The sequence below is a fragment of the Aegilops tauschii genome, chromosome 3, assembly GCF_002575655.3.
Source record: "Aegilops tauschii subsp. strangulata cultivar AL8/78 chromosome 3, Aet v6.0, whole genome shotgun sequence".
NCBI classification, from domain to species: Eukaryota; Viridiplantae; Streptophyta; class Magnoliopsida; order Poales; family Poaceae; genus Aegilops; species Aegilops tauschii.
The window spans coordinates 485,228,731-485,300,819 of NC_053037.3; positions in this window are offsets into that span (position 1 = coordinate 485,228,731).

Genomic DNA, 72,089 nt, shown 5'->3' on the forward strand with positions numbered 1-72,089 from the left:
GCGCCGGACCGGGACCCCATCGAAAAGTTTTCGGATAAGATGGAGCGGCTCGGCTGACCCGACCGGCTCTCCGGTCCTTTCTCGCCCGCGTGCTGCGACCGGTTGAACCGTCGACCGGCGGGAGCGGATCGCGGAGCGGTCGCCGGGTACGTTTTTCTAGAAAATGACGACCATGGAGTAGAGCTCCACGCGAACGCACCCGCGTCGCTGTCGCTGAAAAGGTCGCGCGTACGTTCTTCCAGTCTCCGGAGAAATCCGCCCCGATCGCATCCGAACGACCGGTGGATGGATCGATCGGAGAGTGACGTGCGTGTTTGGGCGAGACGCCGTTGGTAAAGCGCCTCTACGGGTTTACTCGGCCGCCGGTGCGTCGTGCGAGTGCGACCGGGCCAACGTCGACGGCGGATGGATGGCAATCGATTTGCGACGCAACCATCGGTGCCTTCGTCGCGGCCACGGGATCGCGTACGCGCCTTCACATGCGGCGGGATGGGGCTTTGGGGGCAGTGCATGGGAGGAAGCACACGGTTTGAACCTTCGGGATCCCAGCAAACGGCGGCGGAGCGCAGGAGGAGGTCCCGTCGGCCACATGGCGCGCCGCGCGGGCCGGTGGGACGGCTAGGACGCGGCCCCATCATGTGAGATGCCCGGCCAGCCCGGCTGGCTTGTCGGATAAGGTTGCGGAGGCGAGACAGATGGGGCACGTTACGTGTTGCCGTCTCGCCGAGGTCGCCGTGGTGACGGTCACGTTACGTTGCAGCTCATCCGCTTGATGCGAGCCGATTCACACGGAGGATATGGATCGACTGGGGCCAAGCATACGAGACATCCACGTACTCTCCACTCTGTCCGAGTTATCAGAAACTCTACAAAGGTCAAAGCGTGTCGACTCTCTGGAGACTGGAACCATCACCATGACGAGGGTCAAACAAAGCGTATCGACTCCGCAAGGTCCGGTTTGCTCAGTTCAGTTTAGAATCCTGTTCCTAAGCTGAAGCGCTCCGTCTAAACATCTACAGAATGATAATATTGATTAGGTATGATGCATGCAAGTTTTTGAACTATCTTGACAGCGCGTTAGCATAGTAGAAAATCAGGGTACATCTGAACACACTAGGCAAAACTTAGCTAAATTCACAATTATTTAGGTTGGTAATATATACTTGATAAGATAGGTAGTCCATTGGTTAGGATTTCTCTTTTCCTCTCGCGACTGGGACCGCTAAGGCACTCATTCCCACCAAGTTTCGCATGTAAGCTCGTGGATCCGCCTTCCCTTTGCCTGCCGCTTAGGCAGCCAGTCGCGGTGTTAGGGATCCCGGTGTCTCGACTTCGACTAGTAGTTTAGGTTAGGGTTTCTTTATGCAGGGGCGACGTTTGGGCGGATGGCAACGCTTCATCTTGGAGTTGGTCTTCCATCACCGATCCTCCTCAACTACATCTGTTGGGATGGAGCTGAAAGAGCTCCGACGTAGATCCTGCTGTCTCCTTAGGACGGTGAGGTTAGGGTTTCTCGCGATGCGTGTGTGTAACGCCCCGAGACCGATGCTCCAGACGCCTTCCATGTTCTTTGTGATCGCTGTGTGTTTTATTTGCTTGTTGCATTTCATCATTGCATCATCCGCATTGCATCGGCACTTCGTTGCCGTCATTTTTTTTAAAAACTTGCATCCGTTTGTAGTTCCCGCTTCTCCCTGTTGCCTTCGTTGTCCCTTTCGAGACCAACCGTTCTTTTGTTGTCCGACCGTTTGAGCCTCTCTGCACAATGCACAAAACCCCTTCTCGCGCGCGTCCGAAACCTGTCCCGAACCCGACCCGGGCTGGCATGACCTTTGGGTCCGGATCATCCCCAAACATCTATAAAACATCTCCGTTTTCTTTATTGGACTCCCTAGCCTATTTATTCTCGTCCATCGATTTTCGATCGGAAGGTCCAAACTCTTCCTCCTTCCCTATATATAGTCTACCCACATGCCTATTTGGACAAACCCTAGACCAACTCCCTAAAATTCCTCCACCGCCGCCGCCACACTCAAATCCCACCTCGGGATCCTCCCAGATCCCCTTTCTCCTTGTTTTCCTCCTCCACCCAATCCCGAAGGCGCCGCCACCTCTCTCCAAGATCCTCTCCGCCTCTACCTACCAGTCCATCCATCCATCCACCTGCCAGCCGCCCCTGGTCTCCCTCGCCTCCCGTGCCTCTGCTCATCGCGCGAGCCAACCAGAGCCTCCTCTGCTCGATCCCGAGGGGATCACGCGCAGCGCATTCCACCGACGACCTCACCGCCCGAGCAGCAACCACGGCGCCCGAGCTTCACCTCCTCGTCCCCATGCCCGCAACAGTAGAGCAGGAGCTCTGCGCCCCGCCTTCCTCCACCTCGCTGCAGTGCCCCACCTCGGACCCTAACATCCGAACCCAGGCTCTTTCGTCTTGCTTTGTTTCTGGATCGGCAAATACCCCTTGGAATCCTTCATGATCGTCAAGTGAACGACTACCACACCGGAACGCCAAGTACATGGATATGCCAAGTTCCTCTCCAAACGTGCACGAATACGCCCGACGATGCGACAAGTACCTCTACCGACGACCCTGAACATCTACGAAAACGTGTACCACTACCGTCGCCGAAGACCCGTGTGCAACTACCGTCGCCGTGTACCACTACTTCCCTCGGCGACCCGTGAACAACTACTTCCATTACCGCCGAACTCGTTCCGCCTCGAAAACGCACGCTTCAAAGGTATACCCGCCGGAACGATGCCCATGGACGAATGCATGTAATGTATGAGATGCACCGTATGTTTGCACCGTGTCCGATTTGTCACCGTTTCCATGCCACTAACTCGTGGGAACCCGGTAGTCGGGAGCACCCCACCATCTCTAGCATGTTCCGCACATCCGCACACTTCCTTTTGCACCGGTATTTCCATTAGCTACCGGAACTGATATGTTGCCGTGGCATCATTTTCGGATTCGTCGCCGTGACACCCTTTCTTTCCGCCACGACGACAAATGACTCGTATCTTGCTCAAGTCAACATTTTCATAAAAATTGCTTAAAACTTGCATATGTCATCCGCATCATGATAACAACATTTAAAATGTTTAAAATTGTGTTTGTATTAAATTGCTAAATGACATATGGGGATTTTCCGGAATTGTTGTTTGTTATTTTCGGCCTCATTTAAACTTGCCTAGATAGGTAGTCTTACCATGCTTCACCTCTTGCCATGTTTAATAACATTTAATATTGTTGGGTACATAAACGAGAGAGAACTAAATAATTGATGTGGTGTTTCGTCAATATGCAACTTGTTACATATTGAGCTCCACTTAATTTTTAGTATTGTTTGTTGCACTTTGCCATGCCATGCCTCATTAAACCGAACATGCATCATATACTTGATTTTGCATCATGCCATGCTTATGTGATGGTTGTTTACCATGTTGCTTGCTTCTTTCCGGGTTGCTTCTCTCGTTAGCTTCGGTTTTGTTCCGGAGTTGTGAGGATTCGTTCGACTACGTCCGCTTGTCTTCTTCACGGACTCGTTCTTCTTCCTAGCGGGATTTCAGGCAAGATGACCATATCCTCGAAATCATTTCTATCTTTGCTTGCTAGTTGTTTCGCTCTATTGCTATGCCGCGCTACCTACCACTTGCTATATCATGCCTCCCATATTGCCATGTCAAGCCTCTAACCCACCTTTCCTAGCAAACCGTTGTTTGGCTATGTTACCGCTTTTGCTCAGCCCCTCTTATAGCGTTGCTAGTTGCAGGTGAAGATGAAGTTTGTTCCATGTTGGAACATGGATATGTTGGGATATCACAATATCTCTTATTTAAATAATGCATCTATATACTTGGTAAAGGGTGGAAGGCTCGGCCTTATGCCTGGTGTTTTGTTCCACTCTTGCCGCCCTAGTTTCCGTCATACCGGTGTTTTGTTCCTTGATTTTGCGTTCCTTACGCGGTTGGGTGATTTATGGGACCCCCTTGACAGTTCGCTTTGAATAAAACTCCTCCAACAAGGCCCAACCTTGGTTTTAACATTTGCCACCTAAGCCTTTTTCCCTTGGGTTCTGCAGACTCAAGGGTCATCTTTATTTTAACCCCCCCGGGCCAGTGCTCCTCCGAGTGTTGGTCCAAACTAGAGCCCTTTGCAGCGCCACCTCGGGGAAACTTGAGGCCTGGTTTTAGTTGTACAGACTGCTCATCCGGTGTGCCCTGAGAACGAGATATGTGCAGCTCCTATCGGGATTTGTCAGCACATTCGGGTGGTCTTGCTGGTCTTGTTTTACCATTGTCGAAATGTCTTGTAAACCGGGATTCCGAGACTGACCGGGTCTTCCCGGGAGAAGGAATATCCTTCGTTGACCGTGAGAGCTTATAATGGGCTAAGTTGGGACACCCCTGCAGGGTATAAACTTTCGAGAGCCGTGCCCGCGGTTATGTGGCAGATGGGAATTTGTTAATGTTCGGTTGTAGAGAACTTGACACTTGACTTAATTAAAATACATCAACCGCGTGTGTATCCGTGATGGTCTCTTTTCGGCGGAGTCCGGGAAGTGAACACGGCTTTTGGGTTATGTTTGACGTAAGTAGGAGTTCAGGATCACTTCTTGATCATTACTAGTTGACGACCGTTCCGTTGCTTCTCTTCTCGCTCTTATTTGCGTATGTTAGCCACCATACATGCTTAGTGCTTGCTGCAGCTCCACCTCATTACCCCTTTCCTACCCATAAGCTTAAATAGTCTTGATCTCGCGGGTGTGAGATTGCTGAGTCCTCGTGACTCACAGATACTTCCAAAACAGTTGCAGGTGTCGACGATACCAGTGCATATGACGCAACCGAGCTCAAGTGGGAGTTCGACGAGGAACTTGGTCGTTACTATGTTTCGTTTCCTGATGATCAGTAGTGGAGCCCAGTTGGGACGATCGGGGATCTAGCATTTGGGGTTGTCTTCTTTTCTTTTGGTTCCGTAGTCGGAACTATGTGTGTACTCTGATTGATGTATGATTTATTTATGTATTGTGTGAAGTGGCGATTGTAAGCCAACTCTTTATCCCATTCTTGTTCATTACATGGGATTGTGTGAAGATGACCCTTCTTGCGACAAAACCACAATGCGGTTATGCCTCTAAGTCGTGCCTCGACACGTGGGAGATATAGCCGCATCATGGGTGTTACAAGTTGGTAATCAGAGCCATCCCCGACTTAGGAGCCCCCTGCTTGATCGAATCGCTGGCGTTGTTGAGTCTAGAACAAAATGTTTTGAGTCTTAGGATTATATATATCGGAGAGTAGGATTATTTTTACTCCTCAGTCCCTTTGTCGCTCTGGTGAGGCCTCCTGACGTAGAAGTTTTGACTTTCCTCTCCTCAAATTTCACTATTTTTTTTAGGATCACGCGGGTATCTTGGAATCGTTCCGATGGTTTTGTGACGAGAACATTGTTCTTGGTGCCTCCTGACATTTAGGGGTTGTGGCAGTGTCCCGGGGAGTTGAGCTCCGAGGTGTTGTCGTCACAATTTTATCGTTGCAGTTCTGGAATACCTGAGTTTCGCCGACATCGAAAATCTCTTTTATGCAGTTGTTGGTGAGATCACCTCGACGCCACCCAGTACTGGGGCGGGAGTTCGGGAGTATTGCCATAACTCATATAACGGATGCTTTTTGAAGGTTGAGGTAAATGATTTCCGAAGGTTTCTTGGTTATGTGTTGACGGATGGATACAGCTGGATCTAGGGATTGTTAGTTTGGGTGATATATTTTGTGTCCCCTGTATCCCCAACACCAGATTGCATAACCAGAAAGTTTCGGGAGTTTATAAGTGGGAATTCAAGTATCTCGTAGGATATCTTTCCAACACACACATGATACGATATGGGATCTATCATATGTTTGTTTCCGGCTTATTCTGCGAGCCAATCCTTTGTTTTGTTTTATTTGTGGTATTCGAGTTGCTTCGAAGTCAAATGTTGATTCCATACCTTTTTCTAAGTGGTGTTCTCATATTCCAATGTGGATACTAATCCTTCTTGATCATCGAGATTGCCATCTTAATTCTATTCCCATTCCGGTGCGTTTCTCCTCGAGATGATCCCATCATTCTCCCCATCCGCAAGATCAATTATAAGTTTTCTCAACGGTGTTTGTTTCATCCGTCCCAAGTTGCCTTTGTTTTCCCGCCCTCCCACCCTTTTTTCTTCAAACACTCAGATTTCTTAATCAAGTATCCATCTTATGGATGTGAAGTCTCTTCATTCTTTAGCTCCATGTTCTTAACCGGTGATTTCTCATGAAGATGCTCACGAAGCTTCAAGTTCATCATTCATCATTCTTGTATTCTTTTCCGGTGGATTTAACTCAAGCTTTCGTTGTTGATCTTATCCCTTTTTTCTCTTTTCACAATGCTTTCCCATTCCGGTGCACCAATTAATCATTCACCTCTCGCTATTCATTTGTTCCGGAGTGTTGAAGATATCTCAGAAGATTCAAGTTTCCATTCTCAATTCACTCAAGTTCTTTTGAGGATGCTATCTCATTCAAGCCATTTAATTCAACCGGTGCAATCTCTCTTTTCAAGCGATCGTTCAACGGTGGTTCTTTTGAGTGGGCCCTAACCCACAGGTCTTTTCCCAGGATCTTACCTGACTCTTCTAATTCTTTTCGGAGTTATTCTCAAATTCATTTCAAAGTTTGACATAAGAATGGGTTATCATCAGTCAAATGTCTTTCTCCAAGATCTTTCAAATTCTTTTCATCGTTGGTTCAACCTTTCTAATTTTCATTCCGGAGTGCCTAAACAACTCATGGTGGTGTTTCTCATCGTCATTCTCAACATTTCAAGATCAAGGTAGAAGAATTTCTCTTGAATCTTGGTCCGTTCTCTTGAAGATTCATGGTTCTAACTTGTTGCCATCCTCTCAAATTGTTTCCAATCGCGCAATTCTTTTCTTACCCATCCGGAGCATTTCAGAGTTGTTTTCATTTCTTGATCATCCAAAGGCCATCATTTCAGAAGATTTCTTCATTCTAAGTTTTCAGCTTCGTTCTCCAATTATTCTAAATTGATGTCTCTTCGTTCATCTCCATATTCTCCCGGTGCATCGTTCAAGTATCCTCTAGTCAGCTCATGATCTATTCATTCTCTTGTATCTAAAGTTCCCCAAGTTTCTTCGTTCGTTTTCAAATTCTTACCGGTGATTCATCCCTTTACTTCGTTCGTTTTCAATTCTTACGGTGGTTCATTCAAGAATTCTCTTCCGTTGTTATCGTATCAATTCATTCGTTCTTTTCCAAATTCTCTTCCGTTGTTACCGGTGGTTCGTTGAAGTCCTTCCCAAGTTTGCGCAATATCTATCTTAATCATTTCTACGAGAATAAGTAGTATGCAAAATCCGTTGCTTGTCATCAATCTAAATTGGTGAAGGCTAAGCATAATGTAATTCTTATTCTTGTTTCATCCAGGTGATTAATTCCTTATTTCGGAGATTCATCAAAATTCTTGATCTCATTTGTTCATTTTTCTTTCCGGAGCTCCAAGTTATTTCAATTATATCATTTCAAAGCTTCATCTAATCATTGCAAGGCTTCTCCCGGAGTTCTTTTCAACTTTCCCTTTCGTTTGATCATTCTTTTATTATCGGAGTTCTTCATGGAGGATCAACATGGTGGCTCATCAAGGATTCCTTTCATTCTTCAGGTGTTCTTCAAGAATTCTCTCGAAGCTAAGATCCGCCAAGCTATACTCTAAAATAAACATGGTGTTCAACACATGTTTTGTCTTGAGGAGTTCAAGCATTCTTCATCTCGCATTCCAATGTGCAATTCTTTCTACCTTATCTTTTGAGATGGCGTTATGTCATGTCTGACAATTTCTTTATGTTTCATGATTCACAAAGTTTTCAAGAGTGACATATTTAAATCCATCATTTTATCTTTGTTCAAGAGATCTTTTCAACCAATCAATCTTTTTGTTGGAGTTGTATTGGGTTATATTTCACCTATAGCCTTCCCTAAGGAATGTAGCTATTTGTGGTGTTTATCAATGATCCAATTTTCTCCTTCTCATCTCGGTGAAGAAGTTTTTCATCTCTTTGGTGCTCTCAATCAAATCAATGGTTTCCATTAGTGGCCGGTTGTCACCTCACAGTCTTGAGATGTTTCCATAAGCTCACTACAAGCTTATTCTTTTCGTTGTTGGTTTTCCAACAACTCCGTTCAATCCTACTTCGTAAGGATGCTCTTTAAAATTCATTTATGCTAGGAGATGTTGGTTTCATTCTTCGTTCTTTTCACTCCATTATTCATTCCGGAGGCTTTCTGATATTGCTCTCTTCGAACCATCATCTTTTCATATCAAGATCATGTTTTCTTTTCCTTTCTGGCCCAATTAACAGGAGTGTCGTGTCCTCCATTCAAGTTCTCTCATCTTAACAAGTTGTGCCTCTCTTTTCAATCGGAGCGCTATCTGAAATCCTTCTTACCACTGGTGCCATTCTTTTTATAGTTCCGGAGGCAATGTGATGTTGCTCTCTTCGCTCATCATCTCGAATTGTGAAGATCGTGTTCTTTTCGTGCTTATCCATTTAACCGGAGTGTTATGTCTATCATTCCTCTTTTAATTAGAGTCTCATCCAAGTGCTTTCATTTTGCCAAGTTCATATTCTATGCCTTCCATTTCCAACCGGAGTGTTGTCGTAATTGATCTTTATCGTTCCTTGTACATCTCGTTTCAACCGGAGTGCTTGCATGCACTTCTTGGCCATTGCAACCCTTTTCTTATGTCTTTCAACCTACAAGGTTCTCGTGATGTTCCTTGTTCCTCTTTGCCAACAGAGTGTTTGCAATCTTGTTTGTCTCCGTTGTATTCTTTCTTTCAAGTTGTCCAACCTCTCAAGGTTCGTGGTTTCACTCGTTTGTCGAAGAAGCAACTTAGTTTTACCTTTTCTCTTCCTCTTTCGCTTTTTTCCGACCAACGCCGACCACCGCACCTTGGTCTTCTCTTCACGAAGGGCGGCCCGGGCCTGTGCGTCGGCGAGGCAATGCTTGATGGACTCCTGCACTCGAGCGGTGGCCGCGTCGGCGTGCTTCCCCTTCTTGGCACCTTTGTTGCCGTCCGGCCGCCCTCTGACGCGCCCGGCGTAGGCGCGCCCGGTTTGTAGGTCTCCTTGGCCTTGTCGAGGGTGCGCCGGACTTCCGCCCATTTCTCGCACTTGTCAATGCGCTTGTAAACGTGGAGGTACTTGAATTCGGCGTCGCTGTTGCCCTGCCGATACATGGCGAACATGCGCAGCAGCTGCGCGGAGGAACAAATAGTTGGCGGGCGCACACGGCGAAGAGAGGCGGGAGACCGGCGTGCCATACCTGATCCTCAACGCTGGCGCCGCTCTCCGGGCGAGCCGCGACCTCCTCGACGATCCCATGCCATTTGTTGCACGCCCCCTGGATGAGCCCCCAATGGTTCGCCATCGCCTTCGCTCCGCGCTGCATGTAGACGCCTTTAAAGTAGGGGTCGACGAGCTTGCACTCGTCGAACTCGGCCTTGATGCGCTCCCGGTACGTCTCGATGCTCTGGTTCGTGCCGGTGGTCGGGTCGAGGCAGACGTCTTTCCATGCTTCGGCGAGGCATTCCTGTTCCTTGGACGCCCACTTGATGCGCGGCTCGCCGGACCTGGCCGCACGCTTCTTCTTCTTGCGCCTCCTTGCCGGAACAGTCGCCGGCTCCTCCTCCTCCTCCTGCTCCTCTTCGTCTTCCTCCTCCTGCTCCTCCGGCTCCTCCTCGCCGTAGACGTAGCCGAGCTCGCCGTCCATGCTGCCGCTGAGATCCACCGTGTCATCCGGGGTGACGAACCCGGGAGATGCGGTGACCGCGGCCGAGCCTGACGTGATGATGTCGTCCATGTCGACCTCGGTCTCGTCGGTGTCGCCGAGGTGCGAGAAGGGCAGCGCGCCACGGCGAAGAGGGGGCGTCGGGGAGGACGCGTAGGCGGGCAGCGAGTAGTTGTATGGAGGGTACTGCACGCCGGCGAAGGCGGGCGAGGGCGTGCGCTGGGCCGGGTGTCCATGGGTGATACGTCTCCAATGTATCTATAATTTTTTATTGTTCCATGCTATTATATATTCTGTTTTGGATGTTTAATGGGCTTTATTATACACTTTTATATTATTTTTGGGACTAACCTACTAACCGGAGGCCCAACCCAAATTGTTGTTTTCTTGCCTATTTCAGTGTTTCAAAAAAAAGGAATATCAAACGGAGTCCAAACGGAATGAAACCTTCGGCAGAGTTATCCAGGAGACTTGGAGTAGACGTCAGGGAAGCTTCGAGGTGGCCATGAGGCAGGGAGGCGCGCCTGCCCCCCTGGGCGCGCCCCCACCCTCGTGGGCCCCTCGTGGCTCCCCTGACTGACTTCTTTCGCCTATATATATCCATATACCCTAAAAACATCAGAGAGCAGAATAGATCGGGAGTTCTGCCGCCGCAAGCCTCTGTAGCCACCGAAAACCAATTGGGACCCTGTTCCGGCACCCTGCCGGAGGGGGGATCCCTCACCGGTGGCCATCTTCATCATCCCGATGCTCTCCATGACGAGGAGGGAGTAGTTCACCCTCAGGGCTGAGGGTATGTACCAGTAGCTATGTGTTTGATCTCTCTATCTCTTGTTCTTGATTCGGCACGATCTTGATGTGTCGCGAGCTTTGCTATTATAGTTGGATCTTATGATGTTTCTCCCCCTCTACTCTCTTGTAATGGATTGAGTTTTCCCTTTGTAGTTATCTTATCGGATTGAGTCTTTAAGGATTTGAGAACACTTGATGTATGTCTTGCATGTGCTTATCTGTGGTGACAATGGGATATCACGTGATTCACTTGATGTATGTTTTGGTGATCAACTTGCGGGTTCCGTGACCTCGTGAACTTATGCATAGGGGTTGGCACACGTTTTCATCTTGACTCTCCGGTAGAAACTTTGGGGCACTCTTTGAAGTTCTTTGTGTTGGTTGAATAGATGAATCTGAGATTGTGTGATGCATATCGTATAATCATACCCACAGATACTTGTGGTGACATTGGAGTATCTAGGTGACATTAGGGTTTTGGTTGATTTGTGTCTTAAGGTGTTATTCTAGTACGAACTCTATGATAGATCGAACGGAAAGAATAGCTTCATGTTATTTTACTACGGACTCTTGAATAGATCGATCAGAAAGGATAACTTTGAGGTGGTTTCGTACCCTACCATAATCTCTTTGTTTGTTCTCCGCTATTAGTGACTTTGGAGTGACTCTTTGTTGCATGTTGAGGGATAGTTATATGATCCAATTATGTTATTATTGTTGAGAGAACTTGCACTAGTGAAAGTATGAACCCTAGGCCTTGTTTCCTAGCATTGCAATACCGTTTACGCTCACTTTTATTATTTGTTACCTTGCTGTTTTTATATTTTCAGATTACAAAAAACTATATCTACTATCCATATTGCACTTGTATCACCATCTCTTCGCCGAACTAGTGCACCTATACAATTTACCATTGTATTGGGTGTGTTGGGGACACAAGAGACTCTTTGTTATTTGGTTGCAGGGTTGCTTGAGATAGACCATCTTCATCCTACGCCTCCCACGGATTGATAAACCTTAGGTCATCCACTTGAGGGAAATTTGCTACTGTCCTACAAACCTCTGCACTTGGAGGCCCAACAACGTCTACAAGAAGAAGGTTGCGTAGTAGACATCAAGCTCTTTTCTGGCGCCGTTGCCGGGGAGGTGAGTGCTTGAAGGTATATCTTTAGATCTTGCAATCGAATCTTTTAGTTTCTTGTTTTATCACTAGTTTAGTCTATAAAAGAAAACTACAAAAAATGGAATTAAGGGTGCCTCATATGCTTCATCTTTTTAATGTCTTTCGTGAAAATGATGGGAAGGAAAATTGTGCTCAAGTACTAGAAGAAGAATTACATAGAATGCTTGGCATAAAATATCTGAATGGTGAGCATGATTGCAATGTTGTTAGTATGAATTCTTTGAATACCCATAATGCTAATGATATGCAAAGCCACAAGCTTGGGGATGCTATATTTGATGAAGATGATATGTTTAGTCCCCCAAGTTTTGATGAGCAAATTTATTATGATGAAAGCATGCCTCCTATTTATGATGATTATTGTGATGACACGTATGCTATAAAGAATAAAGATAACCATGAAACTTGTCATTATGATTTTAATTTTCAATTGGATTATGCTTCACATGATAGTTATTTTGTTGAGTTTGCTCCCACTACTATTGATGAGAATAAATTTGCTTATGTGGAGAGTAGTAAAATTTCTATGCAAGTAGATCATGAAAAGAATGCTTTATGTGCTGGTTATATGGTTGAATTCATTCATGATGCTACTGAAAATTATTATGAGAGAGGATCATATGCTTCTACATATTGCAATAATATCATGTTTCCTCTCTATGTGCTTAAAGTTTTAAAGTTATGCTTGTTTTGCCTTCCTATGCTAGTTGATTATTGTTCCCATAAGTTGTTTGCTCACAAAATCCCTATGCATAGGAAGTGGGTTAGACTTAAATGTGCTAGTCATATTCTTCATGATGCCCTCTTTATATTTCAATTCTTATCTTTTATGTGAGCATCATTGAAATCATCATGCCTAGCTAGGGGCGTTAAACGTTAGCGCTTGTTGGGAGGCAACCCAATTTTATTTTTGTTTCTTACTTTTTGGTTCTGTTTAGTAATAAATATTTGATCTATCCTCTGGTTAGATGTGGTTTTATGTTTTAATTAGTGTTTGTGCCAAGTAAGACCTATAGGATCTTCTTGGATGGTAATTATTTGATCTTGCTGAAAAAGACAGAAACTTTCTGCTCACGAAAACAATTGTTAAAAATCACCATAAAGTGATAAAATACTGATTCCAATTGCAATAGCTCAATAATCAAATTATCTAGGTCGTCCTATTTCGGCAGATTTTTCTGAGTTCCAGAAGTTTGCGTTTGATGCAGATTACTACAGACTGTTCTGTTTTTGACAGATTCTGTTTTCTATGTGTTGTTTGCTTATTTTGATGAATCTATGAGTAGTATCAGAGGGTATGAACCATAGAGAAGTTGGAATACAGTAGATATTACACCAATATGAATCTAGAATGAGTTCACAACAGTACCTAAGTGGTGATTTATTTTCTTACACTAACGGAGCTTACGAGTTTTCTGTGAAGTTTTGTGTTGTGAAGTTTTCAAGTTTTGGGTAAAGATTCGATGGGCTATGGAATAAGGAGTGGCAAGAGCCTAAGCTTGGGGATGCCCCGGAAGGCATCCCCTCATTCGTCTTCGTTCATCGGTAACTTTATTGGAGCTATATTTTTATTCACCACATGATATGTGTTTTGCTTGGAGCGTCATTTTATTTTCTTTTGTTTTGCTTGCTGTTTGAATAAAATACCAAGATCTGAAATTCTTAAATGATAGAGAGTCTTCACATAGCTACATAATTATTTAACTACTCATTGATCTTCACTTATATCTTTTGGAGTAGTTTGTCGTTTGCTCTAGTGCTTCACTTATATCTTTTAGAGCACGACTGTAGTTTTATTTTGAAGAAATAGATGAACTCCCGTGCTTCACTTATATTATTTTGAGAGTCTTTAGAACAGCATGGTAATTTGCTTTGTATGAAACTAGTCCTAATATGATGGGCATCCAAGAGGGATATAATAAAAACTTTCATATAAAGTGCATTGAATACTATGAGAAGTTTGATTCCTTATGATTGTTTGAGATATGAAGATGGTGATATTAGAGTCATGCTAGTTGAGTAGTTGTGAATTTGAGAAATACTTGTGTTAAAGTTTGTGATTTCCGTAGCATGCACGTATGGTGAACCGTTATGTGATGAAGTCGGAGCATGATTTATTTATTGATTGTCTTCCTTATGAGTGGCGGTCGGGGACGAGCGATGGTCTTTTCCTACCAATCTATCCCCCTAGGAGCATGCGCGTAGTACTTCGTTTCGATAACTAATAGATTTTTGCAATTAGTATATGAGTTCTTTATGACTAATGTTGAGTCCATGGATTATATGCACTCTTATCCTTCCACCATTGCTAGCCTCTCTAATACCGCGCACTTTTCGCCGGTATCATACACCCACCATATACCTTCCTCAAAACAGCCACCATACCTACCTATCATGGCATTTCCATAGCCATTCCGAGATATATTGCCATGCAACTTTCCACCGTTCCGTTTACTATGACACGCTCCATCATTGTCATATTGCTTTGCATGATCATGTAGTTGACATCGTATTTGTGGCAAAGCCACCGTTCATAATTCTTTCATACATGTCACTCATGAGTCATTGCACATCCCGGTACCCCGCCGGAGGCATTCATATAGAGTCATATTTTGTTCTAAGTATTGAGTTGTAATACTTGACTTGTAAGTAAATAGAAGTGTGATGATCGTCATTATTAGAGCATTGTCCCAAGTGAGGAAAGGATGAGGGAGACTATGATTCCCCCACAAGTCGGGATGAGACCCGGACTAAAAAGAAAGAGGCCATAAAAAAGGAGAAAAGGCCCAAAAAAATAAATAAATAAATGAGATAAAATGAGAGAAGGGGCAATGGTACTATCCTTTTACCACACTTGTGCTTCAAAGTAGCACCATGATCTTCATGATAGAGAGTCTCCTATGTTGTCACTTTCATATACCAGTGGGAATCTTTCATTATAGAACTTGGCTTGTATATTCCAATGATGGGCTTCCTCAAAATGCCCTAGGTCTTCGTGAGCAAGCGAGTTGGATGCACACCCAGTTAGTTTTCTTTGTTGAGCTTTCATACACTTATAGCTCTAGTGCATCCGTTGCATGGCAATCCCTACTCACTCACATTGATATCTATTTATGGGCATCTCCATAGCCCGTTGATACGCCTAGTTGATGTGAGACTATCTTCTCCTTTTTGTCTTCTCCACAACCACCATTCTATTCCACCTATAGTGCTATGTCCATGGCTCACGCTCATGTATTGCGTGAAAGTTGAAAAGGTTTGAGAACATCAAAAGTATGAAACAATTGCTTGGCTTGTCATCGGGGTTGTGCATGATTTAAATATTTTGTGTGGTGAAGATAGAGCATAGCCAGACTATATGATTTTGCAGGGATAACTTTCTTTGGCCATGTTATTTTGAGAAGACATGATTGCTTTGTTAGTATGCTTGAAGTATTATTGTTTTCATGTCAATATTAAACTTTGTTTTGAATCTTATGGATCTGAATATTCATGCCACAATAAAGAAGATTACATTGATAAATATGTTAGGTAGCATTCCACATCAAAAATTCTGTTTTTATCATTTACCTACTCGAGGACGAGCAGGAATTAAGCTTGGGGATGCTTGATACGTCTCCAACGTATCTGTAATTTTTGATTGTTCCATGCTATTATATATTCTGTTTTGGATGTTTAATGGGCTTTATTATACACTTTTATATTATTTTTGGGACTAACCTATTAACCGGAGGCCCAACCCAAATTGCTGTTTTCTTGCCTATTTCAGTGTTTCGAAGAAAAGGAATATCAAACGGGGTCCAAACAGAATGAAACCTCCGGGAGAGTTATTTTTGGAACGGAAGCAATCCAGGAGACTTGGAGTAGACATCAGGGAAGCTTCGAGGTGGCTGTCGGTGTCAAAACCGGCGGATCTCGGGTAGGGGGTCCCGAACGGTGCATCTAGGATCGATGGTTACAGGAGACGGGGGACACGATGTTTACCCAGGTTCGGGCCCTCTCTATGGAGGTAATACCCTACTTCCTGCTTGATTGATCTTGATGAATATGAGTGTTACAAGAGTTGATCTACCACGAGATCATAATGGCTAAACCCTAGAAGTCTAGCCTATGTGAATATGGTAATGAGTATCCCTATCCGGACTACGCTCTCCGGTTTATATAGACACCGGAGAGATCTAGGGTTACATGGAGCCGGTTACATCAGAGGGAATCTACATAGTCGGTTGCCAAGCTTGCCTTCCACGCCAAGTAGAGCCCAATCCGGACACGGGTACAATCTTCGGTCTTCATGTCTTCACAACCCATCAGTCTGGCCCACGGATAACAGGCCGGACGCCCGAGGACCCCTTAGTCCAGGACTCCCTCAGTAGCCCCCGAACCAGGCTTCAACGACGAGGTGTTCGGCACGCAGATTGTCTTCGGCGTTGCAAGGCGGGTTCCTTCTTCAAGTAATATATTCAGCCGTTGATCCAATATCGCTCCCCTCGGCTTCTGTGCGTTAATAACTTCGTCTTCCACGTGTCGAGCGAATGCGGAAAGTCGGGGTATTTTTGCGAATAACACCCCATCCACGCAAGGCAGGATGCCTATTAAAGGTACTGGATCTTAGATCCAGGCGACACTGGGACGAGAAAATCCCCGGAGACTGCCAGGAGAAACCATTCCATCATGGCTAGCATTCCCAGCTCCTCCTCCCGCTCCAGCCCAAAAAGAAGCGAGTGGGAGAAGTGCTCTGTGATTCATAGTCAACTAGCAAAGTTGCAAACGCAGGGATTTCTTCCTCCCGCGGATCTGGTCCCTGTCCGAGCAGGGTTGGCCTCCTTCAACGGCGTGACTCAGGCGGAGGACTTCCCTAATCCATCCGCGGGAGAGCGAGTGTGCTTCGTCCCCTACCTGCTAAGAGGCGTTGGATTTCCCGTCCATCCGTTCCTCCGAGGGCTTCTGGAATATTATGGCCTCCAGCTACACAACTTCACTCCCGCCTCTATCCTGCACATCGTAGGTTACGTCGCTCTGTGCGATTTATTTCTGGGTGTTGAAGCCCATTTCGAACTGTGGAGAAAATTGTTCTGTCTTGTCCCGCGCAACCACGAGGGGTCTATATTTGAAGTGGGCGGAGCCGAAGTGTGGCGCATCACCGACACCGGATACCTGTCCGGCACACCAAGGAGGGCAGCAAAGGAATGGCCTTCCAAATGGTTCTACATCGAGGACGTCACACTTCCCGACCCAGTTCGAAAGGGTCTCCCTGAATTTGCAAGCGTCCCGCTAAAGAAATGCATAGTTGGCGTCCCCGGAGCCTCGAAGAGGATGATAGTGCGGAGGTTCGTCAGCTCCTGGGCAAGATAAAGACACTCGCCCAGTCCGGATTAACAATGGTTGAGGTAGTGGCGATCTCCATAGTGTGAGGGGTTCAGCCGCTTCAATATAGAGGGCTCCCGATATGGCACTACTACAGGGAGGACGACGCCTCCCGCTGTGGTCGGAAAGGTCCGGACACCCCTGCCGCTCTAGCCAAGATACTGGCCAAGCTGTTCAAAGGGGAGGAAGAGGAATTGCTTCGCATCAATCGCAGAGATGGATATTCTATGTATAATCCTCCCAGTTGGGTAGGCCCCAATCCTTCTGTTCTACTTACTCTGCCTCCCAGATTACCTTTGATAAATTTTTAATCCGCTTATGACATCATTGGCGAAAAATCACCGAGGGGTTTCACAGCCCCGCCCCACAGCCTGAGAACCACAACCGGGAGCTGGATCCTGGGTTCGAAGAAGATCCGGATATATTCATGGTACTCGCGGAAGGGGTGTTTTACCAGGCGAGCTACGATGGCACGGAAGTGGCCATTATCGCCAATTACCCTGGTCTTCTTCCTGCTTCCCACGTAAGTCATCAAGAGAAAATCCCACTCGAAAGAGCTTCCTCGCACTGCCTCACCCATCGCACTGCCTCGTGCTCCACTGGGGAGGCGTTCGACGTGTCAAGCTACTCCGGGGGCGGCTCCAAAGAGAGCGGCTCCGGCGCCGAGCAAGGCTTCCAAGAGGAAGGTCGGTGAAGACACGACCAGTCCCTCGTCAAAGAGGTAAGAATTTGAAGGTATACTTTAGTAGTCACATCCAACTGTAACTTGTACGTTCGTTTGGTACCAGGAAAAAGGTTCACCGGACTAAGTCTGAGGGTCCGGCCGGCCGTACTCCCAGCGCCCGGGATTTAGAGCCCATTGAAGAGGCGGAGGCCGATATAGGAACAGTGCCGGACTGTCCTTCGGCCGAGGGTTCGGAGAATATGTCCGTTACCAACTCGGAAGTGGAGAGCGCCATGAATCATCGGCACTGTAGGGCTATTTTACAAGACCCTGAGTTCTCGAAAGTGGCATTCAATGCCTTCAGTTCGGCTGATGCATACATCCGAGCTGCTCGAAATGGGCTTAGTAGAGCCACAAAGCAGCATTTAACAGACGTGCGGGTAAGTTTTCTTTGTCCGAATAGGATAACCATATGCCCGTAGCCCCCGGGACTGAAAGCAGTTGGTACAACTGATTTAAGGACCGTTGCATCACCAGTTTCTTACAGAGAAGAACAACCTGCTAACCCAAGAGCTGGAACAGTGTCGGGCGCAGCTAAATGCTGCTGCCACCGAACTGGAAAACTTCAAGAAGCTGTCCACTCGTAACGTTCCCCTCCATCAAGGAGCAATAATTGTATACCAACTGTGCTAATAATGCCACTGATCGTATAATAGGGTCGCCTGATCAACTTGAGAAGAAGTTGAAGATCGCCCAAGAGGGAGAAAGAGAGGCAAAGAGGCAACACGCCGCAGGTGAGCGTGTGCTGACCCGCGTCAGGGACGAGAAAAACAAGCTACAGGATTCCAACACTACGTTGGGTGAAGAGTTGAAAGATGTGCGGGCCCAGCTAGCCGACTCCGTGAACGAGAACAAGAAGCTGCGGGGCGGCATATTTAGTATGTTGCCGAACTTGTTTTTTTAAGTAGTTCGGAGATAAATGGGACTGATATAGCTATGTTTGCAGGTATATTGACAGGCCGTCCTGAAGAGGAGGTGTCCGGATCAGCAAGTGATTTGCTGCAAAGACTGTCGCAAGTGCACGAGCATGCTCGGCTGGCCATGCAGAGTGTTGCCAAGGCCTTATGGCCATCCGCCTCCCCGCCAGGAAGTATGGAGGAGCTTGTAGAGCTGTTCAAGGGAGCGCGGCGACGTATCTGATTATGGAAGATATCAGCCTGCCGAGAGGGTGCGCGAGAGGCCTGGGCCATGGTGAAAACGCGATATACCAAGCTGAATCCTAATCACATAGCCCGGGTTGGACCGTTAGGGCCAAATGGGGAAGAAATTCCCGTTAGTTTAGTATATGACCAAGTAGAGGTGGCCGCCAAATATTCCCAACAGGATTGTAAGTTAGACTGCCTGTTAGATGGTATAGAGGAGGAAGTGTTTGAGTCCAAGTGACTATGTACTTTCCTCACCATGTGGAATTCTAGCTGAATTGTATATCATTTGTCATGGCAGACCTTTTCGCTTCAACCTCCGGACCCGAAGGTGCGGAGTGTTTCCAAATACCGTCACGGCCGAATAGGCCGGGGTATGCGTGGAAAACTAAGCGTAGGGGTCATAGTTGCTTGAACAGACAAGTTGTATCCGGCTAGTTATGTTATATTACATTGAGATTGTAAGAAACAACTTCCAGGGAGAATAGTTCCGTTAAGGGTTCCTTTCCCTGGGTGTGCATGCATTAGTAGACATGTCCGAGTTGTGATGTAAAAATCACAGTGTATAGCTTCTGGGGGTTCACAATAGAGTGAGTGCAAAAAACATTTTTCATCCACCGACCGAATATTCCCTTAAGAAAGCTAGCTTTCGGCTTCACCCAGTCTGAGGTACACATCCGGATGACCCGGCAGTAACAATCGCAGAGGTGCTCCCTTTACCACCTAGCCGAACAATCGGGAACGTAGGGGTAAGCACAGGAGCCAGGCAACCCAGCTTGGCCAAAACTTAAGTCATATCGATACATATAATGGTGAAGAAAAGACATACAGGAGAAACGCGTATGTGTAATGAGCTTGACGCTCGGAAAATAATATTAACAAGCTTCTGTTAAAGAAGCCCCCAGGTATAATGGGCGTACATATGTAAATATGTGTACGTCAGCAGTGTTCGGTGAAGCCGAATGAGAGCTTTAAAGTGAAAAAATGTGTAAAAGAGAGAGAGAGAGAAAGTAATGGAAACTATAGGGAGAAGGAGACTAACAAAGAGTTCGACGCTAGGCATAGAACCTTCGGAGTCTGGCCGCGTTCCAGGGGTTCGGCTCTAGGCGATTGTCTGATGCGTCACGAAGACGGTACGCTCCTCCGGTAAGAACTTCGTCAATTATGAAGGGACCCTCCCATTTGGGCTTGAGTTTGTCCCTTTTCTTCTCCGGCAAGCGTAGAACGAGTTCGCCAACGTTGTAAGTCTTGGCCCGTACTTCTCTGCTTTGATATCTTCGAGCCTGCTGTTGATAAAATGCTGAACGGGCTTTGGCGACGTCGCGTTCCTCCTCCAGGGCGTCTAGGCTGTCCTGCCGATCCAACTCGGCCTCTTTCTCTTCGTACATATGCACTCGAGGTGAGTCATGTATAATATCGTAGGGCAATACAGCCTCTGCACCGTACACCATGAAGAAAGGTGTGTATCCGGTAGTACGGTTGGGCGTGGTCTGCAGCCCCCAGAGTACGGAGTCGAGCTCCTCGACCCAGTGCTTGTCTGATTCTTTCAAAGACCGCACTAGCCTGGGTTTGATGCCGCTCATAATAAGACCATTGGCTCGATCGACTTGACCGTTTGTTTGCGGGTGGTAGACAGAGGCGTAATCGAGCTTAATACCCAGATTAGCACACCAGGTTTTCACCTCATCGGCTGTGAAATTGGAACCGTTATCAGTGATGATGTTGTGCGGGACACCATAACGGTGCACCACATCGGATATAAATGTAATCACTGGTCCGGACTCGGCCGTTTTAACTGGTCTAGCCTCTATCCACTTGGTGAATTTGTCCACCATGACCAGCAGATATTTTTTCTTATGGCTTCCCCCTTTAAGGGGTCCAACCATGTCCAAGCCCCAGACCGCGAAGGGCCATGTAATGGGGATTGTTTGTAGGGCGGTTGGGGGCATATGGCTTTGGTTGGCGAAGAGTTGGCATGCAACGCAGCGCTGGACGAGGTCCTGTGCGTCTGCCCGGGCCATAGGCCAATAAAATCCTGTCCGGAAGGCCTTGCTGACAAGTGCCCGGGCTGCAGTGTGGTGCCCACCGAGACCGGCGTGAATTTCTGCCAAGAGTTGCCGCCCCTCCTCCTCGGAGATACACCTTTGAAGGACTCCGGTAGTGCTTTTCTTGTAGAACTCTCCTTCGTGAACTTTATAGGCCTTCGAACGCCGGACAATGCGGCGAGCCTCGTTCTGATCTTCTGGGAGCTCCTTCCTATTAAAGTAGGCCAAGAATGGTTCGGTCCATGGGGCAATTACTGCCATGATGAGGTGGGCCGATGGTGTTATTTTGGTGGCTGAGCCTCCGATGATATCGGCGTGTTCGCTATCTATGTTTGTGTTCGGAACAGGGCTGTCGTTGCTGTCTCCCCCTTGCCACACCACGGATGGCTTAAAGAGCCTTTCGAGGAAGATGTTAGGTGGGACGGGATCGCGCTTAGCGCCGATACGAGCAAGGACGTCTGACGCCTGATTACTTTCGCGGGCGACGTGATGAAATTTGAGCCCCTCGAACTGTGTCGACATCTTTAAGACGGCATTGCGATAAGCTACCATCTTTGGATCTTTGGCATCAAAGTCTCCATTAATTTGGGATATTGCGAGGTTTGAGTCCCCGCGCACCTCCAGGCGTTGTATGCCCATTGATACGACCATCCGAAGGCCATGTAGTAAGGCCTCGTATTCGGCTGCGTTGTTGGAGTCTGTGTATAATATTTGGAGTACGTACTGGACGATATCTCCTGTGGGGGACGTTAATATGACGCCCGCCCCCAGCCCTGCCAACATTTTGGAGCCGTCAAAATGCATAACCCAGTTGGAATACGCGCCGTACTCTTTAGGGAGTTCGGCCTCTGTCCATTCGGCGACGAAGTCAGCTAGTACCTGGGATTTGATGGCTCGACGTGGTTTGTACGTGATGTCGAATAGCAGGAGCTCAATGGCCCACTTGGCAATCCGGCCTGTTGCATCCCGGTTGTTGATTATATCATTGAGGGGCACTTCGGAAGCCACCGTGATCGAGCACTCCTGGAAGTAGTGTCTCAATTTTCAAGATGCCATGAAGACTGCATATGCTATCTTTTGATAGTGAGGGTACCGGGATTTGCATGGCGTGAGGACGGTGGATACGTAGTATACCGGCTTTTGGAGCGGAAATTTGTGTCCGTCCTGTTCTCGCTCGATGATGAGTACGGTGCTCACCACTTGGTGTGTTGCCGATATATATAGGAGCATTGGTTCACCGACGTTTGGCGCGGCCAGGATTGGGTTGCTTGCCAAAAGGGCTTTTATTTCTTCCAGTCCGGGTGTCGCCGCGTCTGTCCACTCGAAGTTATCGGTGCGGCGTAGAAGGCGGTAAAGGGGCAGCGCCTTTTCCCCCAACCTGGAGATAAAGTGGCTTAAAGCTGCCATGCACCCGGCGAGTTTTTGGACCTGTTTGAGTTCGGTTGGCGTGGCCAATTGTGACAGAGCTCAGATTTTGGCTGGATTTGCTTCAATTCCTCTATTGGAAACGATGAAGCCCAGTAGTTTACCGGCGGGGATGCCGAAGACGCAATTTTCCGGGTTAAGCTTGATGTCGTATGTGCGGAGGTTGTCGAATGTAAGACGCAAGTCGTCTATTAGTGTTTCGACGTGTCTAGTTTTGATGACGACGTCGTCCACGTAGGCCTCCACTGTCTTGCCGATCTGTTTCTCGAGGCATGTTTGAATCATGCGCTCGTAGGTGGCGCCGACGTTCTTGAGCCGAAAGGCATGGTGTTGAAGCAAAACGGCCCGTATGGTGTAATGAATGCTGTTGCGGCTTGATCGGACTCCTTCATTTTGATTTGATGGTATCCGGAGTATGCATCAAGGAAGCACAGCGAGTCGTGCCCTGCGGTAGCGTCAATGATTTGATCAATGCGAGGAAGGGGGAAGGGATCCTTAGGGCAAGCCTTGTTAAGATCTTTGAAGTCGACGCATAGGCGCCAGGATTTATCATTCTTTGGTACCATTACCAAGTTTGCCAGCCAGTCCGGATGTTTAATATCTTTGATGAATCCGGCCTTGATGAGTTTGGCTAGCTCCTCCCCCATAGCTTGTCATTTGGGTTCAGAAAAGCGCCGCAGTGTTTGTTTGACCGGCTTATATCCCTTTAATACATTGAGGCTGTGTTCGGCCAACTCGCGCGGGATTCCTGGCATATCTGAGGGGTGCCAGGCGAATATATCCCAGTTTTCACGCAAGAAGTCCCGCAGTGCGGCGTCGACTGTGGGGCTGAGTTGCGCTCCGATAGAGGCTGTCTTCTTCGGGTCTGTTGGATGGACCTAAAACTTGACCATTTCTTCTGCTGGCTTGAAAGAAGTAGATTTGGGTCGTTTGTCCAGGATGACATCGTCTCTATCCACAGTGGAGCGTAGTGCGGATAGTTCTTCAGCCGCAAGGGCCTCGGATAATGCCTCGAGGGCCAAGGATGCGGTTTTGTTTTCGGCACGGAGTGCTGTATCCGGATCGCTGACGAGGGTGATTATTCCATTAGGCCCGGGAATTTTTAGCTTCATATACCCATAATGGGGTATGGCTTGAAAGCGCATGAAGGCCTCTTGCGCTAACAGGGTGTGGTATCCGCTGTTGAAAGGGGCCACCTGGAAAGTTATTTCTTCGGACCGATAATTCTCCAGCGTGCCGAATACCACATCGAGTGTAATTTTTCCCGCACACCGTGCTTCCCGACTGGGAATGATGCCTCGAAAGGTTGTGCTGCTTTTCTCGATGCGGCTCCTGTCTATTTCCATCTTGTGGAGCGTGTCCTCGTAAATGAGGTTTAGTCCGCTGCCGCCGTCCATGAGGACTTTTGTAAGTCGAAAACCGTCCACGATGGGACTAAGGACTAATGCAGCTGGCGCTCGGACTGTTCTGTATTTAGGTTCGTCACTGGCGTTAAAGGTTATGGCCGTGTCGTTCCAGGGGTCAATTGCGGCGACCTGGCAAACTTCGGCGAGATCGCGCAGTGCCCTTTTACGCTTATTGTTTGAAGCGAATGTCTCGAAGACTCTCAATACTCTAGTGTCGTCGTTTGTTGGAGGGTGCTGTTCTGGGGTGTCCTTGTTAAGGATGTCCTCGCCGCTCTTGGCTACCTGCCGAAGTATCCAACATGCTCTAAGGCTGTAGGTTGTCACGGTTTCCGGCGTCGTGTGTATTTTGCATGGGCCATTGAGCCATCCCTCCAGAACGGTGCCGTGCAGCGTAATGGGTTTATGTTTTTTGACTGTTCGGTTGGGCGTGCCACGGGGGTGCGTCCTCTTCGCCTGTAGGATGAGTTGGGTTGGGACCGACGGTTCCCAGCGAGCTGCCTGAGTTTTCCAGGCGCTTTCCGTCACGCTGTACTTTTGTACGATAGTTGCTAAGTCAGCGAACTTTAGTATGCGGCGGCGATTGATGGCATTGAGGATACCTTCATCCGCGCAGTTGTTGCAGAATGCTGCTATCGCGTCTTCGTCGCAACAATCTTTTACCTTATTTTTGACAAGGAGGAATCTGGCCCAGAAGTGGTGGACCGTTTCTTGAAACTGTTGTTTGATGCTCATGAGAACGTCTATGTCCGGGTGGGTGGGTGGAACCAAATCCGAACCCTGACCCGATTTTGGATCCAGAGTTTGAAGATCTACCGGACCTGGCAGTTCGGGCTCCGGGATATCGACTGATTTTTAGGCTCATCGTCCGACTCCATGTTCGGAGGACGGGGCATGCCTTTCTGCCGGAGAATATCCGGACCTTCAACATCGGGGATCCGAACATAGTTCGTCTTTAATATAGTAGAAGAGTTGCTCCGCTCCTCGACTACCGCTATCTGGTGGGTGATCGATGGAGTTTCAATTTCTCTCTGGTCGGGTTTAAGCCCAACCCGATCCTAGTCTGTAGCGACCCCCAAGGTGGCCATGCGATCCAGGAGTTCGTTCAACGACGATAACTCCGTCGGATCCATCCGAGCGGAGTATTCGGGATCAACGCGGAGGCGATTTTCGATGAGTTGAGAGGTCATCGTTGGCTTAAGGGCCGACCTGGCGGTCATGACGAAGCCACCCAGCCGGAGGGTTTGGCCTAGGGCTAGGGCTCCTCCGGAGATGACATTATCCTTGAGAACAAGGCGAGCCATCAACCCTCTTAGCGACGGCACAGTGGAACTCTCAATGAAAGCACCAATGTCGGTGTCAAAACCGGCGGATCTCGGGTAGGGGGTCCCGAACTGTGCGTCTAGGATCGATGGTTACAGGAGACGGGGGACACGATGTTTACCCAGGTTCGGGCCCTCTCTATGGAGGTAATACCCTACTTCCTGCTTGATTGATCTTGATGAATATGAGTGTTACAAGAGTTCATCTACCACGAGATCGTAATGGCTAAACCCTAGAAGTCTAGCCTATGTGAATATGGTAATGAGTACCCCTATCCGGACTACGCTCTCCGGTTTATATAGACACCGAAGAGATCTAGGGTTACATGGAGCCGGTTACATAAGAGGGAATCTACATAGTCGGTTGCCAAGCTTGCCTTCCACGCCAAGTACAACCCAATCCGGACACGGGTACAATCTTCGGTCTTCATGTCTTCACAGCCCATCAGTCCGGCCCACGGATAACAGGCCGGACGCCTAAGGATCCCTTAGTCCAGGACTCCCTCAGTGGCCATGAGGCAGGGAGGCGCGCCTGCCCCCTGGGCGCGCCCCCACCCTCGTGGGCCCCTCGTGGCTCCCCTGACCGACTTCTTTCGCCTATATATATCCATATACCCTAAAACATCAGAGAGCAGAATCGATCGGAAGTTCCGCCGCCGCAAGCCTCTGTAGCCACCGAAAACCAATCAGGACCCTGTTCCGGCACCCTGCCGGAGGGGGGATCCCTCACCGGTGGCCATCTTCATCATCCTGGCGCTCTCCATGACGTGGAGGAAGTAGTTCACCCTCGGGGCTGAGGGTATTTACCAGTAGCTATGTGTTTGATCTCTCTATCTCGTGTTCTTGATTCGGCATGATCTTGATGTGTCGCGAGCTTTGCTATTATAGTTGGATCTTATGATGTTTCTCCCCCTCTACTCTCTTGTAATGGATTGAGTTTTCCCTTTGAAGCTATCTTATCGGATTGAGTCTTGAAGGATTTGAGAACACTTGATGTATGTCTTGCATGTGCTTATCTGTGGTGACAATGGGATATCACGTGATTCACTTGATGTATGTTTTGGTGATCAACTTGCGGGTTCGGTGACCTCGTGAACTTATACATAGGGGTTGGCACACGTTTTCATCTTGACTCTCCGGTAGAAACTTTGGGGCACTCTTTGAAGTTCTTTGTGTTGGTTGAATAGATGAATCTGAGATTGTGTGATGCATATCGTATAATCATACCCACAGATACTTGTGGTGACATTGGAGTATCTAGGTGACATTAGGGTTTTGGTTGATTTGTTTCTTAAGGTGTTATTCTAGTATGAACTCTATGATAGATCGAACGGAAAGAATAGCTTCATGTTATTTTACTACGGACTCTTGAATACATCGATCAGAAAGGATAACTTTGAGGTGGTTTCATACCCTACCATAATCTCTTCGTTTGTTCTCCGCTATTAGTGACTTTGGAGTGACTCTTTGTTACATGTTGAGGGATAGCTATATGATCCAATTATGTTATTATTGTTGAGAGAACTTGCACTAGTGAAAGTATGAACCCTAGGCCTTGTTTCCTAGCATTGCAATACCGTTTACGCTCACTTTTATTATTTGTTACCTTGCTGTTTTTATATTTTCAGATTACAAAAAACTACATCTACTATCCATATTGCACTTGTATCACCATCTCTTCGCCGAACTAGTGCACCTATACAATTTACCATTGTAATGGGTGTGTTGGGGACACAAGAGACTCTTTGTTATTTGGTTGCAGGGTTGCTTGAGAGAGACCATGTTCATCCTATGCCTCCCACGGATTGATAAACCTTAGGTCATCCACTTGAGGGAAATTTGCTACTGTCCTACAAACCTCTGCACTTGGAGGCCCAACAACGTCTACAAGAAGAAGGTTGCGTAGTAGACATCAATGGGGGAAGGTGACGTTGGGATTGAACCCGTCGTGCGCATCCCCGTCGGCGTAGCCCGGCGAGGGCGTTCATCCCCCTGGCTGCGGCGACGGAGAGCCGACGCCTTGCTGGCCCCAGGGTGCGTACTGGGCGTGGCGGCCGCATGGATTCATCATCCCCTCGCGAGTCGCCTCGGCCTCGGCTTGGTCCGCCAAAGCTGCAGCCGCATGCGCCGTGTTGTCACGGGCCTTCTTGGTGATTGCCCTGTTCCGCCGGTCGGCGATGACAGCCTCCCGTCGCTGAACTTCCGCCCGCCACTCAGCGTTTGTGATGCCCGGTGGCTTGGATGGCGGTGCCCTCGGCTTCCTCTGCTTCGGCTGGGCGACGGAGGCGATCGCGGTTGCCGCGGCGCGGGGGATGGCCTACTTCTTCGGCGGCATGGCGGCCGGCTGGGAGGCGAGCGGGAGGGAGATTGGCGGGAGGAATGGAGAGAATGGGAGGGAAGTGGGGGAAAAGCAGGAAGAAACGGCGGGAAGATGCGCTCGACTCACCGACACGGCGGACCCACACCCCTTTTCGCTTGTGTCGGCGCCCCCAGGCGCCCCCCCGCGCGTCGGGTTCGGCTCGGGTTCGCCGGCACCAGTTTCGGCCCGAGCCGGCGAAAAACGGGCTACTGGGGCGCGACTGGGCCGTTTTTTGGGCGCCGACTCGGCAAAAACGCCTGGGGAGGGCCTGTTGGGGGCGCGGCTGGAGATGCTCTTAGCATCCCCTTGGAAATGTAGTGAGATTGAATAGAGATTTATCTGATCATGTGCAACTGCCCTTGAACACTAGGATGACACCCGCTCATAGTGGTAGTTCTAGGTTTGAAACTTGTTGGTTGGAGAGAGAAGGTTTCCATAAAGTTGTGAAAAACAAGTTAGCGCTGCTTTCACGAGGTGATAGGAAGAAAGCTAGGATGTTAAGAAGACACCTCAAGGGTTGGCGTATTGATGTCGAAGGGATGTATAGAAACTTTTGAAAGGGGTTTTTAGGAAATCTTGACGAACTAGACAAAATATGAATGCGATCACTACTTTCCCTATGTGGGAGAGAGAGAGCTCAAGTTTGGTTATGGATACCAAGCTGAAAAGGCTCTTAAGACACGAGGAATTGAAGTGGAGGAAGAGCACTAAGGAGAAAGATCTTAAACGAGAGGATGGAAATACTAAATATATTCACCTGAAAACTAGTGGAAGGAAAAAAGAAAAATCATATATTTTACCGTTTATCATTTCCCACATGCATATGAGTTTTTCACTAAATCGCATATTCGAGGATCATAATAGTTATAGCATGAAATATACACTCTTAATTATAAACATGGAAATATAATAATACAATATTGGGATAATTAATTATGTGTTCTTAGTTGTGTCCCCCTCGGCAGGTTTACCCCTAGTTTCTGAAAACCCTCGTTCCTGCCCAAACTACTTTGCTCGTCTTATGCTTTTGTCCTTTGACCGTCACTTTGGAAAAATCATAACAAATTCATGCTAACTCCGAAAAATGTGAATAAGATATCAAAATGTTCAGAAAAACATCACCTATATGTGCATGTCATTTGCATTCATCACAATTGTGTTAGAAGGTCCCCATCTTAGATTGAGCTCCCATGATCTCAGCATGAATAGTAAAATCGAAAAAATTGAAACAAATTCTCAAAATTCTAAAAAATTTGGTGGCAAACAATGACCAATGTTTTGAGTTCTTTCCAAGTTTAGTAAGGGAATGGCATTTGTGGAAGTCGTGGTGAAAAAAATCAATGCTCCAGATCAAAAGCATTTTGGAGTGCAAATTCTGTTTTTTGGCCGCGACTTCCATGAATGCCATTCCCTGATGAAACTTGGCAAGCACTCAAAACGTTGGCCAATGTTTGCCAAAAAAAAATTAAGAATTTTTTGAATTGTTTTTCATTTTTTCCAGATTTCACTGTTCGTGTTGAGATCATATGGGCTCAAACTGAGATGGGGACTTCCCAACAGTTTTTTCATGAGGTGTTTTTCTTAACATTTTGATATCTTATTCGAATTTTTCTGAGTTAGTATGAATTTGTTACGATTTTTTCAAATTGACGGTCAAACGGTCAAAGGGCAAAAGCATAAGACGAGCAAAGGGGTTTGGGCAGGAACGAGGGTTTTCGGAAACTAGGGGTAAACCTGCCGAGTGTGACCCAACAAGACTTCTCCCATGTCCTCAGGAACAAACATAACTACTCGCATATTCATGTTCAAGATCAGAGGGGTATTGAATATCATTAAGGATCTGAACATATGATCTTCCACTAAATAAACCAACTAGCATCAACTACAAGGAGTAATCAACACTACTAGCAACCCACAGGTACCAATCTGAGGTTTTGAGACAAAGATCGGATACAAGAGATAAACTATGGTCTGGAGAGGAGATGGTGCTGATGCAGATGTTGATGGAGATTGACCCCCTCTCGACGAGAGGATCATTGGTGATAATGATGGCTTCGATTTCCTCCACCCAGAGGGAAGTTTACCCAGCAAAATAGCTCCGCCGGAGCCCTAGATTGCTTCTGCCTAGGTTCCTCCTCAAGACGGCGGCGCTTCGTCCCGAAAGCTTCCTCTCAATTTTTTCCAGGTAAAAACCCTTCATATGGCAGAAGATGGACACCGGGGACCTGCCAGGGGTCCCACAAGCCCTAGGGGCGCGCCCCCAGGCTTGTGGCCACCTGGTGGGTCCCCTCTGATATTTTCTTCGCCCAATAATTCTTATATATTCCAAAATAATTCTCCGTAAATTTTCAAGACTTTTGAAGTTGTGCTGAATAGGTCTCTCAGATTTGCTCCTTTCCGGTCCAGAATTCCAGCTGCCGGCACTCTCCCTCTTTGTGTAAACCTTGTAAAATAAGAGAGAAAAGGCATAAGTATTGTACCATGTGTAATAACAGCCCATAATGCAATAAATATCAACTTAAAAGCATAATGCAAAATGGACGTATCAGCGAACTTGAACTATGAGAACACAATCAAGCGTGGTTGACTACGGAGGGATGCGAGGAGGCAGACAAAGGCGTGGCCGTCCATCATCCATCCGACGGTCAAAAGTGTAATGAATTAGCTTCTTCTCAAATTACATTATAATCCCATAAAATCAATACTCACGTCTATAACGTGAATGGAAATGCATGCTACGACCGAACTGATCCTCGGTTCGAAATCCCAGGGCCTCATTTTTTTCACTTTTGTACTTTTGATCAATTTTAATATTTCTATTGAGTAATGTAAAAAATCAATGGTATTATACATGATCAACACCATTCTTCAAAGTGACATGTGCAATGTGAGATGTTTCGTTGGCTATCTTGTGCATCACACACAAATATAGGCATTGATTGACATACCGGGTTTCATAGCAAGTATGCACGACCGAACATTTCTCAATTATATGAGGCTTTTTCACCAACTAAATGTACCTATAGCATGTCACTATGTCAAATTTTACCCTTTATTTACCATGGCTAGGTTCGTTTATTTTTCCTTTAAAGATGATGTGCATGCTGCCGAGGCTCTGGGACTGGGGGAACCCAGGCCCGTCTGCCTACGGCCCAGGACGCGACGGGTAGCGCGCGCCCAGTACAACCCATCTTCGAGGCTACATGAACAAGACCCTTGTGGGGCCTCCGGCCTCCCGAGGCCCTCTCGCGAGGCGGCCTCCTTAAGCCGTCTCCCGAGGCCCCCCTCGCGGGCGGATTCAACGAGGTCGCCAAGCCATGCCTCGCGCTGCACGTGGGTGACGCACGCCACGATGAGCGTCGCCAGGACCGGTGCCAGCGGGTGTGGATGGTGAGGCTTTCCTCTTTGGTGCTAAAGGAACAAGGCCAACGCGTGGGTTCCCAAGGCAGAACCAAAGGTTACCTCTTCGGTGCAACAAGACTAGGACGGCGGGCTCATCAGGACAGAGGTCATTGCCGAGCCCACCTACGCGTCACGGCCAGAAGCTTTGCCAGGCAGAGACCACCTTTTGTCAGGATAAGATGTACTCATGTTCCCCTTCAAAATGGCCGTTGTGGCAACCCTTCCCGCTGAGTACTTTGGGGGAAGTGGACCGGGCCAGTATAAGTAGAGCTAGGTCGCCACCTTACAGGGGGGATGGACCCCCTGAGGGAGTCCTGGACTAAGGGGTCCTCGGGCGTCCGGCCTGTTATCCTTGGGCCGGACTGATGGGCTGTGAAGACATGAAGACCGAAGACTGTACCCGTGTCAGGATAGGACTCTCCTTGGCGTGGAAGGCAAGCTTGGCGATCAACTATGAAGATTTCTTCTTGTGTAACCGACTCTATGTAACCCTAGATCCCTTCGGTGTCTATATAAACCGGAGGGCGTAGTCCGGATAGCGGACGCTCATTACCATAGTCATACAGGCTAGACTTCTAGGGTTTAGCCATTACGATCTCGTGGTAGATCAAATCTTGTAACACTCATATTCATCTAGATCAATCAAGCAGGAAGTAGGGTATTACCTCCATAGAGAGGGCCCGGACCTGGGTAAACATTGTGTCCCCCGTCTCCTGTTACCATCGATCCTAGACGCACAGTTCGAGACCCCCTACCCGAGATCCACCGGTTTTGACACCGACATTGGTGCTTTCATTGAGAGTTCCACTGTTTTGTCAACGAAAGGTTCGATGGCCCCTTCGATCGTCTATAGTGACGCTGGCCAAGGAGAAACCTTTCTCCCCGGATAGATTTTCGTATTCTGCGGCTTCGTACTGTGGACCAACTCGCTTGGCCATCTGGAGCAGATCGATAGCTACGCCCCTGGCCACCAGGTCAGATTTGGAAGCTTGAACTACGTTGGGGATATCCGTGGAGACTTGATCTTCAATGGATTCGAGACCGCAACGATCGCTCCCCCTCGCTCCGATGAACATGACCTAAATCTGTCATCGGATCGCATCCAGGAGATGGTCCCTGTTGCTGCAACGACCTTAGAACCGGAGCAGATGGTGCCATCCGAAGCCATATAGTCCGCGGCGTTGGAGCCACACACACACACTCGACACCCTGTAATATTTGCGTCAACGGAACTCCGGACTCGTCTCCGGCTATAAGTTCCGGACCACGTACGCCCGCGGACGCCGAGCTGGATCGGTTATCGATTTTCGAATTCAGCGCCACAGACATCTTCCAGCACTCACCTTTGGGTGACGTGCTAAACTCTTTAAAGATTTTTTCCTTGGAAAAGGACTCACAGCCGAACTATGTTCGGTTCGAGCTAGAGGCTGACGATGGAGAATTTTGCTTCCCACCCGCCACCCACTTCATAGCCACTGTCGATGACTTAACCGACGTGCTTGATTATGGCTCCGAAGACATCGACGGTATGGACGACAATGCTGACAAGGAGCAAGGCCAAGACCCGCCATTCACTGGACGTTGGACGGCCACCTCTTCGTACGATGTGTACATGGTTGACACGCCTAAAAAAGCTAGCGACGATGACAAAGAAGATCCAGTTGCGAATAAACCTTCTGAGACACGGCCCAAGCGCCGGCGCCCTAAACGCCGTTCTAAGCCTCGTCGCTCAAAAGATGGCAACACTAGCACCGGAGAAAATAGTACTCCGGGTGACGCCGAAAACAATGAAGACCATGTTGGAGTAGAATCCGAACATGAGGAACAAGACAACGGGCAAGTTAACCCTGATAAACAGGCCATGCCCAATGACCCGGATGACGATAGTTATCGTCCAGTCTCGGAGGATGAGGAGAGCCTCGGCAGCGAGGATTTCATCATGCCTGAGGCACCCCTCGAACAGGAGTGCTTCAAGCGCCAGCTAATAGCTATTGCTAGAAGCCTGAAGAAAAAGCAGCAGCTGCTCCAAGCCGATCAAGACCTACTCATTGACAGATGGACCGATGTCCTGGCAGCCGAAGAATACGGCCCCAAGCGCCCAGTCAAGAGTTACCCGAAGCGCAGACTGCTACCTCAGTTCGATGAGGAGGCACCAGATCTCGTACCTCCCTCGCACAATGCGGAACGACCACCACGTGGTCGGGATAGTGCGGCGGACCGACCACCCCGCGGTCGGGATAAAACGGCAACTCAGGCCGAACAACAGCCCGCCCCACCACCCCGCAAAAACAAAGACAAAACAGCTCGGGACTATACATACGACCTTCGGCAGGAACTGGACAGTAGAGCAGGACACGCCAGATCAATCTACGGATCACGAGGACGCTTCCCGAGTCGGGATGACGGCTACCTATTCGGACGCGACAAACCTAGTCACGCCAGGGCCGATAACCGCAGACAGACTCCATCGGAGGTGCGCCGCGACGCGGCCCGATATAGAGGCGCCGCACACTCTCTCTTCTTCATAGACGAAGTACTGGATCACGAATTCCCCAAGGGGTTCAAGCCCGTCAACATTGAATCATACAACGGAACAACCGATCCCGCAGTGTGGATCGAAGATTTTATTCTCCACATCGATATGGCTCGAGGAGATGACCTCCACGCCATCAAATACCTCCCACTAAAATTAAAAGGGCCAGCTAGACACTGGTTAAATAGCCTGCCTGAAAATTCCATCGGCAGCTGGGAGGACTTGGAAGAAGCTTTTCTCGACAACTTCCAAGGTACTTATGTCCGGCCACCAGATGCCGATGACTTAAGTCATATAGTCCAACAACCTTGAGAATTAGCCAGAAAATTCTGGACTAGGTTCCTAACCAAAAAGAACCAGGTCGTTGACTGTCCGGATGCCGAAGCCTTAGCAGCCTTCAAACACAGCATCCGTGACGAGTGGCTCGCCCGACACCTCGGCCAAGAAAAGCCGAAATCCATGGCAGCCCTCACAACACTCATGACCCGCTTTTGCACGGGTGAGGACAATTGGCTGGCTCATAGTACAAACACAGCCAACGAGGCAGGCCCCTCTGAGGCCAAAAACAGCACCGGCAAGCCCCGGCGCAATAAACACAAATGCCGAGGTAATGGCGATAACACCGATGACACGGCAGTTCACGCCGGATTCAGTGGCTCCAAGTCCGGCCAACGGAAGAAGCCTTATAAAAGGAACAGCGAGGGACCATCCAGCTTGGACCGCATACTCAATCGTCCGTGTCAGATACATGGCACCCCAGACAAAGAAGCCAATCATACCAATAGAGATTGCTGGGTCTTCAAGCAAGCCAGCAAGTCAAATGCCGGAAGCAAGAAAACGGGATCGCAAAGCGAAGACAACGACGAAGAGCCCCGACAGCCGAACACTTGAGGACAGAAAAAGTTTCCCCCTCAAGTCAAAATGGTGAACATGGTATACGCTACACACATCCCCAAAGGGGAGCGCAAGCGCGCACTCAGGGACATCTATGCGATAGAGCCAGTCGTCCCAAAATTTCAATCCATGGTCATCATTCCCGATCACCTTTGATTGTCGAGATCATCCAACTAGTATCCATCATGGCGGTTCGGCCGCACTGGTCCTCGACCCAATCATCGACGGATTTCACCTCACACGAGTCCTAATGGACGGTGGTAGCAGCCTCAACCTGCTCTATCAGGATACGGTGTGCAAAATGGGCATTAACCCATCACGGGTCAAGCCCACAAGGACTACCTTTAAAGGAGTCATCCCAGGCGTTGAGGCCCGCTGTACGGGCTCAATCACACTTGAGGTTGTCTTCGGATCCCCGGACAACTTCCGAAGCGAGGAGTTACTCTTCGACATCGTCCCCTTTCACAGCGGCTACCACGCACTGCTTGGATGAACCGCGTTTGCTCGATTCAACGCGGTACCTCATTACGCTATCTCAAGCTCAAGATGCCCGGACCTCGTGGCGTCATAACAGTCAATGGAAATACAGAACACTCCCTCCGTACCGAGGAGCATACCGCGGCCTTAGCAGCAGAAGTACAACGTGGCCTTTCTCAGTCGAACCTTAATTCGGCGGCCAAACTCCCGGACACCATTAAGAGAGTCCAGACTGTTCTGCGGCGAGGCAGACCGACTCGTCAAGAGCTTAACTAGCAATTTTTCCTCCGTCCAAGTCCCGATCGAATGGCGGCATTCGTACCACGCGTACATAATTACGCACTCAAAATTCCTTGGGCATCAATGGAGGCATAGCCCACTCGCGATCCACAGTACGGCTCGACCGACCCCGGATCTGCACAATCTCACTTTTCCTTTTTATTACGGGATTTTCTCTTTTCGAGGTCTCTTCCGACAACCAGTTCGTCGGACACACCAAGGAGGCAAGGAGCTTTGGCGTATAAGGAAATCCCCAGGTGGTCTCTGGTAACGATCGCTATACCTGTTTTACATACCTACACGCAGCTCGCTCTTGGTCGCGGCATGTTAAATAGCCTTTCTTACTTACTGCATTACTTGAACAAGTACGCCTTGGCATATTAATCATACTACAATAAAAGGTAGTGTCAGCTTATTACTTGATATCCTGCTCTTTTTAACCTTCGTATTTATTACCCATTGCACACGTACATTCTGGTACGTATTGCGCCAGGGGCTTCATCACGCCCCACATTACGGCAATAAAAGTCCGAACACTTTTATAGTACAGTTCGGCACCCCGAACTTATAGCATTATATGCATCGGCTCCGAATCATGTCTTTGGTCAATAGTTGGGTTGCCCGGCTCCTGTGCTTGTTACCTTACGTTCCGCTATATCGGCTAGGGTAGTAAAGGGAGAACTACTGCGATTGTGTCCCGGTTCTTCCGGACGAGCACCTCAGTAGAGAAAGCCAAAAACTGACTGTCATGATGCGGCGAGAGCTGGTCAGCTGTTCGAGAGGTCACAAATCGTTAGAGATTTTCTCCACTTCATGCGAGGAATCGGTTTCCCCGATTAGGCGTGTGTTATGCCCCTAGTTCGGCCTTCCGAATACCAGGGGCTTCGCCGAATTTCTTATTGTCAAACTCCTATGGCTAAGTGAGGGTGATAAAGGCCGCATAGTCTGATTGCCTTGTTCGTTGCGCTAAACACCTCCTTTAAGGACCAGAATGTGGAGTAAAGAGTGTTTAGATTTATCCCGAACACCCCCGTACTACCTACGTGGGGGCAGAAGCCGACGACTGGTCAACCCTCAGATTTCATAAACGGGCGCACAGGAGGTAGAATTTAAATCGCAAGCATTGTATTACACAACATCATTGTTCCATATTACAGGACAGGATAATACGAATGTTTTCATGGGAATATAACATCCTTCGAACATTGCTCCGCTACGAGGCGGGATCCCTCCAGGACACTATCAAAATAAAGCTCGGGTCGACGATGCTCCTTGCCCTCAGGTGGCCCCTCAGTCACCAGCTTCTTGGCATCTTGCTTCGCCCAATGCGTCTTGACGCGGGCAAATGCCATCCGTGCACCTTCAATGCAGACCGATCGCTTCACGGCTTCGAGCCGTGGGCAGGCACTCACGAGCCGCTTCACAATTCCGAAGTAGCTGCTGGGTTATGGCTCGGCAGGCCACAGCCGTACTATCAGGTCCTTCATAGCTAGCTCGGCCGACCTGTGTAGCTCGACCAGCTGTTTCAGCTGGTCGCTAAAGGGCACCAGATGTTCTGGTCCAAAATATTGAGACCAGAACAGCTTCTCCGTAGACATCCCCTCTTCGGCTCGATAAAACTCGGCAGCATCTGATATGCTACGCGGCAGATTCGCGACCCTGGAAAACCCAAATTCGGGTCAGTACGGGGAATGTTTCCTTCGCCTACTGGCTTTGCATAGCGAAAGACTTACCCGCCGTAATCTTCTTGGCCGCCTGAATTTCTTGGAGGGCGCTCTGGGCTTCGGCTCAGGCATCCTGTGCGCTTTGATGGGCCTTTGCAAGTTCGGACCCTTGCGTCTTAAAATCGTGCTCCAAGGACTCGAGTTTCTCGACGGCGTCCTGGAGCTCTTGCTAACTAGGGCCTCGTGCTTCTCGCGCGCGACGCGTTCCTTGGCCGCTTTGTCCTCGGCCTCGGCTAACGCCTTCTTGAGGGCCGCCACCTCGGTCGTGTCCCCTAACAAAGTTCACGACACTTTAGTCAGCTTGAACAATTTATTCTTCAATATACACACAGGTTACTGCATACCTTGGCTATCCTCCAGCTGCTTCTTCACGAGGCCGAGCTCTTCCTCGACCCGCTCCAGTTTCCGCTTCAGTCCGGAGACCTCCGCGGTTTGAGCAGTAGCAGCCCGCAACGAGGCCTGCTTAGTCGCATAGACACTTTTTGTTAGACTCCTGCGATAATTATTTTTGATCCTCTTCGGTTTTTCTTGAGGGACACCGAACAGAGCATCAGGGGCTACTGTCTACGCTGTGATATTCCTCTTACAATTACATTACTCACCTCAAAGCCTGTAAGAAGGCTAGCGCAGGCTTCGGCCAGTCCGCTTTTGGCGAACTGAACCTTCTCAATCACCGTATCCATAAGGATACGGTGCTCATCCACAATGGAAGCGCCTCGTAGCATTTCCAGCAGATTATCCGGTGCCTCTGGTTGGACAGAGGTCACCGGCGGAACAGGCACACCTCCTCCTTTCGAGGAAGGCCGTTCGCTGGACTCCGGAGCCATGAAGGTCTCCGGAATAGTATTCGGCTGAGAGCCAAATGGAACCCGGCCTCCATCCCCAGTCCCCATGGGGGCTTTTTCCCCTACGTGTCCGGTGGCCGAGGACTCATCCTGGGGCGCCACCCTGACGATCTCCGGAACCTCCCCCCGGTCTGGGATGGTCCTTTGGGACACCGCTTCATCATCACCTTTGGGCGATACAGAATGAGCAGGTGGCGGAGACATGGTAGCCATCTCCTTAGAGTCTAGCAAACTCTCTGTTGAGGATCACGGGGAGCCGTCACGGGCCGGGCTGGAATAACACAATTTACACATATGAATATTAAAAATCGGAAAGGCCAGACGTTGGCGGCCTGAGGCTTGGTCCGGGGAGGCCGTTCCGGACTACTATCGATATCCCACGCGGAGTTATCCACACGGGAGCCCCTCCCCTTCTTGGGCGCCTCTGCCTCCAGATTCATGGAGGCCGCTCTCTTCTTCCTCCCCACCTCGGGTGAGGAGTCTTCTTCTTCCTCCTCCTCGTCATCGTCTTCGGCGGACGAAGAGTGAGTCTCGTCTTCGGACGTCACGTCCGAAGCGCCTTTTCGGCGAGTGCCCCTCCGGGCCCCTTTGGCCGCTTTCTTGGCCGTCTTCTCCGGCACCTCATAAGGTGATGGAAACAACATTTTCGTCAGTAACGGGAATTCTGGGTCCTCGGGCAGCGGAGCCGGGCAGTTAATCCCCCCTGCTACCTCGATCCAGGCCTGAAAACATGAATGGGAAGGCTTAGGTTTTTTCCTTGAAATATGCTAGTAAAGGGGATACCTTGAAAGCATGAAAGAACTTACTGAATTAGCCTGGCGTTTTAAGGTGAGCCCGCGATCTTCGGTCGTGGGTGGTGGTGTCTCGCCGGCCTTGAAGAGCACTTTCCAGATGTCTTCGTGCATCGTGCCGAAGAGCTCTAGTAGCGTCTGGTGCTTGGCCGGATCGTACTCCCACAAACAGCAAGTCCGGCATTGGCACGGAAGGACCCGACGAAGGAGTATGACCTGGATAACATTGACATGCTTGATTTTCCTGTCTATCATGTTCTAGATGCATGTATGGAGCCCAGTCAGCTCGTCCGAGGGACCCCAGGTTAGGCCCCTCTCTTGCCAAGAGGTGAGCCGCATCGGGGTTCTGGATCGGAATTCGGGGGCCGCCGCCTAGTCAGTGTTGCGTGGCTCGGTGATATAGAACCACCCCGATTGCCAACCCTTAACCGTCTCCGCGAAGGAGCCTTCGGGCCAGGTAACATTGGGCATCTTGCCCACCATGGCGCCTCCACACTCCGCTTGCTGACCGCTCACCACCTTCGGCTTCACATTGAAGGTCTTCAGCCATAGACCGAAATGAGGTGGGATGCGGAGAAAGGCCTCGCACACGACAATGAACGCCATGATGTTGAGAATGAAGTTAGGGGCTAGGTCATGGAAGTCTAGCCCGTAGTAAAACATCAGTCCGCGGATGAACGGGTGGAGAGGGAATCCCAGCCCGCGGACAAAATGTGTGAGAAACACAACCCTCTCATGGGGCTCTAGAGTAGGGACGATTTGTCCTTTGGCCGGGAGTCGGTGAGCGATCTCCTTGGCCAGGTACCCGGCCTCCCGAAGCTCCTTGATGTCCTTCTTCTTAACGGAGGAGGCCATCCACTTGCCTCCAGCTCCAGATCCGGACATGTTTGGAGTGCTTTCTCGAACGAGGAAAAGCTGAAAGTTGGGTGCTGGAGCTCAAGGACGGAAGGGCTGAGGGAGAGAAAGGGCGTGGGTGGAAAAAGGGAATCCTTATTCCCTTATAAAGGCCATGAATATCAAGCGCCTTCCCACTCGCCCTAAAAGCTCAACCGTGATATGGCTGTGCAAAGTGTCGAGGGTGAGTTTTGTTAGCACGATGGCGTGGTGACGGTGATGGTGTTGTGATCAGTGCAGGGCTTCGCCTAAGCACTACGACGCTATGACCAGAGGAGTAAACTGTGGAGGGGGGCACCGCACACGGCTAATAGAACAATTGATGTGCTATGGGGTGCGCCCTGCCCCCGTATATAAAGGAGGAGAGGGAGGAGGCCGGCCCTAGGGGTGCGCCCAAGTGGGGGCACCACCCCTTGTGGGCTCCCCTCTCTCTCCCCTATGGCCCATGTTGGTCCATTACTTTCCCGGGGGGTTCCGGTAAACTCCCGGTACTCCAAAAAATACCCGAAACACTCCGGAACCATTCCAGTGTCCGGATATCATCGTCCAATATATCAATCTTTACTTCTCGACCATTTCGAGACTCCTCCTCATGTCCGTGATCTCATCCGGGACTCCGAACAATCTTTAGTCACCAAAACACATAACTCATAATACAAATCGTCATCGAACATTAAGCGTGCAGACCCTACGGGTTCGAGAACTATGTAGACATGACCGAGACACGTCTCCGACCAATAACCAACAGCGGAACCTGGATGCTCATATTGGTTCCTACATATTCTACGAAGATCTTTATCGGTCAAACCGCAATGACAACATACGTTATTCTCTTTGTCATCGATATGTTACTTGCCCGAGATTCGATCGTCGGTATCCTCATACCTAGTTCAATCTCGTTACCGGCAAGTCTCTTTACTTGTTCCGTAATGCATCATCCCGTAACTAACTCATTAGTCACATTGCTTGCAAGGCTTATCATGATGTGCATTATCGAGAGGGCCCAGAGATACCTCTCCGATACTCGGAGTGACAAATCCTAATCTTGATCTATGCCAACCCAACAAACACCTTCAGAGACACCTGTAGAGCATCTTTATAATCACCCAGTTACTTTGTGACGTTTGATAGCACACATGGTGTTCCTCCGGTATTCAGGAGTTGCATAATATCATAGTCAAAGGAAAATATGTACAAGTCATGAAGAAAGAAATAGCAATAAAACTTAACGATCATTATGCTAAGCTAACGGATGGTTCTTGTCCCGTTCATCAAATGACAACACATGTGTATGGTCAGGAAACTCAACCATCTTTGATTAACGAGCTAGTCAAGTAGAGGCATACTAGGGACAGTTTGTTTTGTCTATGTATTCACACATGTATCAAGTTTCCGGTTAATACAATTCTAGCATGAATAATAAACATTTATCATGATATAAGGAAATATAAATAACAACTTTATTATTGCCTCTAGGGCATATTTCCTGCAGCTGCCGCTCGTCTTCCGCTTCGCTCCGAGTTCCGCTGCACCAACTTCATGGCCGACGACCGCCGTGTTCGCGCCGAGCGCCGGGCGGCGCGTGTCGCCCAGACCGCTCCCGTGGCGTGCAATGGCCGCCACCACTCCACCGTCGCCACAGCCGCTGCCAGCGACCCGGCTGCGCACGAGCAGCAGGACTCCTCTCTGCACCCTTCTGTGCCGCGGGGCGGCCGCACCACCACTCCTTCGCTCACCTCGGCCATGGCTTCGTCCTCCCATGCTCGCCTGTGAACATGCAGGCTGCCATGCTCATGGCACGGGAACTATTGCACTACGCCCGGCCAACGAGGGCTACGACGCCTGGCTTGGCAGCATCACCGAGCTCATCAACGCCGTGGGCGAGGCCCCGGTGCCCTCCCACTCGATGCGCCCTCCGCCGTATCATGCGGGCGACGTCGCGGATGGCACACCTCCGCCGCCTCCCCTGCACGGTGACGTTGTGATGTTTGATAGCACACAAGGTGTTCCTCCGGTATTCAGGAGTTGCATAATCTCACAGTCAAAGGAATATGTATAAGTCATGAAGAAAGCAATAGCAATAAAACTTAATGATCATTATGCTAAGCTAACAGATGGGTCTTGTCCATCACATCATTCTCCTAATGATGTGAGCCCATTCATCAAATGACAACACATGTCTATGGTCAGGAAACTCAACCATCTTTGATTAACGAGCTAGTCAAGTAGAGGCATACTAGGGACACTTTGTTTTGTCTATGTATTCACACATGTATCAAGTTTCCGGTTAATACAATTCTAGAATGAATAATAAAAATTTATCATGATATAAGTAAATATAAATAACAACTTTATTATTGCCTCTAGGGCATATTTCCTCCAGTCTCCCACTTGCACTAGAGTCAATAATCTAGATTACATTGTAATGATTCTAACACCCATGGAGTCTTGGTGTTGATCATGTTTTGCTTGCGGATGAGGCTTAGTCAACGGATCTACAACATTCAGATTTCTATGTATTTTGCAAATCTCTATGTCTCCCTCCTTGACTTGATCACAGATGGAGTTGAAGCGTCTCTTGATGTGTTTGGTTCTGTTGTGAAATCGAGATTCCTCTGCTAAGGCAATTGCTCTAGTATTGTCACAAAAGATTTTCATTGGACCTGATGCTCTAGGTATTACACCTAGATCGGATATGAACACATTCGTCCAGACTCCTTCATTTGCTACTTCTGAAGCAGCTTTGTATTCCGCTTCACACGTAGATCCCGCCATGACGCTCTGCTTGGAACTGCACCAACTGACAGCTCCACCATTCGATATAAATACGTATCTGGTTTGCGACTTAGAGTCATCCAGATCAGTGTCAAAGCTAGCATCGACGTAACCATTTACGACAAGCTCTTTGTCACCTCCATAAACAAGAAACATATCCTTAGTCCTTTTCAGGTATTTCAGGATGTTCTTGACCGCTGTCCAGTGATCCACTCGTGGATTACTTTGGTACCTCCCTGCTAAACTTATAGCAAGGCACACATCATGTAACACCCTGAGAATCATGCTACAGTAACCCCCTGTGATTAAGCTAATCATGTTGCTAAACAGGGCTTGATCACATTTGAATCACCTTCCTTTCAAACTCCTAGCTCAAACTTCGAATATAATTAAAGTGAAAAATAAAAGTTTTCAAAAATTCAAACAAAAATGTTCAGTGGGTGCTAAATAATACACTGGTAATTATGGTGGAGAAAACTCCTTTTTATAAAATGCCTAAATACTTTAAATGAAATAAAACAGAAAAGGAAATAAACAAATAAAAAGAAAACAGAAAACAGAAACAGTCAGAAAAAAGGAAAAGGCCCTTCCCCCCTCATTGGACCCGTGGCCCAAACTAGGCCTTCCCCCCCCCCCCCCACTGACCCCCGGCCCAATCTGGGCCGCGACCCCCGACCCCGGCCCAGCCCACTCTCCCCCTCGCCCCTTCCCTGTTCCCCCGACCGGGGGCGGAACAGTGGCCGTCCCCGCCGCACCCCCTCGCCGGCGACGGGGAGGATAAGGGCGCCAGCTCCCCCGCCTCCTCGGGCCTCTCTCCCACTCGCCCCCCGCTCTCCCTCGGCCTCTGCGCCTTCTCCCCCGCCAGATCCCCCTCCCTCTCCCCTCCGTTCCCCTCTGCCCGAGCGCGCTCGCCGCCGTTCACCGTAGTTCCCGCGGCCACCGTGCCCAGATCGCCCCGACGACGTGCCCGAACGACTCCCCGCCTTCGACTACGCCGACTGCGCCATCGGGAACGAGCCGAGCGCCACTGCATCGACCTCCCCGAGCTCGTCTTCCCCGCACGTCCGCCGTCGATCGTCGCCGACTCCGGCTACCCCGCGCCCTCCCCGAGCTCGCTGCCACTCCCTACGGCTCCACTGTGAGCTCCTCTACCTCCTCCCCCTCTCCGCTAGCTCGCCCGCGCTCCGTAGCTGCTCCCCCACGCGCGCCCGAACGCCGCGCCGCGGAGCTCGCCGCCGGCGGGTCTCCGGTGACCAATTGGTCACGGGGTTAAGCCCGTTGCACTCCCCGCCGTACGTAGATGCCCCCCAGCCCATACGCTTGCCCGTTCGCGCGCTCCAGCGTAGCTTCCGCCGGGCACCCGTAGCACCTCGCCGCCGGCGAGCTCGTAGCGGTCGACTCCGGCCGTTCCAGCCCCTCCGACCACCGCCGTTGGACGCGCGACGTCGAGCCGCGTCGAACGCGCCCAGCCACGCCTCCGGAGACCCCCTGTACGCGAAACCCGTACCCCTCCCGAGCCGCGCCGCCGTGCGTCTGGTCGCCAGCGTTGCTCCGGCGCCGGCCGCCGACGTGGCACACCTGGGGCCACCCCCTGGGTCACTGCCAGTGGCCCCCACGGGCCCCAGTTGACTGGGTTGACCCAGTCAACTGCTAACTGGGCAGGCCCAGTCACTGACATGCGGGCCCCGCCGCAAAAATTAAAAAAGAAAATGTTTTATAAATAAAAATAATTAGTTTAATTATTCTCTCACTGACAGGTGGGCCCAGTAGTTAATTAACTAAAAACTAATTAGTTTAATCCTCTGTTAACCCACTGTCTATGACAGGTGGGTCCCCCTTGTCAGTTTGACCAGTCAACCCGGACTGTTGACCGCTGACGTCACTCATACGTCATGCTGACGTCATATCCCTTTTTCTGTTAATTAAATAATTCCAGAAATTCAAATAAACTTTGAAAATTCATATCTTTTAAACCGTAACTCGGATGAAAATGTTTTCTATATGAAAGTTGCTCAGAACGACGAGACGAATCCGGATACGCAGTCCGTGCGTCCACCACACCTCCCTAACCTATCGAACTCGCAACTTTCCCCCTCCGGTCCTTCTGTCCGAAAACGCAAAACATCGGGAATACTTTCCCGGATGTTCCCCCCCTTCACCGGTACCACCTACTGTCGCGTTAGGACACCCCTAGCACCGCTCACTGTCATGTCACGCATCGTCATGCTTGTGTTTGCATTGTATTTACTGTTTCTTCCCCCTCTTCTCTCCGGTAGACTACGAGACCGACACTGCTGCTGCCCAGTTCGACTACGGAGTCGACGACCCCTCCTACTTGCCAGAGCAACCAGGCAAGCCCCCCCCCTTGATCACCAGATATCGCCTACTCTCCTCTATACTGCTTGCATTAGAGTAGTGTAGCATGTTACTGCTTTTCGATATCCTATTCTGATGCATAGCCTATCCTTGCTACTACTGTTGATACCTTTACCTGCAATCCTACATGCTTAGTATAGGATGCTAGTTTTCCATCAGTGGCCCTACATTCTTGTCCGTCTGCTGTGCTATACTATCGGGCCGTGATCACCTGGGCGGTGGACACGGGTATATACTTATATACTATATACATGACACATGTGATGACTAAAGTCGGGTCGGCTCGTAGGAGTACCCGCAAGTGGATCCTTGTGGCGGAGCGACAGGGCAGGTTGAGACCGCCTAGGTAAGAGGTGGGCCTGGCCCTGGTCGGCGTTCGCGGATACTTAACACGCTTAACGAGATCTTGGTATTTGATCTGAGTCTGGCCATTTGGTCTATACGCACTAGCCATCTACGCGGGAGTAGTTATGGGTATCCCGGCGTCGTGGTATCAGCCGAAGCCTTCGTGACGTCAGCGACTGAGTGGCGCGCGCCGTGTTGGACCGCTTTGACGTAACCGCCGTGATCGTGTGGGTTGCTAGGTCTGCTCGCGGCCGCGTTCGCAACGTGCAGGTGTGCATAGGGCGATGGGCCCAGACCCCTGCGCGCTTAGGATTAGACCGGCGTGCTGACCGCTCTGTTGTGCTTAGGTGGGGCTGCGACGCGTTGATCTTACGAGGCCGGGCATGACCCAGAAAAGTGTGTCCGGCCAATTGGGATCGAGCGTGTTGGGTTATGTGGTGCACCCCTGCAGGGAAGTTTATCTATTCGAATAGCCGTGTCCCTCGGTAAAAGGACGACCCGGAGTTGTACCTTGACCTTATGACAACTAGAACTGGATACTGAATAAAATACACCCTTCCAAGTGTCAGATACAACCCGGTGATCGCTCTCTAACAGGGCGACGAGGAGGGGATTGCCGGGTAGGATTATGCTATGCGATACTACTTGGAGGACTTCACTCTATTCTCTTCTATATGCTGCAAGATGGAGATGACCAGAAGCGTAGTCTTCGACAGGACTAGCTATCCCCCTTTTAATTCTGGCATTCTGCAGTTCAGTCCACTGATATGCCCCTTTACACATATACCCATGCATATGTAGTGTAGCTCCTTGCTTGCGAGTACTTTGGATGAGTACTCACGGTTGCTTCTCTCCCTCTTTTTCCCCCTTTCCTTTCTATCTGGTTGTCGCAACTAGATGTTGGAGTCCAGGAGCCAGACGCCACCGTCGACGACGACTCCCACGGCACTGGAGGTGCCTACTACTACGTGCAGGCCGCTGACGACGACCAGGAGTAGTTAGGAGGTCCCAGGTAGGAGGCCTTGCCTCTTCGATCGTTGCTACTTTTGTGCTAGCCTTCTTAAGGCAAAACTTGTTTAACTTATGTCTGTACTCAGATATTGTTGCTTCCGCTGACTCGTCTATGATCGAGCACTTGTATTCAAGCCCTCGAGGCCCCTGGCTTGTATTATGATGCTTGTATGACTTATTTATGTTTTAGAGTTGTGTTGTGATATCTTCCCGTGAGTCCCTGATCTTGGTCGTACACATTTGCGTGCATGATTAGTGTACGGTCAAATCGGGGGCGTCACAAGTTGGTATCAGAGCCGACTGCCTGTAGGAAACCCCCTTCCACACTCCTTGGCCGAAGTCGAGTATAGACATTGCAAAAACTTTTACTAACATGGCTGTGTGTCTTACGGGCCCACGTCGCCATTGGGTGGTACTAGGATCTTTTACTCCTCGACCTTTACTCTGGGACTCTGAACTCTCTTCTACTCGGGTTAAACGAATTTACTAACTCTAACACTAGGATCCCGTGACCGCGTTCACCCCAAAGATGGATAAGCCATAGTTGTTTCTTAGAATAGTATTTTGAACAATTCACACACTGTCAATTGACTCCTTTGAAACGTCTTTGCTTTCAGATGGAACCCTCGAGGCAGGTCGTGCGCCACACGACGGCCATTGGTGCCTCGGGATCACCTGCGGTGCTAGCTGAGATGATGACCTATCTGGGTTATCGCTGGCACCCTGAGTACACCGTCTACGAGGAGTACCAGGACTTTAACCAGGAGCAGTACCGTGCCATCGTCCACCTCTACTCTCGGGAGTACGACTCCACTACTGTGCTGCACACCGCACATGGTGTTGGTGTGACCATCGATATGGCTGTCCACGATGCAGCCTATGCTGCTCTGACACGTCTTCGTGGAGAGTATCGGGAGTTGGACACCTCCCCTTTCAGGCACATTGCTATCGCCTCTGATGTTGGTGCAGAGGGATACTATACTGCTGCCTACTCCACTGTCACCCGAGAGCCCTTCTACCATCAACACCTGGTTCTGCATGCTGATGGGCTGGATCGAGCTAACCGAGCTCTTCGCCACGAGATGTACACCACCCGTCAGCACCTTTACCGTGCTCTGACGCTGCTGCACCCCTTTGTCCGGTCTGGACAGGTACCGCGTTCTGCGATCTACCCAGACAGGACCGTGATGCCCCACGGTGTCGGTTGGCCAGAGGTGGGAGGCTACTCTCCCGCACTTGGTCCTATTCTGCCACCTGAGCGTCGGGCTCTACACCTGAGTATCCGCGGCCCCCAGTCTGCTGACGTGGAGGGCTATCCGTTGCCTCACTACCAGCTGTCGGGCTACGATTACCTCCACAGTACCTCTTGGGACTGATGTAGGCTTGTTTGTAGTGTTAAAGGCATTCGCCGCGAGCCTGTGTGCCGCCTATGATGTTTTAGTCTATGTACTGAACTCTGTGTACTGAACTCTATGCATGACCCCTTTTGTAAGCTATGCCGACTACTATGTAGTAGCTATCGTGCTCCTTTCATTATGCATGTTTCATCATGAATGATTCTTGTCATTGCAAATTTTCTAAATGCTGAACTACCCCTGTTATATATTAGCAGGATGGTTAGACCAGGTGGTCGTGGTCGTGGTGGCGATGCCCCACCACCACCTGAGTACATGGCTGGTATGATCCAACAGTTCGAACTGAACCGCCAATTCATGGAAAATATGATGGCTCAGTTTCCTCGCCCCAATATGAACCAGCAGCCAGCCCAAGTGACTCTTCAAGATTTCATACGCCTCAACCCAACCATCTACCGCAGCTCAACTCAGCCTTTGGATGCTGATGACTGGCTCCGTGACATCACCTATGAGATGGAGTCTGCTGATGTAGCCCCTGCCAGCTATGTCAACTTTGCTTCCTTCTTTCTGAAGGGACCCGCAGCTCAATGGTGGGACAGCCACAGGCGTACTCAGCCAGCTGGAACAATCATCACCTGGCCAGACTTCCAAGCTGCTTTCCGTGCCCGCTTCATTCCTCAGGGAGTCATGGACCGGAAGAAGCGTGAGTTCCGCAACCTCACCCAAGGCAACAAAACTGTCGAAGCTTATCAGCGGGAGTTTCTGGACTTGTCCTGCTATGCTGAAGAAGACATTGCAACTGATGCACGCAGACAGGAGAAGTTCCGAGATGGACTACAAGCTGACATCAAGCTCGCACTTCTAGTGCATGACTTCGCCGATTTCGCCACCTTGGTGAATAAGGCCATCAATGTCGAGACTGGTCTGCAGGAATACCAGAGCTCTCAGAGGCGCAACCGTGACACGGGCTCATCTTCGGGCTCGCCCTCACAGAAGCGTAAGATATGGATCCCAAACAGCATGTATCGTCCAAATGCACCTGCTCCCAGGAAATCTTATGCTGCACCGCGTCTGCCTCCTCCACCATCTAAGCAGTCAAAGCTACCAGCTCCCCCACCTGGGGCTCCTGTTCCCACTCCCGATAATGGTCTGTGCTTCAAGTGTGGTCAACCGGGTCACTTTGCCAGGAACTGCTGTCAGAACCAGAATCAACTGGCCCTTCCAGCAGCTGGCCGTGGTAACAACCAGCCCCGCAACAACAATGCTAAGTCTTATGGTCGTGCTCATGCCAACCACGTTGATCTCAGCGAAGCTCAAGACCAGCCTGCTACTGTGATGGGTATACTCCTCGTAAATTCAGTACCAGCATCCGTTTTATTTGATACAGGAGCATCCCATTCATTCATATCAGCAGAATTTGCATTCCTGCATGGCATTCATTACGAAGAGATAAACACTCCGCTAGTGGTACACACCCCTGCGGGCCAATGTCAAACCTCTATGGTTAGTCGCGATGTTACTGTTGAAATTGAAGGACTGGAATTTCTTGTCTCTCCCATCGTACTGAAGTCCTGTAGCATTGATCTCATTCTGGGAATGAATTGGTTAAAAGCGCATACTGCTTCAATCGTTTGCGCCACTAAGACCGTCCATCTGCTACACCCTTCAGATGAGATAGTTACTTACCAAGCCCATCTGGTGCAAAATGCCGAGGCAAGGCTCTATGCATTGAACGCTGCACCACTCGAGGGCATTGAAAACATTCCCGTCGTGCGTGAATTCCTCGACGTCTTCCCTGAAGAACTTCCAGGGATTCCCCCTGCTAGAGCTGTCGAATTCATCATCGACTTGAAACCAGGCACCACTCCTATAGCCAAGCGACCCTACAAAATGCCGCCGCATGAACTCCTTGAGCTTAAGGAGGAAATCGACAAGTCTCTTCGCAAAGGATTCATTCGCCCAAGTTGCTCTCCTTGGGGAGCACCTTCTCTCTTTGTTAAGAAGAAGGACGGGACAAACCGGTTAGTTCAAGACTACCGTCCTATAAACCAAGCTACCATTCAGAATAAATACCCTGTTCCTCGGATCAATGATCTGTATGATCAACTGGCGGGTTCGTCAGTGTTCTCTAAGCTCGACTTGAGGTTGGGCTACCACCAGATCCGTGTTCGCGAAGAGGATATCCCAAAGACCGCCTTCGTGACTCGCTATGGTTCATACGAGTACACCGTCATGTCTTTCGGTTTAACCAATGCTCCAGCCACCTTCTCTCGTCTGATGAACTACATATTCATGGATTACCTCGACAAGTTCGTCGTGGTTTATCTGGATGATATCCTGATATTCTCCAAGAACGAAGAAGAACATGCTGAACATCTTCGTCTTGTGCTGGAAAAACTACGAGAACATCAACTATATGCCAAGTTCTCTAAATGTGAATTCTGGCTACCGGAAGTAACCTATCTGGGGCATGTCATCTCTAAGGATGGTATTGCCGTCAACCCCGAGCGAGTTCAGGCTATTCTTGATTGGACTCCTCCCAAGAACGTTAAGCAAGTCAGAAGTTTTCTCGGTCTCGCCAGCTATTGCCGTCGATTTGTCGAGAACTTCTCCAAGATCGCCAGGCCTCTGACTAACCTGTTACATAAGGGCGTCAAGTTCCAATGGACAGACAAATGTCAGGAAAGTTTCCAGGCACTCAAAGACAAGTTGACTTCTGCTCCAGTTCTAGCTCCACCTGATACTAAGAAGGACTTTGTCATTTACTGCGACGCTTCCCGTCAAGGGTTAGGCTGTGTCCTAATGCAAGACCGCAAAGTGATTGCTTATGCCTCTCGACAATTGCGCCCTCACGAAGAGAACTACCCAGTTCACGACCTCGAACTTGCTGCTGTCATTCATGCGCTGAAGCAGTGGCGCCATTACCTTCTCGGTAATCGTTGCGAGATCTTCACTGACCACCAAAGTCTGAAGTATCTGTTTACTCAGCCAGATCTGAACCTCCGTCAGCAGAGATGGATGGAGCTTGTTGCAGACTTTGACTTGGGTATCTCCTATACGCCAGGCAAGGCTAATGTAATGGCTGATGCCTTGAGCCGCAAGTCTTACTGCAACCACCTCCAGGTTCATAAAGTTCAGCCCTCACTTGTTGAAGAATTCAGGAAACTGAACCTCCATATTGTTCCTCCGGGTGCACTCGCTCCCCCTCCTAAGGAATTTGGCAAGGTGAACCTCCACGTTGTTACCCAGGGTTCCCTCAATACCCTAGTTGCTAAACCAGATCTCGAGGACAGCATCAAAAGGCTACAGAAGTATGACTCTGAAGCCTACAAGATTAAGCGCTACCTCGCAGAAGGAAAGCCCTCATTCTTCACCATTTCTGAAGATGGCACCCTATACTTCAAGGGCCGCCTAGTGGTGCCATGTGCAGAGAAAAACCTGGATATGACACAGGAAGTTATGAAAGAAGCCCATGATACGCCTCTATGTATCCATCCTGGTAGTACAAAGATGTACCAAGATATCCGTCAGAGATTCTGGTGGACTAATATGAAGCAAGACATTGCTCGTTATGTTGCTGAGTGTGACGTTTGCCGTCGAATCAAAGCAGAACATCAAAGGCCTGCTGGAACTCTGCAACCTATCTCTATTCCTGAATGGAAATGGGACCATGTTGAAATGGACTTCGTCACTGGATTTCCCAAATCACAGAAAGGTAATGATGCTATTCTTGTCGTCATTGACCGACTTTCCAAAGTTGCACATTTTCTGGCAGTCAAAGAAACGATCACTGCTAGCCAGTTGGCAACGCTCTATATGTCCAGGATTGTTTCACTCCACGGTATTCCATTGGTTATCAGTTCAGACCGTGGTAGCTTATTCACTTCAAGATTCTGGGAAAGTTTCCAAGAAGCAATGGGAACTCATCTGTCATTCAGTACTGCGTTTCATCCTCAATCGCAAGGACAAGTTGAACGCGTCAATCAAGTTCTCGAAGACATGCTTCGAGCTTGCGTTATTTCCTTCGGCAAGAAATGGGAGGAATCTCTCCCGTATGCTGAGTTCTCTTATAATAATAGCTATCAAGCTAGTCTGAAGATGGCCCCCTTCGAAGTGTTATATGGACGAAAGTGCCGAACCCCCCTGAACTGGTCAGAAACTGGGGAACGTCCACTCATCGGACTGGATATTATCCAAGATGCCGAAGAACAAGTCCGCATTATTCGCGAGAATATCAAGACTGCTCAGTCACGTCAGAAGAGTCAGTATGACCGTCATCATAAAGACATGGTCTATCAACCTGGCGAAAAGGCTTATCTTCGAGTCACACCTATGAAGGGTGCTCACCGCTTCGGGATCAAGGGAAAACTAGCTCCTCGCTATATTGGCCCATTCACTATTCTCGAAAGGCGTGGAAAAGTGGCATACCAACTGGAACTACCGCCGAACCTTTCTCAGGTTCACGATGTGTTCCATGTGTCACAGCTCCGCCGTTGCTTCAAGGATCCAATCCGAGCTGTGGATCACGAAGTGCTCGAATTGCAGCAAGACCTCTCCTATAAGGAGCAACCGGTCCGCATTCTCGACCAAGCTGAACGCCGCACACGTCAGAAGGCGATCAAGTTTCTCAAAGTCCAGTGGTCGCACCATTCTGAAGATGAGGCCACTTGGGAACGAGAGGATCGTCTGCGCGAAGAATACCCCGCACTGTTTCCTTCTACCTCCTAAATCTCGGGACGAGATTTCTTGTAGTGGAGGAGATTTGTAACACCCTGAGAATCATGCTACAGTAACCCCCTGTGATTAAGCTAATCATGTTGCTAAACAGGGCTTGATCACATTTGAATCACCTTCCTTTCAAACTCCTAGCTCAAACTTCAAATATAATTAAAGTGAAAAATAAAAGTTTTCAAAAATTCAAACAAAAATGTTCAGTGGGTGCTAAATAATACACTGGTAATTATGGTGGAGAAAACTCCTTTTTATAAAATGCCTAAATACTTTAAATGAAATAAAACAGAAAAGGAAATAAACAAATAAAAAGAAAACAGAAAACAGAAACAGTCAGAAAAAAGGAAAAGGCCCTTCCCCCCTCACTGGACCCGTGGCCCAAACTAGGCCTTCCCCCCCCACCGACCCCCGTCCCAATCTGGGCCGCGACCCCCGACCCCGGCCCAGCCCACTCTCCCCCTCGCCCCTTCCCTGTTCCCCCGACCGGGGGCGGAACAGTGGCCGGCCCCGCCGCACGCCCCTCGCCGGCGACGGGGAGGATAAGGGCGCCAGCTCCCCCGCCTCCTCGGGCCTCTCTCCCACTCGCCCCCCGCTCTCCCTCAGCCTCTGCGCCTTCTCCCCCGCCAGATCCCCCTCCCTCTCCCCTCCGTTCCCCTCTGCCCGAGCGCGCTCGCCGCCGTTCACCGTAGTTCCCGCGGCCACCGTGCCCAGATCGCCCCGACGACGTGCCCGAACGACTCCCCGCCTTCGACTACGCCGACTGCGCCATCGGGAACGAGCCGAGCGCCACTGCATCGACCTCCCCGAGCTCGTCTTCCCCGCACGTCCGCCGTCGATCGTCGCCGACTCCGGCTACCCCGCGCCCTCCCCGAGCTCGCTGCCACTCCCTACGGCTCCACTGTGAGCTCCTCTACCTCCTCCCCCTCTCCGCTAGCTCGCCCGCGCTCCGTAGCTGCTCCCCCACGCGCGCCCGAACGCCGCGCCGCGGAGCTCGCCGCCGGCGGGTCTCCGGTGACCAATTGGTCACGGGGTTAAGCCCGTTGCACTCCCCGCCGTACGTAGATGCCCCCCAGCCCATACGCTTGCCCGTTCGCACGCTCGAGCGTAGCTTCCGTCGGGCACCCGTAGCACCTCGCCGCCGGCGAGCTCGTAGCGGTCGACTCCGGCCGTTCCAGCCCCTCCGACCACCGCCGTTGGACGCGCGACGTCGAGCCGCGTCGAACGCGCCCAGCCACGCCTCCGGAGACCCCCTGTACGCGAAACCCGTACCCCTCCCGAGCCGCGCCGCCGTGCGTCTGGTCGCCGGCGTTGCTCCGGCGCCGGCCGCCGACGTGGCACACCTGGGGCCACCCCCTGGGTCACTGCCAGTGGCCCCCACGGGTCCCAGTTGACTGGGTTGACCCAGTCAACTGCTGACTGGGCAGGCCCAGTCACTGACATGCGGGCCCCGCCGCAAAAATTAAAAAAGAAAATGTTTTATAAATAAAAATAATTAGTTTAATTATTCTCTCACTGACAGGTGGGCCCAGTAGTTAATTAACTAAAAACTAATTAGTTTAATCCTCTGTTAACCCACTGTCTATGACAGGTGGGTCCCCCTTGTCAGTTTGACCAGTCAACCCGGACTGTTGACCGCTGACGTCACTCATACGTCATGCTGACGTCATATCCCTTTTTCTGTTAATTAAATAATTCCAGAAATTCAAATAAACTTTGAAAATTCATATCTTTTAAACCGTAACTCGGATGAAAATGTTTTCTATATGAAAGTTGCTCAGAACGACGAGACGAATCCGGATACGCAGTCCGTGCGTCCACCACACCTCCCTAACCTATCGAACTCGCAACTTTCCCCCTCTGGTCCTTCTGTCCGAAAACGCAAAACATCGGGAATACTTTCCCGGATGTTCCCCCCCTTCACCGGTACCACCTACTGTCGCGTTAGGACACCCCTAGCACCGCTCACTGTCATGTCACGCATCGTCATGCTTGTGTTTGCATTGTATTTACTGTTTCTTCCCCCTCTTCTCTCCGGTAGACTACGAGACCGACACTGCTGCTGCCCAGTTCGACTACGGAGTCGACGACCCCTCCTACTTGCCAGAGCAACCAGGCAAGCCCCCCCCTTGATCACCAGATATCGCCTACTCTCCTCTATACTGCTTGCATTAGAGTAGTGTAGCATGTTACTGCTTTTGGATATCCTATTCTGATGCATAGCCTATCCTTGCTACTACTGTTGATACCTTTACCTGCAATCCTACATGCTTAGTATAGGATGCTAGTTTTCCATCAGTGGCCCTACATTCTTGTCCGTCTGCTGTGCTATACTATCGGGCCGTGATCACCTGGGCGGTGGACACGGGTATATACTTATATACTATATACATGACACATGTGATGACTAAAGTCGGGTCGGCTCGTAGGAGTACCCGCAAGTGGATCCTTGTGGCGGAGCGACAGGGCAGGTTGAGACCGCCTAGGTAAGAGGTGGGCCTGGCCCTGGTCGGCGTTCGCGGATACTTAACACGCTTAACGAGATCTTGGTATTTGATCTGAGTCTGGCCATTTGGTCTATACGCACTAGCCATCTACGCGGGAGTAGTTATGGGTATCCCGGCGTCGTGGTATCAGCCGAAGCCTTCGTGACGTCAGCGACTGAGTGGCGCGCGCCGTGTTGGACCGCTTTGACGTAACCGCCGTGATCGTGTGGGTTGCTAGGTCTGCTCGCGGCCGCGTTCGCAACGTGCAGGTGTGCATAGGGCGATGGGCCCAGACCCCTGCGCGCTTAGGATTAGACCGGCGTGCTGATCGCTCTGTTGTGCTTAGGTGGGGCTGTGAAGCGTTGATCTTACGAGGCCGGGCATGACCCAGAAAAGTGTGTCCGGCCAATTGGGATCGAGCGTGTTGGGTTATGTGGTGCACCCCTGCAGGGAAGTTTATCTATTCGAATAGCCGTGTCCCTCGGTAAAAGGACGACCCGGAGTTGTACCTTGACCTTATGACAACTAGAACTGGATACTGAATAAAATACACCCTTCCAAGTGCCAGATACAACCCGGTGATCGCTCTCTAACAGGGCGACGAGGAGGGGATTGCCGGGTAGGATTATGCTATGCGATACTACTTGGAGGACTTCACTCTATTCTCTTCTATATGCTGCAAGATGGAGATGACCAGAAGCGTAGTCTTCGACAGGACTAGCTATCCCCCTTTTAATTCTGGCATTCTGCAGTTCAGTCCACTGATATGCCCCTTTACACATATACCCATGCATATGTAGTGTAGCTCCTTGCTTGCGAGTACTTTGGATGAGTACTCACGGTTGCTTCTCTCCCTCTTTTTCCCCCTTTCCTTTCTATCTGGTTGTCGCAACCAGATGTTGGAGTCCAGGAGCCAGACGCCACCGTCGACGACGACTCCCACGGCACTGGAGGTGCCTACTACTACGTGCAGGCCGCTGACGACGACCAGGAGTAGTTAGGAGGTCCCAGGCAGGAGGCCTTGCCTCTTCGATCGTTGCTACTTTTGTGCTAGCCTTCTTAAGGCAAAACTTGTTTAACTTATGTCTGTACTCAGATATTGTTGCTTCCGCTGACTCGTCTATGATCGAGCACTTGTATTCGAGCCCTCGAGGCCCCTGGCTTGTATTATGATGCTTGTATGATTTATTTATGTTTTAGAGTTGTGTTGTGATATCTTCCCGTGAGTCCCTGATCTTGGTCGTACACATTTGCGTGCATGATTAGTGTACGGTCAAATCGGGGGCGTCACACATCAGGTCTGGTACACAGCATTGCATACATGATAGAACCTATGGCTGAGGCATAGGGAATGACTTTCATTTTCTCTCTATCTTCTACAGTGGTTGGGCATTGAGTCTGACTCAACTTCACACGTTGTAGCACAGGCAAGAACCCTTTCTTTGACTGATCCATTTTGAACTTCTTCAAAACTTTATCAAGATATGTGCTTTGTGAAAGTCCAATTAAGCGTCTTGATCTATCTCTACAGATCTCTATGCCCAATATATAAGCAGCTTCACCGAGGTCTTTCATTGAAAAATTCTTATTCAAGTATCCTTTTATGCTATCCAGAAATTCTATATCATTTCCAATCAACAATATGTGATCCACATATAATATTAGAAATGCTACAGAGCTCCCACTCACTTTCTTGTAAATACAGGCTTCTCCAAAAGTCTGTATAAAACATATGCTTTGAACACACTATCAAAGCATATATTCCAACTCCGAGAGGCTTGCACCAGTCCAGAAATGGATCGTTGGAGCTTGCACACTTTGTTAGCACCTTTAGGATCGACAAAACCTTCTGGTTTCATCATATACAACTCTTCTTTAAGAAATCCATCAAGGAATGCAGTTTTGACATCCATTTGCCAAATTTCATAATCATAAAATGCGGCAATTGCTAACATGATTCGGGCAGACTTAAGCATGGCTACGGTGAGAAGGTCTCATCGTAGTCAACTTCTTGAACTTGTCGAAAACCTTTCGCAACAAGTCGAGCTTTGTAGACAGTAACATTACCGTCAGCGTCAGTCTTCTTCTTGAAGATCCATTTATTTTCTATGGCTTGCCGATCATCAGGCAAGTCAACCAAAGTCCATACTTTGTTCTCATACATGGAACCCATCTCAGATTTCTTGGCTTCAAGCCATTTCGCGGAATCTGGGCTCATCATCACTTCCTCATAGTTCGTAGGTTCGTCATGGTCTAGTAACATGACTTCCAGAACAAGATTCCTGTACCACTCTGGTGCGGAACGTACTCTGGTTGACCTACGAGGTTCGGTAGTAACTTGATCTCAAGTTTCATGATTAACTTCCTCACTAACTGGTGTAGGCATCACTGGAACTGATTTCTGTGATGAACTAATTTCCAATTCAAGAGAAGGTACAACTACCTCATCAAGTTCTACTTTCCTCCCACTCACATCTTTCGAGAGAAACTCCTTCTCTAGAAAGGATCCATTCTTAGCAACAAATATATTGCCTTTGGATCTGTGATAGAAGGTGTACCCAACAGTTTCTTTTGGGTATCCTATGAAGACGCACTTCTCTGATTTGGGTTCGAGCTTATCAGGCCGAAGCATTTTCACATAAGCATCGCAACCCCAAACTTCAAGAAACGACAACTTAGGTTTCTTCCTAAACCACTGTTCATATGGTGTCGTCTCGACGGACTTAGATGGTGCCCAATTTAACGTGAATGCAACCGTATTTAATGCATAACCCCAAAACAATAGTGGTAACTTGGTAAGAGACATCATAGATCACACCATATCTAATAAAGTACGGTTACGACGTTCGGACACACCATTACGCTGTGGTGTTCCAGGTGGCGTGAGTTGCGAACTATTCCACATTGTTTTAAATGAAGAATAAACTCGTAACTCAAATATTTGCCTCCGCGATCATATCGTAAAAACTTTATTTTCTTGTTACGATGATTTTCGACTTCACTCTGAAGTTCTTTGAACTTTTCAAATGTTTCAGACTTGTGTTTCATTAAGTAGATATACCCATATCTGCTCAAATCATCTGTGAAGGTCGGAAAATAACGATACCCGCCGCGAGCTTCAACACTCATCGGACCGCATACATCAATATGTATTATTTCCAAAGTCAGTGGCTCGCTCCATTGTTCCGGAGAACAGAGTCTTAGTCATCTTGCCCATGAGGCATGGTTCGCAAGCATCAAGTGATTCCAAAAGCCTATCTGCATGGAGTTTCTTCATGCGCTTTACATCAATATGACCTAAACGGCAGTGCCACAAATATGTTGCACTATCATTATTAACTTTGCATCTTTTGGCATCAATATTATGAATATGTGTATCACCACGATGAAGATTCAACAAAAATAGACCACTCATCAAGGGTGCATGACCATAAAATATATTACTCATATAAATAGAACAACCATTATTCTCCGATTTAAATGAATAACCGTCTCACATCAAACAAGATCCAGATATAATGTTCATGCTCAACGCTAGCACCAAATAACAATTATTCAGGTCTAAAACTAATCCCGAAGGTAGATGTAGAGGTAGCGTGCCGACGGCGATCACATCGAGCTTGGAACCATTTTCGACGCGCATCGTCACCTCGTCCTTAGCCAATCTTCATTTAATCTGTAGCCCATGTTTCGAGTTGCAAATATGAGCAACAGAACCAGTATCAAATACCCAGGCGCTACTACGAGCATTAGTAAGGTGCACATCAATAACATGTATATCAAATATACCTTTCACTTTGCCATCCTTCTAATCCACCAAATACTTGGGGCAGTTCCGCTTCCAGTGAACAGTCCCTTTGCAGTAGAAGCACTCAGTTTTAGGCTTAGGTCCAGACTTGGGCTTCTTCCCGGGAGCAGCAACTTGCTTGCTATTCTTCTTGAAGTTCCCCTTCTTACCTTTGCCCTTTTTCTTGAAACTAGTGGTCTTGTTAACCATCTACACTTGATGCCCCTTCTTGATTTCTACCTCCGCAGCCTTAAGCATTGCAAAGAGCTTGGGAATTGTCTTATCCATCCCTTGCATATTATAGTTCATCATGAAGCCTTTATAGCTTGGTGGCAGTGATTGAAGAACTCTGTCAATGACACTATCATCTAGAAGATTAACTCCCAGCTAAGTCAAGTGGTTATGGTACCCAGACATTCTGAGTATGTGTTCACTGACAGAACTGTTCTCCTCCATCTTGCAGCTATATAACTTGTTGGAGACTCCATATCTCTCAACTCGGGAATTTGCTTGAAATATTAACTTCAACTCCTGGAACATCTCATATGCTCCATGACGTTCAAAACGTCTTCGAAGTCCCGATTCTAAGCCATAAAGCATGGTACACTGAACTATCGAGTAGTCATCAGATTTAGCTTGCCAGACGTTCATAACGTCCGGAGTTGCTCCTGCAGCAGGCCTTGCACCTAGCGGTGCTTCAAGGACGTAATTCTTCTGTGCATCAATGAGGATAATCCTCAAGTTACGGACCCAGTCCGTGTAGTTGCTACCATCATCTTTCAACTTAGCTTTCTGTAGGAACGCATTAAAATTCATGGGAACGGTTGAATGGGCCATTGATCTACAACATAGCTATGCAAAAACTATCAGGACTAAGTTCATGATAAATTAAGTTCAATTAATCATATTACTAAAGAACTCCCACTTAGATAGACATCCCTTGAGTCATCTAAATGTCACGTGATCCATATCAACTAAATCATGTTCGATCATCACGTGAGATGGAGTAGTTTTCAATGGTGAACATCTTTATGTTGATCATATCTACTATATGATTCACATTCGACCTTTCGGTCTCAGTGTTCCGAGTACATGTCTGTACATGCTAGGCTCGTCAAGTTTAACCCGAGTATTCCGCAAATGCAAAAGTGTCTTGCACCCATTGTATGTGAACGTAGGGCTTATCACACCCGATAATCACGTGGTGTCTCGGCACGACGAACTGTCGCGGCGGTGCATACTCAGGGAGAACACTTATACCTTGAAATTTAGTGAGGGATCATCTTATAATGCTACCGCCGTACTAAGCAAAATAAGATGCATAAAAGATAAACATCACACGCAATCAAAATATGTGACATGATATGGCCATCATCATCTTGTGCCTTTGATCTCCATCTCCAAAGCACTGTCATGATCTCCATCATCACCGGCTTGACACCTTGATCTCCATCGTAGCGTCGTTGTCGTCTCACCAACTATTGCTTCTACAACTATCGCTACCGCATAGTGATAAAGTAAAGCAATTACATGGCGATTGCATTTCATACAATAAAGCGACAACCATAAGGCTCCTGCCAGTTGTCGATAACTTTTACAAAACATGATCATCTCATATAATAACGTATATCACATCATGTCTTGACCATATCACATCACAACATGCCCTGCAAAAACAAGTTAGACGTCCTCTACTTTGTTGTTGCAAGCTATACGTGGCTGCTATGGGCTTCTAGTAAGAACCGTTCTTACCTACGCATCAAAACCACAACGATTTTTCATCAAGTGTGTTGTTTTAACCTTCAACAAGGACAAGCCATAGTAAAATTTGATTCAACTAAGGTTGAAGAAACAGAACCCGCCAGCCACCTTTATGCAAAACAAGTTGCATGCCTGTCGGTGGAACCGGTCTCATGAACGTAGTCATGTAAGGTTGGTCTGGGCCGCCTCATCCAACAATACCGCCGAATCAAAATAAAACGTTGGTGGTAAGCAGTATGACTATGATCACCCGCAACTCTTTGTGTTCTGCTCGTGCATATCATCTATGCATAGACCTGGCTCGGATGGCACTGTTGGGGAACGTAGCATGCCATTTCAAAAAATTTCCTATGATCATGCAAGATCTATCTAGGAGATGCATAACAACGAGAGGGGGAGAGTGTGTCCACGTACCCTCGTAGACCGAAAGCAGAAGCGTTAATTTAACGCGGTTGATGTAGTCGAACGTCTTCGTGATCCAACCGATCAAGTACCGAACGTACGACACCTCCAAGTTCAGCACACGTTCAGCTCGATGACATCCCTCGAACTCTTGATCCAGCAAAGTGTCGAGGGAGAGTTTCGTCAGCACGACGACGTGGTGACGGTGATGGTGATGTGATTCGCGCAGGGCTTCACCTAAGCACTACGACGCTATGACCGGAGGAGTAAACTGTGGAGGGGGCACCGCACAAGGCTAAGAGAACAATTGATGTGCTATGGGGTGCCGCCCTGCACCCGTATATAAAGGAGGAGAGTGAGGAGGCCGGCCCTAGGGGAGCGCCCAAGTGGGGGGAAACCCACTAGGACTCCTAGTCCTAGTAGGTTTCCCCCTTCCTTCTCATAGAGGGGGAAAGAGGGAAGGAGAGGGAGAGGGGGAAGGAAAGGGGGGCTGCGCCCCCTTCCCCTTGTCCAATTCAGACAGCCCTTGGGGGGTGCGCCACCCCTTGTGGGATCCCCTCTCTCTCCCCTATGGCCCATGTTGGCCCATTACTTTCTCGGGGGGGGGGGGGGAGGTCTGGTAACCTCCCGGTACTCCGAAAAATACCCAAAACACTCCGGAACCATTCCGGTGTCCGAATATCATCGTCCAATATATCAATATTTACCTCTCGACCATTTCGATACTCCTCGTCATGTCCGTGATCTCATCCGGGACTCCGAACAATCTTCAGTCACCAAAACACATAACTCATAATACAACTCGTCATCGAACGTTAAGCGTCCGGACCCTACGGGTTCGAGAACTATGTAGACATGACCGAGACACATCTCCGATCAATAACCAACAACGGAACCTGGATGCTCATATTGGTTCCTACATATTCTATGAAGATCTTTATCGGTCAAACCGCAAATACAACATACTTTATTCCGTTTGTCATCGGTATGTTACTTGCCCGAGATTCGATCGCCGGTATCCTCATACCTAGTTCAATCTCGTTGCCGACAAGTCTCTTTACTCATTCCGTAATGCATCATCCTGTAACTAACTCATTAGTCACATTGCTTGCAAGGCTTATCATGATGTGCATTACCGAGAGGGCCTAGAGATACCTCTCCGATACTCGGAGTGACAAATCCTAATCTCGATCTATGCCAACCCAACAAACACCTTCGGAGAGACCTGTAGAGCATATTTATAATCACCCAGTTACGTTGTGACGTTTGATAGCACACATGGTGTTCCTCCGGTATTCAGGAGTTGCATAATATCATAGTCAAAGGAATATGTATAAGTCATGAAGAAAGCAATAGCAGTAAAACTTAACGATCATTATGCCAAGCTAACGGATGGGTCTTGTCCATCACATCATTCTCCTAATGATGTGATCCCGTACATCAAATGACAACACATGTCTATGGTCAGGAAACTCAACCATCTTTGATTAACGAGCTAGTCAAGTAGAGGCATACTGGGGACACTTTGTTTTGTCTATGTATTCACACATGTATCAAGTTTCCAGTTAATACAATTCTAGCATGAATAATAAACATTTACCATGATATAAGGAAATATAAATAACAACTTTATTATTGCCTCTAGGGCATATTTCCTTCAGCTGCCGCTCGTCTTCCGCTTCGCTCCGAGTTCCGCTGCATTAACTTCATGGCCGATGTCCGCCGTGTTCGCGCTGAGCGGCGAGCCGCGCGTGTCGCCTAGACGGCGCCCGTAGCGTGCAATGGCCGCCACCACTCCATCGGCGCCACAGCTGCCGCCATCGACCCGGCTGCGCACGAGCAGCAGGACTCCTCTCTGCACCCTTCTGTGCCGCGGGCCGGCCGCACCACCACTCCTTCGCTCACCTCGGCCATGGATTCATCCTCCCATGCTCGCCGCGGGCCAGTGAACACGCAGGCTGCCCTGCTCATGGCACGGGAACTGTTGCGCTATGCCTGGCCAACGAGGGCTACGACGCCTGGCTTGGCCGCATCACCGAGCTCATCAACGCCGTGGGCGAGGCCCCGGCGCCCTCCCACTCGTTGCACCCTCCGTTGTATCATGCGGGCGACGTCGCGGATGGTGCACCTCCGCTGCCTCCCCTGCACGGTGACGTCGTTGAGACCCTACACGAGGCACGGCCCCGCGACCCGCCGCGCGAAGCACCCGCGCCGGCTCGGGACGAGGCCAGTTGCCAGATCATCGACCGCGCCCTGCCGGACGCATGCGTGCTCCTCGAGCAGCGTCAGCAGTGCCAAGACCGAGCCGCCCAAGATGTTGTGGCGGCAGGGTGCCAAAACCGATCCACCCTGGCGACCGGGGCCCCCGCGTGCGACGTGGGTCACCGGGCCTTCACTCGCGAGTTGCACCTGGTGGTTTGGCCTGGCAAGTTCAAGCCGGATTTGCCCTCGTGCTACGATGGCACCCCCGACCCTACAGAGTTTCTCCAGCTCTACGCGTTGAGCATCGAGGCGGCAAATGGTGATGATAAGTTCATGGCCAACTAGTTCCCCATGGCCCTCAAGGACGTACGCGCACCTGGTTCATGAACCTACCTGAGGAGTCCATCTCTTCGTGGGGCGAGCTGTGCGAGCTGTTCGTCACCAACTTCAAAGGCACCTACGACTGCACCCTCACCATGAATGACCTGTGGCGAGTGAAGCAGCGCCTCGACGAAACACTCCGACAGTACAGTCAGCACTTCAGCCAGGTGCACTACAAGATTCCGCGTGCTTCAGACGAGGCCATCATCATGGCATTCAACAATGGAGTCAAGGACGTCCGCATGTGCGAGAAGCTCGCCATCCATAATGACCTAAGCATGGTGCTGGAGCTGTTCACCCTTGCTGACAAGTGCGCCAAGGCTGAAGAGGGCCGCCTCTTCCTCCACAACGACCCCGACACGGCGCACGACGACGGCAAGGCCAAGGGCAAGGAGGTCAAGTGCAAGGGCCCTACTATCCTGGCAGCTGAGCCCGAGCAGAAGCGTGGTCGCCACCGCAATGAGCTCGAAGGGAGCAGACGCATGTTCTTCGTCTACCACAATGTGCGCACCCACAACACCAACGACTGTCGGGAGCTCAGGGTGCTTCGCGACGAGCGCTTGGGTCGCCACCCCTACGGTGGCGCCAGCCGTGGAGGCGGCCACGGCGTCGGCAGATAGGACAACCGCAACGGCAATCAGCGCCAGGCCTGGCGTGACCAGCCTCGCGACGGTGCCTGGCGTGACCAGCCTCGTGAGGCCCGTCCTCAGGACAACACAACTCTTCCAGCGCTGCCACCACCCCTAGGAGGAACAACAACAACCAGCAAGACGAGGGGACTGGGGGCTACCAGGAGCCTCGCGTGATAGCATCCATCCTCGACGGAGCTCATGTTCCCGCGTCCAACCGCCTCTTCAAGCAGTTCTCTTGCGAAGTGAATGATGCCCTCCCGAGGCTTGAAGCGGTGAGAGCCATCAAGTGGTCGTAGTACGCAATCACCTTCGACTCCAAGGATCACCTCAGGTGCTCGGCCACCGCTGGCGCGCTCCCCATGCCGTGCACCCCCACCATTAGCAACGTCTCGGTCACCAAGACTCTGATCGATGGTGGGGCCGGCCTCAACGTGATCTCCATTGAGACCTTCGAGACACTCCAGGTGCCATATGACCAGTTGATGCCCACCGGGCCCTTCTCCGGAGTGACAGATGGATTGACCACTCCCTTGGGGCAGGTGCGCCTCCCAGTCACTTTCGGCACCGGCGACAACTACCACACCGAGCTGATCGAGTTTGATGTGGCTCATATTGGCCTCCCATACAATGCCATCCTAGGGAACCCTGCGCTCGCCAAGTTCATGGCAGCAACCCACTGAGGGAGTCCTGGAGTAAGGGGTCCTCGGGCATCCGGGCTATGTGACATGGGCCGGACTGATGGGCCATGAAGATACAAGGTAGAATACCTTTCCCCGTGTCCGGATGGGACTCTCCTTTGTGTGGATGGCAAGATTGGCGTCCGGGTGTGTAGTTTCCTTCCTCTGTAAACCGACTATCTACAACCCTAGGCCCCTCTGGTGTCTATATAAACCGGAGGGTTTAGTCCGTAGAGGCTATCAGAATTCATACATGCTAGACATCTAGGGTTTAGCCATTACGATCACGAGGTAGATCAACTCTTGTAACCCCTATACTCATTAAAGTCAATCAAGCAGGAAGTAGGGTATTACCTCCATTAAGAGGGCCCGAACCTGGGTAAAACATTGTGTCCCCTGTCTACTGTTACCTTCGATCCTCAGACGCATAGTTCGTGACCCCCTAACCGAGATCGCCCGGTATTGACACCGACATTGGTGCTTTCGTTGAGAGTTCCACTGTGTCGTCGATGGCAAGATCGATGGCTCGCCTTGTCATTAACGAAAATATTACCACTGGAAGGGCCCTAGCTCCATGACAGGTCCTCCAGCTTGGTGGTTTTACCATAGGCGCCCGCTTGGCCGTTAAGCCAAAGACAGCCCCCGAAATCGCTAATCATCATCCTCGCATCGCCTTGAACACCCCGAAAAGATGGATCCAACAGATGTCTCATCCTTAAACGAACTACTAGATCGCATCGCTGCTCTGGGGGTCGCAATAGACTACAATCGGATTGGGCTTAAACCCAATCAGAGGGAAATGAAGTCCCCGCCGATCACCCATCTGGCAGCGGTCGTCGAGGAACAAGCCGAGAATACTTTTCCCCCTAAGTTGAGAACAAGCTATGTTCGGATTTCCGAGCCCTGCGAGCCGGATACCCATCTTCGGGAAGAGACCTCATGTCCTCCGAACATAGAACCGTGCGTTGAGCCCAAAAGCCACCAGGACACTCCGGATCCTGGGCTGGTGACTTCGGAAATTTTTCAAACTCCGGATGCAATAGTGGGTTAGGGTGCGGATTTTAGCCCGCCCACCCACCACAAGCAATATTCCCCAAGCAATTCAGGTCCTCCAGATGTATGCAACCTAATATATGTGCGGCAGCAACCTAAGGAAATGGTCCATCACTTCGGGGCCAGACCTCCTTGTTAAAAACAAGATTAAAGATTGTTGCGATGATGACGCGGTTTCAGTATTTTGTCGCAACTATACGGACAAGGGAATCCTCAATGCCCTCAGTCGCTGCCGCATACTGCACTTTGCACATTTGGCACACATCGTATAGAAGTACTGTGCAATGGAAAGCGCCTGGAAGGCCCTGACAGCCCGGTGGGAACCTCCTGCCTGTAAGGAGCCCACCGGACGGACAAAAAGGATGCACCCTTATGGGGCACCCGATCATCATCTCATGGACAAAAAAAATCAAGCCTTTCACGGGACATAGAACTGTCCTTGACGACCTACTCGACAAACCCTGTCAGATACATACAACGCCGAATACTGAACCAACACATAGCCTTCGGGCATGTTGGGTACTCCGGCAAGTGGCTAAGAGCAGCGAGGCCATCCTCACCAACATCACTCCGGAGAGGCACTCTTCGGAAGACGCCGATCTCAATGTTTTTACGGTCTTCAAGACCTTTTCTTCCAATAACTGGTGCAAAACGGCATTACGCGACCTCGCTGAAGTCAACCAGGTAGCCGCAATAAATCCTTGGAACGATACGGCGATAACTTTCACCGCAAATGACGAGCCAAGGGCCAGATCAGTCCAAGCACCAGCCGCCTTGGTCTTAAAACCAATTGTGGATGGCTTTCGGCTCACCGAAGTGCTCATGGACGGCGGCAGCGGACTAAATCTCATCTACGAAGATACGCTCCAAAAAATGCAAATGGACAAAAGTCGCATTGAGCAAAGCGGCACCACCTTCTGAGACATTATCCCCAGTTGAGAAGCACGAAGTTCGGGGAAGATTAAACTTGACGTCGTATTCGGCACGCCGGAGAACTACATGTCCGAAGAGTTACTCTTCCACGTGGCACCTTTGAACAACGGATATCACACCCTGTTGGGGCGAGACGCATTCACACGCTTTCAAGCCATACCCCATTACGGGTACATGAAGCTCAAAATGCCAGGGCCCAACGGAGTTATCACTATCACTAGTGATCTGGATATAGCACTCCGCGCCGAAACCAAAACCGCATCCCTGGCCCTCGAGGCGCTATCCGAGGCCCTCGCGGCCGAGGAGGTAACTACTCTGTGCTCCATAGTGGACAAGGACGATGTAATACTCGACAAGAAGCCCAAATCCACTTCCTTCAAGCCAGCAGACAAAATAGTCAAATTTCAAGTACACCCAATGGATCCTAACAAAACAGTAGCCATTGGAGCACAGCTAGATCCAACGATCGACGCTGCTCTAAAAGCGTTCCTGCACAAAAATTGGGACATCTTTGCCTGGCATCCTTCGGATATGCCAGGAATCCCATGCAGACTAGCCGAATATAGCCTCAACATAATAAAGGGGTTCAAACTAGTCAAGCAAATGCTGCAGCGATTTTCCGAACCCAAGCGACAAGCTATGGGAGAGGAGCTAGCCAAACTACTTGAAGCTGGGTTCATCAGAGAGATCAAACACCCAGACTGGCTAGCAAACCTGGTCATGGTGCCAAAGAAGGACAAATCCTAGCGCCTTTGTGTAGATTTCAAATGTTGGAGATATGCCCTAGAGGCAATAATAAAATGGTTATTATTATATTTCCTTGTTCATGATAATTGTCTATTGTTCATGCTATAATTGTGTTATCCGAAAATCGTAATACATGTGTGAACACATAGACCACAACATGTCCCTAGTAAGCCTCTAGTTGACTAGCTCATTGATCAACAGATAGTCATGGTTTCCTGACTATGGACATTGGATGTCATTGATAACGGGATCACATCATTAGGAGAATGATGTGATGGACAAGACCCAATCCTAAGCATAGCACAAAGATCGTGTAGTTCGTTTGCTAGAGCTTTTCCAATGTCAAGTATCTTTTCCTTAGACCATGAGATCGTGTAACTCCCGGATGCCGTAGGAGTGCTTTGGGTGTACCAAACGTCACAACGTAACTGGGTGACCATAAAGGTACACTACAGGTATCTCTGAAAGTGTCTGTTGGGTTGACACGGATCGAGACTGGGATTTGTCACTCCGTATGACGGAGAGGTATCTCTGGGCCCACTTGGTAATGCATCATCATAATGAGCTCAATGTGACTAAGGAGTTAGCCACGGGATCATGCATTACGGTACGAGTAAAGAGACTTGCCGGTAACAAGATTGAACAAGGTATTGGGATACCGACGATCGAATCTCGGGCAAGTAACATACCGATTGACAAAGGGAATTTATACGGGATTGATTGAATCCTCGACATCGTGGTTCATCCGATGAGATCATCGTGGAACATGTGGGAGCCAACATGGGTATCCAGATCCCGCTGTTGGTTATTGACCGGAGAGTCGTCTCGGTCATGTCTGCATGTCTCCCGAACCCGTAGGGTCTACACACTTAAGGTTCGTTGACGCTAGGGTTGTAGAGATATTAGTATGCGGAAATCCGAAAGTTGTTCAGAGTCCCGGATGAGATCCCGGACGTCGCGAGGAGTTCCGGAATGGTCCGGAGGTGAAGAATTATATATAGGAAGTCCAGTTTCGGCCACCGAGAAAGTTTCGGGGGTTACCGGTATTGTACCGGGACCACCGGAAGGGTCCCGGGGGTCCATCGGGTGGGGCCACCTATCCCGGAGGGCCCCATGGGCTGAAGTGGGAGTGGAACCAGCCCCTGGTGGGCTGGTGCGCCCCCCTTTGGGCCTCCCCTGCGCCTAGGGTTGGAAACCCTAGGGGTGGGGGCGCCCCCCACTTGGCTTGGGGGGGAAGCCACCCCCTTGGCCGCCGCCCCCCTGGAGATTGCATCTCCCAGGGCCGGCGCCCCCCCAGGGGCCCTATATATAGTGGGGGGAGGGAGGGAAGCAGCACCACAGCCCCTGGCGCCTCCCTCTCCCTCCCGTGACACCTCTCCCTCTAGTTGAGCTTGGCGAAGCCCTGCCGAGATCCCCGCTACTTCCACCACCACGCCGTCGTGCTGCTGGATCTCCATCAACCTCTCCTTCCCCCTTGCTGGATCAAATAGGAGGAGACGTCTTCCCAACCGTACGTGTGTTGAATGCGGAGGTGACGTCTGTTCGGCGCTCGGTCATCGGTGATTTGGATCACGACGAGTACGACTCCATCAGCCCCGTTCTCTTGAACGCTTCCGCTCGCGATCTACAAGGGTATGTAGATACACTCATCTCTCTCGTTGCTAGATGACTCCATAGATTGATCTTGGTGATGCGTAGAATTTTTTTAATTTCTGCTACGATCCCCAACATCAAAGACCTCAACAAGGCTTGCCCTAAGGAGCCCTTCCCGCTGCCCCGCATTGACCAGATCATTGACGCGACTGCAGGACACGATTCACTGTGTTTCCTCGATGCATACTCTGGATACCATCAAATTAAGATGAAGGAATCCGACCAGGCTGCAACGGCATTCATTACCCCATATGGGCCTTTCTGTTTCAACACTATGCCTTTCGGACTCAAAAACGCCGGTGCCACTTGCCAATGCATGATTCAAACATGCCTGGAAAAGCAAATTGGCAAGACGGTCGAGGCATATGTAGATGATGTAGTCATCAAGACTAAACATGTCGAATCATTGGTCGACGACTTACGCCTCACGTTCGACAACCTCCAAACATATAACATACGGCCCAATCTGGAAAAATGCGTCTTCGGTGTTCCAGCCAGAAAACTGCTCGGATTCATTGTTTCCAATAGAGGAATCGAAGCAAATCCAGCCAAAATCCGAGCCCTATCACAATCGGCAACGCCAACCGACCTAAAGCAGGTCCAAAAACTAGCTGGGTGTGTGGCAGCTTTGAGCCACTTTATCTCCAGATTGGGAGAGAAGGCACTGCCACTTTATTGCCTACTTCGATGAACTGACCACTTCGAGTGGACAGATGCGGCAACAGCCGGATTGGAAGAAGTAAAAACTTTGTTAGCAAGCAATCTGTCAGATTCAAGGCTCCGCAGACCCTTGAGAGGTTCGAACTCTGGGGTGCGCACGAAGGACTCTCTCTCCCCAGCCTGCCTACCCAACGATTCCACGGCCTAGCTCGACGAACCCAACGAACACAAGACACAGAGATTTATACTGGTTCGGGCTACCGCGAGGTGTAATACCCTACTCCAGTGTGGTGGTGGTGGATTGCCTCGTGGGCTGAGGATGAACTAGTACAATGGGTGAACAACCTCCGGAGGAGAGGTGTTCTTGAGCTCTATGAGCTGGTGAGGATGGTCTTGGTGGAATGGATCCGGTCCCAGATCAGTTGCCTCTTATGGTGGTGGCTAGTCTTATTTATAGAGGCCCCGGTCCTCTTCCCAAATGTAGGCAGGAAGGGATCCCACAACGGCCAATTTTGAAGGGAGACAACTAGTACAAGTTATCCTGACAAAAGTAGTCTTCGCCTGCCAAAGGCTCTGGTGGTGACGTTGCCGTGGGCTCCGCGATGACCTCCGTTCTGCCGTCCTGCTGGTCTTGGTCTTGTTGCACCGATATGGAAACATTTTCCTAATGCCTCAGGACTCCTCGTCTACGCCTGCCTCTTTAACACCAAAGAGGAAACTGGTACCCTGCGCCCGCTGGCGCCCGCCTGGCCTTGGTCGTCACGACTCACGTCATGTGAACCTCGCGAGGTGCCCCTTGCATAGATATCTCCGCTCCTCAGGAGCCAGCCTAGGGAGGCCGCCCCCAGGGAGGTCTTGGTGTCGTCCGCCTCGTGAGGCTTGGCCCCTCGCGAGGGTCTTGAGCTGTTGCTGCTGAAGTTGGGCCGTACCGGGCCATTGGTCGAGCCACGCCGTGGGCCGCAGGCAGGCAAGTCTGTGTACCCCTGTTCCCAGGACACTGACAGTAGCCCTCGGGCCCAAGGCGCACTCGGACTTGGCTTCGAGGCGAAGCCAAAGGGCAAGTGCGGAGCGCCGCGGGCCCCAACCGCCTACGGCCTTGGTCGACGCGTGGTGATTTACAGGACGTGCGCACCTCCGCTTCCCCATGCTGCCTCAGCAACTGCCCTCGACTTGACGAGACCCTGCTGCATGCAGAAGGAAAATCATCATTGCGTGTGATCGTGGAGGCCGGCGGTTGGCCTCCCGCTGACTATAAATGAGGAGAGGGGCGGAGCCCCTGTTGCTCATCTCCTTCTTGCAGCGCGCTCCTTCCTCTCCCTCCTTGCTTGCTGTCCTGCCGCGGTACCCATGGCGCCGATGAAGAGGTTCTCGGCTGCGGAGAAGGAAAAAGCTCGCCAGGAGGGGCCCGACTCACCTCCGCCCAAGAGGGGGCGCGTTCGCCCCCGCAAACACGCCGCGACCCCGACTGTTGTTCCTCGGGGGCGCGGGCGGACTCTTTCGGGGTCTGGCACTGTCCCTGGCGGCCGCAGCGGCGTCTCTTCTTGCGGCGGGAGCCGCCTGAGACGTGGCGGCCCCCTTGACGAAGGGAGGCACGCCATGGTTGCCCGACCTCCCCGGCCATGCTTCCACTCGGCGGAGGTGCTGCCGGAGTTCGTCGTGTGGTCGGAGAGCCCGGCCAGCACCTGGCTCCAGCTTCCGCGCTCCTTTGCCAGCGAACTGTCGGGCACGGGTCCTAGCGGTCTCTGGCTGCAGGCCGATGGCTGCTGCAGCAAGGCTTCATGTGTCGCGGTGGAGGTCTCCGTCGCGGGCAGCGTGGCCCTGGCCCGCGGCTGGCAGACGTTTGACCGTGCGCGCGGCCTGAGCAGGCGGTGCACCCTCCACTTCAAGTACAACGGTGCTGTGACCCTCTTCGTGAGGGTGTTCGGGGAAGATGGTCGCCGCGCAGGGTGCTGCCCCGAAGACAGCGGTGGCGACGAGGTGCTCGGCCTCGGCAACGGCCGTGACGAGGGTGAAGGCGAACTCGCCCTCGGCGATGGCCATGGCTCGTCCGGCAGCGGCGGCTCCTCCTCCGGTGAAAGCTCCAGCAGCGGTGGCTACGACCAGCCGCCACGTCGTCGGGCTCGCTTCGAAGATGGTGGCTGGTCGTCCCGCCGCCAAGCCCCGGTGAAGCGCGAGGAGGGCTCTGTCTAAGTCCAGGAGGAGACGCTGGGAGCCGACCCTCGTGAGCTGCTGCGGGTGTGGGCGCCGCTTTTGCCTGTCCTCTCCTTTTTCCTGCATTTCAAGAAACAAGTATGGGGCCCTGCGTGGGCGTGTAATGAACCGTGACTTTTATGCCGCTATGTCATGCTTATTGCTCCTGTGTTGTGTTGTGGTATTCATGCTTTATGTAGACGTAGAAAGATAACTTAGCTTGATGCACCTGGGGTAGTCTCATGCCTCGTGAGGGCGTGTCCTCTGGCACTTGGTGAGGCCCCTTCGTTGCTGACTCAAGGGCCGTTGACCTCGGGAGGTGTCACAAAGCAGCAGAATTCGTTAGGACGCCTGTCAGGTGCCTTATCCTTCCTTACGCGAGGCCTTAGGTGTGGGCTAATCATGGCCTGGTGCACCACGTCTTGGTACCCGTGGGGCACGGACTTAGAAGGGTGTGCCAATCACGAGCTCAATCGAGGGCGCCTCGCGAAGATCAGGGG